Source organism: Dipteris shenzhenensis, chromosome 3, assembly GCF_047967505.1.
Source record: "Dipteris shenzhenensis isolate YYH24624 ecotype China chromosome 3, Dip_SZ_1.0, whole genome shotgun sequence".
Taxonomy (NCBI): Eukaryota; Viridiplantae; Streptophyta; class Polypodiopsida; order Gleicheniales; family Dipteridaceae; genus Dipteris; species Dipteris shenzhenensis.
This window is the reverse complement of record NC_141598.1, coordinates 4,240,089-4,301,036: the sequence shown is the minus strand read 5'-3', so window position 1 is coordinate 4,301,036 and position 60,948 is coordinate 4,240,089. Positions and strand designations below refer to the sequence as shown.

Sequence of the window (60,948 nt, the reverse complement as noted above, 5' to 3'; positions counted from 1 at the left end):
GATTAGAAATGTGGCTTACGAGTGCATGAGTCAACCATTTCAGGTGCTAGCTTGGGCTTGTTTGTGCATGAATCCCTCAAGAGAGGGACCACTATTCTCCATTATGGAGGTGACAAGTACTCCTACACAGACTAGAAAGAATTATGTAGAGTTCATCCAAGGATAAAGAAGTTCATCCATCCAAGAATTATGTAGAGTTCATCCAAGGCTAAATAAGTACTCCATCCAAGAGGAACCTATTGTCCCTATGAAGGATATGGTGCATATTGTTGGTGATGTTCAATATGGCAATGTGGTAGGGTTTATAAACAGCAAAAGAAATATCAATGCAAAGCCAAATGTTTGTTATGTATTTCCCCCCGATGTTCCACCTTGGTCTAACCCCATGATGAACGTAGATATTGTAGAATATGGTCACATTTGTATTGAATCCATAGATGATATACATGCAGGAGAGGAGCTATTTGTAGACTATGAGTTTTGATTAAAGACATTGTATTTCTTTATCCATTCATTACTAAAGGGAATTACTAATTTCTTGCCTACTGTGTAACTTGGCGCATAATTTTTGTGTGTGAATAATATGCGAACATATTCATAATGGATTTTGACGGAGTGGAACTAGTGCCATTCTCCACAATAGGGCTAGGAATTGAGAGTTTCTTTGGAATCATGTTTTATTTCAAGGTTTTCAATTGTGCATCAACAAACTATTATGTTTTCGACCAAAAGGATATATTTTTCCTTTGTTATGAGTAATCAACATGACATGTAAAGATATCCTTCTACAATAATGTGAGTTAGTCTAAAGTTAACATTGAAAGTAAATGATAAATGATTGTACTTGCCACCTGATTTATAGCAAATGCTTGTCATTACCACTTCATTTTGCATCAAGTACATATCTTGCATTCATCCTTCTCAAAAAAATAAAATCTCATGCTTATCTTTGCTTGGTCAAGTTTAAGAGCTGGTACATTTTCATGATTGCAATATTCATGGTTATCAATTATGCTCTTGAGTTTTTTAAATGGTGTTATGAGAATTGTTTAAACACCATGAAGGGTCATACATGGTGGCAATTATGGGAGATTTTGTATAGCTTTGGAGATTTTCAAATGACAATGCTCACAACAAATTGAGTCTCAATATCAATGGAAATTTTGGAGAACTATTATGAAGGTGTTTCTGAACACCATTATGGCTCACGAGATGATTCTCACTCTAATGGGTTTGGAATTTTATTATTATGTTGATGATAATGTAGTTTAGGCATTGATATTATATTTATTGTTTGAGAATGTAGTTCATACTTCATACTTCATACTTCATGAATGGCAATGTAAGTTATTTCACATATTTCTCTTGCTTTTTCATGGGGGGAAACTATAATTTCTTCCAAAACTACCATTTTGGTAATTGGGATTTTCTCGAATTATCTAATATGGTATTTTTAGCTAAAGAGAGTGTAGAGAATCCCCACAAATCCTCATGAGTTGGACAACAATTAAGAGCTATAAAAAAATGCCAGTGTAGCTATGGAGTGGACCACAGAGAAGGAAACAAATGAAGCCATAGTAGACCAAAAACCAATGAGAGTAGTCAGGCAAAGAAGCGATTATTGAGCAAGGTGACAAAGAAGCTAAAATAATGCTAACAAGCAACTGGCTATGGCAACACTCAAGGCACTCAAGAAGTTAACCATGTGTTCAAGGAACCAAACAACACAAAGCCTTGTTGGTCCCCAATCCTCCTCCACTTATGGCATTGCTATCATTGCCTCAAACATTGCATTAGGAGAAGGAATCGCTCAACTATTTTACTTTGATAATGATTTCCATGATGATGTCATACTAGCAAAACTCTGTAAAGGGAAGACCTCTACTCATACCTTACACTATGTAGCTAGGTTTTTCCCAAGACTCTCATTTACAACAGGCAAGAGCATGTGGCTTACAAAAACAAAATGGAAGCCTCCTATGTGAACAAGCTCAATTACACGAGCTTTGAGGACAGGTTGGTATAGGCCAAGTTTGACAGCCTCCAAGAGCCCCACACCAAGCTACATGTGGAACTTGCCATAGTCTCTCATCAGCTTTAAATTACATAAGCCCAAGTGGTGGAGGTGCAAAGTACAATTGCCACATAGGGACAATTCCTTGCAATGAATCAAACACCATTAGATTCCATTGTTTGGCCTACTACCATCACTTTTGGGCTTTGCCATTTGTGCCAAGAGAATGCCACACTATGAGAAAAGGTGGCCACTATGGAGCAAATTCAAGCTCTATAGTATATGCCAGATGCCCTCGATGAGCACCCCAGCAACAACCAGTCCCATGCTACAGTGTGATGTCACCAAGTAACACTCTTTCTTTAATGAAGTGCTCTCGGACATCAATGTGCTTTGTCCTGGAGTGATATACTGGATTCTTGGCCAATGCTTGAGCCGATTGATTATCATAGTATATTGTTGTTGGCTTTGATTCATCAAAGTAATTTGTTTGCGACAATAGTCTTCTGATCCATATAGCCTAACATGCATCTGAAGACAAAGAAATAGTTGGCTATTTATTTGACAACCACGATATAGCACCTTAACCAAGGAAAAATGCATATCCCTGTGTCAATCTCCTTGTCTCATGATCTCCATCATAGTCACTATCATAGTATTCATGCAAGCTTGGATGACTTCCTCTGTATTCTATTCCAAACTATCTTGTACCTCTGATGTATCTCAAGACTCTTTTGGCTGCATTCTTGTGAGACTGTTTTGGATTTGCCATAAACTGTGCTAGTGAACTTACTGCATAACAAATATCTGGCCATGTGATAGTCACATGTATATAAGATCCGATGAGTTGCCAATAGTACGTGTCATTGACTGTAGGCTTTTTTGAATCTTTTATAAGTTTTAAACTTTATTCCATGGGAGTGGCTGCAATCTTGCAATCTGCCATATGAAACTTTTTCAGGAGATTGTCAACACATTTCAGCTGACTCATGAAGGTGCTGTCTGAATCTCTCCAGAACTCAATACCAAGATAATAGTGCATAAGTCCAAAATCTTTCATGTTGAACTCTATAAATAAGTCTTGTTTCAATTTCTTAATGAAGCTATTCTTGCTTTTGGTCACAATTAGATTATCTAAGTACAAATGTGCAATAGTGATGTCTTTCCCTTGAACTTTGTAGTAGAGAGTATGATCTGCATTGGACTTCATGTACCCCATATCAGCAAAATACTTGTTGATTCTACTGTACCAACTTTTGCGTGCTTGCTTTAAGCTGTAGAGATGTTTCTTAAGATGGAAAACCTAATTCTCCTTTCCTGGTTCAACATAACTTGATGGTTGTTATTGCATGTAGACTTCCTCATCTAGGCAACCATTGAGAAATACATTCTTAGCATCAAGCTGGTACACATTCCATTTGTTGAGTGTCGCTAGTGATATCAAGAACCATATGGAGTCCATCTTTGCTACTATTGGAGCATAAGTCTCATCATAGTCCTAACCATATTGTTGTGCAATCCCTTTTACAACTATTTTGGCTTGTATCTTTCAATACTTCCATCTGGATTGTACTTCACTTTGTACACCCATTTGTTTACTATGGCCTTCTTTCCTAGTGGAAGGTTGCATAATTCCCAAGTATTATTCTTGTACAAAGCATCCATTTCTTCATTCATAGCAGTTTGCCATTCTGACTTATCTTTTGCATCTTCGAAGTACATTGGCTCTTCTGTAGCCATGATGCTAGTCATAAGAGCATAGTTGGTGGTTTCAACCTAAATTACTTTGCCTTTTTGAGCATATGTCAATCTAGTTGGTGGTCTGCTTTCCCTAGTAGACTATCGTAGTTATTGCTGTGGTTCATCTTAGGGTGCTTCTGGCAATTCTGGCTCTTCTTCATCAACCTTTTCTATAGATGATCGTGTAATCGGTGCATCTATCTCTTGTGTATTTAAGGTTTTCCATTCTGATTCCTCATCAAAGATTACATTTGTCAAGATAATGACCTTTCAGTTGATGGGATCATACAACTTGTACGCTTTGCTGTCTTCACTATACTATAGCCAAACATGATGCATTTGCGTGACTTCGCATCAAATTTCTTGCAAAATGAACGTCATGTACGTGGGCATATGCTATCAACCAAATATGCAAAGATGCTCAATGCATGGCTTGTGTCTAGTGAATGCTTCATAAGGTGTCATACCCTGAATCGGTTAAGTAGGAAGCCGATTAAGAAAGTAGTTTGTAGTGGCTATTGCTTCTACCCAATACTGATTCGAAAGATGCTTCTCACTTTGTTGCACACATTTTGGGATTACATAATATAGGAAGCCCATTGCACATTTAGTCCCCATCAAGGGAAAAAGATGTGTTTTTCCATTGATAGTAGCTTCTCTTCTTCATTTTTCCATGCCTATGCATGGAAACTATATTATTAGAGTCTTCTTATATATGGGGCATGAAAGAGTACCTACGTGACTTCTGCAAAAGTTCATGAATGCTGAAGACATGTATTCACCTCCTCTGTCTGATCTCATGACTTTGATCTTTACCATGGCTTTGAATTCTTGAAATCTCAAAAACACTTCAGATTTCTCTTTTAGAAAGTAGACCCAACAATATCTGCTATAGTCGTCGATGAAAGTCAAGTAGTAAAGTAAACCATTGATGATGCGCATAACCCCATATATCTATATGAATCAAATCAAGAATACCTCTTGCTCGAGAGATGCTTCTGCAGAAGTTGGTTCGCTTTTGTTTGCCGAAGTAGCATGCTTCACAAACTTTTCCAAGAAACCAAAGTTTTGGAATTCCAATTGCCATAATCTGATTTCTGAGCTCTATCAAGTTTTGAAATTGACATGTCATGCCATTTTCCAAAAAGTGGCATCTGTTACGGTTGAACTGACATGGCATGCAAATATGGTACTGTGGCTAACATTCTGAACAAGCGTCCTTCCTTGGCTACTTTTCCTACTAACTGAAATCCTCTAGATTTGTCTTTGATCGTTCATTCATCTCCGTCGAAGATGACTCCATAGTTGTGTTCCACCATTTGACCTACTGACAAGAGGTTCTTGTTGAGCTTCGGAACATAGAGTACATCTTTCACCAATCCATTCGTACTAGTGAAATTGCTCATAGGGACAATGCGTGTCCCTTGAACTGGATTCGATGTATTATCTGCCATGTAGATGACATTCTTCTGATCTTCTAATGGTTTCATCTATGTGAACCATTCTTGATGCTTTGTCATATGAGATGATGCACCGCTGTCAATGTACCAAGGATCTTGATCTACTTGGTCGACTTGATAGCTAAAATCCTCTTTTGAATTGCAATCAATGTTAAGATACATTGTATTGGTCTTCTGCATTTTCTCATTTGCAAGGAACATATTCCCAGGTTCATTTGCATAATGACTCTGACTAGAATGTCCATCACGATGATTTTCTCTACCGTGGGAATTCCCTCGATTGCTGCTATTGGATTGACCACCTTGGTCGTACTGCTTCTTGCGACGGCGGCAATCTCTTTCATAGTGTCCAAACTGTCATAAGTTCCTCTTTGCTGAATGTCATAAGAATCAGCACTGAATGTTTGACACATTGGTGGATGCATTCCCTTGTCCTTGGAATCTTCCTCGGTTGGAATGATTTCCTCTTTGCTGATTTTGATGTTCCTGAGGATGATGCTGATGCTGATTTTGACTTTGATGATGATTTTGTTGCTGATGATGATTTTGTTTCTGACTCTGGAAATGGTAGGATCTACTACTATAGATGCATAGTTGGAGATCCCACTTCTGCTAGTGATGTGACAATAGGTGGAATAGAGCTACTACTGGCTGGGTCATCCAATGGTCTAGGTGTAGATCCATCGACATACTCCCGTTTGTCCTAAAGTACAAGATTGTTGTCCATTTGGTATTTTCATGTGCCGTAATTGGAGTTGTCTAGCTTAGCAGATGCCTCCAGATTGATGTTGCTAGTTGTAGACATGGTGCAAGAAATGTACTCAAAGTGTGTGAAATCACTGTCTGAATCAACTGTAAAAAACAGTGATTGTGTCAATTGAAATCTAAAGTGTCGGTGAAGACAGAATTGCAATATATAATCCAAATGCTACAAGGCTTGTGGAAAATGATGTCGGGGGACTGGCTTAGGAGCTGTTAAATTGCCATTTGTAGAGGTGTTTTTAGTCTATAGGAGGCTGGAGGCATTGAAGCGCTAATGCAGGAGGTCGATGGAGCTGAATCTTTGGAGCTACGTTGCATGGGCAACAAGCTGGCTGTGTGGGCTTTTTGGAGTAGTGGCGGTAGAGCATCGACTTGTTAGCCTTGACTAGAGGTGAACTTGGCCCACCGTTTGGGAGCTTGTAGGGCTCTATTTGCTGGCTATGGATGTGAGGAGCCGAAGCTTGCTGAAGCGTGGACTGCTTTGCTTGCCTTGGCTATTAGAAACACTGCTAACCTCAAAGATCTTGGTTGTTGGATGGCTTGCTTATGCTCAGAGGCCGCAAAGAGTTTGACTTAGAGCTTTGTAGATGGTAGTAGAAGCCGGCTCTCACAAAGCAATTCCATCACTTGTGCAAGATGTTGCTTGTGTTCTTCTTCATTTTGGCTATAAACTAAAATATCATCAAAGAACACAACTACAAACTTGCCTATGTATGGTCAAAAAATTCTTCTCATTAGCCTACAAAAGGTAGCAGGTGCATTAGTCAACCGAAAGCACATAACTACAAATTCATAATGTCTTGTGTGTGTTCTAAAGGCAGTCTTATGCATATCTTCTTCCTTCATCCTAACTTGATGATATCCTGACTTTAAATCCAATTTGCTCAATAACCTGGCACCTTTCAAGGAGTCTAACAAGTCGTCAACTCTAGGTATAAGAAAGCTATTCTTAATTGGCAACTTGTTAAGGGCTCTATAATCAATATACATCCTAAAGGTTCCATCCTTCTTTTTCGCTAAAAGGACTGGAGTCCCAAAAGGCGAACTACTTGGCCTAATTAGACCTTTCTCTAGCAAGTCTGCAACTTGCTTTTCTACCTCCTCCAACTCCACCTTATTCATTCAATAGGGAGCTCTACATGGAGCTAAGGACTCTAGAATCGACTCAATAGTATGATCTTCAGGTCTAGAGATAGGCAACTCATGCCGATCATCACTAGCAAATCGATCCATCAAATTGCTTAAGGAACTCTAAATGTCAACGTTCATGTGATTACTATATTCGGGCTTCACTTCCCTACCATATATCACAATACAACTCACTCCCTTACATATCTCTCTTTTAGCTCTAGTATGAGATATGAGCGGAATATGGAAAATATCTCGCTCACCTTTAGGTGATTGCCATATCTTGGTTCTCAAAGGTACAAGTATGTTTCCTTACATCCATAGATGGTTGGAAATCATACCTCCAAGACTTGCCTAGGATCATATCCACTTCCTACAAAGGAGCAACAAGGAAGTCTCTACGATCCTCATACTTTTGGATCTTGAAGAGCAAGTTCTTGACTTTAGTACACTGCTCTTCATTCCCTCTAAATGCACCACTAATACTCATATCCCAGAAAGGCCATTTCCTAGCCTTGACTAATCTATTTGAGATAATATCATAGTTACTACCATCATCCGTCTCGCGAGGATGATGATATGTTGACCCCCAACATACCCATGTAACTTAAATAAGACGCAAACTAGCATTATTGCACTTTTTATTATTTTCAATATTTTTACAAGAAGGTTCGCCCTCTTGCTTAGGGTGAGAGGCCCTAGATACATTGGTCTTACCCATCTTCTTCTTCAATCCATGATCTATTGCCTTTTTGCATCCAAAACATTTTCTTTCCTTAAACAATCTATCCCTTTCTTAAGGAGACATGAATGGAGGTTTCACATGTCCACTTAGAGTAGGTTTCCCTATTGGTTTGCTACTAATTGTTCATACTCCCGCTTGCCTAAGAAAAGGTTGTCCATTTTGTTTAGAATTAGCTGATTAAATAAATGGTCTACTTTGTGAAGTTGATGCCTCATGTGTTACTTCTCTCTTTCTAGGATTGACTTTCCTTTTCGCTGCCTTGGCCAATCTAATGGCATCCTTTAACTTAGTTGGGCCTAGGAGTTCCAACTCATGTCAGATATTTTTTCTAAGATCCGATAGATACTTATATAAAATTTCCTCTTCCATCTTCATTGTGAACTCAAGATATAAACGCCAAAATTTTTGTTGTATATGCGTTCACTATCTCCCTATCAAAATTGTCGTAGTTTCTCCCATTTAAACATTTGATCCTCCTTATACTTAAACGGGAGAAATGTCGTCTTTAATTCTTCCAAGAATTTAGACCACGAACTACATTTCCATTGTTGTATGGACCACCAAAGTAGCGCATCCTTCTCTAAATCTAGAGTAGCTAGTGCTAACTTCTCATCTTCCATAGATCAAATTGTATAAAGTAATTGGAAATGTCTAATCCAATCAAGGAGATTCTCTGGTTGCCTAACCTTGTTGTACTTTGGAAACTCAAGCCACTCCTTAGGATCAAACCTTCTTTTCTTAGCCTTTTCTAAAGAGTCTGCCTAGTCCTTAAATAACTTCCTTTTTAAGGGAATTTCTCTTTGAATTGTGTCACTTATTATCATTGACGACAATCCTTGAAGAAATTCTTGGATTGCATTGTTTAGGTAGTGTGGTGGTGATGGTGTTTTTGGTAGAGGTTCTCGGTAGGTGGTTGAGGGTTGTCAGATAATGGATCTGATATGTTTTGGTAGATAGGGGTGTAGGGTGTTGTTTCCATAAGGTTAATGTAAGTTGTGGAACATTTTCAAGTGTGAGTTCTTGATTATCTTCCATGTTTTGGAAATGCAAATGGAACTATCAAGTTTTCAATTAAGCTTCATGATGAACTACAAGAATAAAAAAAGGGGGAGTTGAAAAATAGTGGTGCTTCCCCACACCCATTTGATGAAGTGCCCACTTCACGCTACTTTTGCTGTTGTGCGATAACACTGTTGCTTCTTCAACTATTGCGATGATAAAATGGCCCTTTTTTCTTTTCCTTTCCTTTGCAATGTAAGGAGGGGGGGGGGCATGGGGAACTTAGAGGGGAATAAGGGGGGGACAGGGGGAGAAATGGATTTAATTATAGGGGACAGTTTGGGGGGGCATTGACAAAGGCAGCAGGCATCGTCGGCGGCGCATCTCGGAGATGTACACAAGGATGAGGGTCCTGGCCATGAAGATATCTGGGCCACCCTATGATGCTATCCTGAAGGGGTGGTTTCTGAAGGCGTTACCTTCAACCATTGCTATAAGGCTGGTCGAGAAACTCCCTAAGCATGCCTCACTACAAGACTTCCTAAGGGAAGCAGTGAAGATGGAATGGTCCCAGTTAAGTTTTGCCTCAATACATACCTCAATCACCGAGCTTCCAAGAGAAGAGGGCTCATCGGCATGGCAACAACTCAAGGAGTTAGAAGAAATCAAAGAAGTTATGAAAGACTAAACAAGTCTAGATGGGCATTCACCCTTTGAAGCTTAGATAAGAAATGGTCCCTGGTGCACCAACTACAAGGGTTCTGGCCCTGGTTATTGGGAATGTCCCTCGAAGCGTAAGGTACCCACTTCAACCTCCTTTTGCACATTTTGTGAAATTCATGGACATGATGCCTCCAAGTGTAGGTATGTGAAGGGGTTGAGGAAGCTTCTACTGAGGGAGAGGAGAGCACACACAAAGGGTTAAGGAGACACTAAAAGTGGTGGAGCAAAAGCTACTCCAGCTTATTCCTCTATCAAATATATATGAGTATAGATGGGCACTGTACAAGTGGGTGGGCACAGTGCCCTTTACTCCAACAACCTCCCACTTAAAGGAAGTGTGCCTTTAAGGGAGTATAGTACACATATAATACAATCAGCCATAGGCTGAAAAACAAGATGACCAGACCGTCATCCTATGCCCATCGGCACTTTACAATGTGCAAAGTGCATAGAGGATAAGCTGCTAGTAGACATCAGGCCTGCAGAATAGAAAATGACAAGTTGTAGATGCCTATCAACCAAGATCTCATGCCAGATCTCACTTGGAGAGTGAACTCTCACCACCACGTGCTCCTGTGCTAATTCCATAGCACCCGAACTATCACTATGCAGAGAAAATGTCTCTGTACCACCTGTGACCATAAGCACATAACCTACAATAGACCTTTGTTGGTCTACCCAACCTGTATCACCTGCATGCTGCTCTTGGAAGCATAAGGACTTGATGTCCACAACCGCTTCCCTACTGCCAAAATCTGCCATAATCATGCTACCAACTCCCATTGTAACGGAAGCAAGACAGAAGTGTAGCCCCAATGGCAAACATGTGAGAACTAAGTCTCAACACAATCATGGATGCATGAAGTACTATGGCTGCCATATCAACCATAACTTGCTTCTCAACTGATCTGTGATCGTCGAACCTGCAGTGTTTCAAGTATGAAGCCAATATAGGCACTGGAGTACTCAGTAACTTCCCCCTCTCCATACTGAAACAACCAAGTATCTAACAAACATCATCAAGACCATGCAGCTCCCACTGCAAAGCATCCCTGTCCATAAGGAACCAGTTGAGAGTGCTCTCAACGGAAGCAAGAACGGAAGAGGGAGAAGCTCAAAAAACGACTTTTTCTTTGAAAACACTTAACAGGCTCTCAAAACCACTTCGCAAAACCAAAGTGACTTGTCCAAAGGTTCCTCCAAGGTCTCTACACACTCGGATGCAAGTAAAGTCACCCACAAAGCTTCCCACAGAGCTTCTCCTTCCTCCCATAGAGCTGCTGAGCTTCTAAGCATTCATACACGCTCAGCTAGATCACTTGGGCTCCGATACCAGTTGAGGGAGAGGAGAGCACACGCAAAGGGTTAAGGAGACACCAAAAGTGGTGGAGCAAAAGCTACTCTAGCTTATTGCTCTATCAAATATATATGAGTATACATGGGCACTGTACAAGTGGGTGGGCACACTGCCCTTTACCCCAACATCTACCACTAGAGTATTCGACTTGGAAGCCCCTCGTGGCTACAGTCAACAGAGCTACACCGACCACTTTAGGGCCGGTACCCCTAGTTCCTACCCCTATGAAGGCACCTGAACCACACCTACCCCTCCTACCATTCCATCTCCACTACTTCCTAATCCTCCTTTGCTCCAAGCTCTTGCTCCCAATCAGATTGGGGCTCCATACTTCCATCCTTCGCCCTACTATGCACAGTATCAATATGTCAGGGGGTGGGATACATAGTCGATGGGGTGGGTTCCGAGGTGGACGAGGAGGTGCAGGAAAAGGTACCAACTTTCAAAGACCCATCATGTGTGACAGGTGTGGCAAGTACCGCCACTACCAAGACGATTGTACACAACCATTCAGGGGACCCTCTTGTACATGGTGCAATACAAACAACCACTACACCAGAGATTGTCCCAATAGCAGAGGGGAATCAACATCTGAAGTCAACATGGTTGACATAATAGTGGCGGGGGAGGGTGACAAACCCCATTTGATTGGTGTAGTGACAAACCCCATTTGATTGGTGTAGTGATGGGAGCTATGACAAGGTCACAAACAAAAGGTGACAATAGTAAGGATGACTCAACCTCAACATCAGAGGCCTCATCACCAACTAGTACCAACCCAGTCACTAGAGGTGCATCCCCACCTCCTTCCTCCAAGGTGGACAATGGGCCTAGGAATGCATCACCCTTATTCTCTCCTATTAGGTGGATCAGAGAGAACTCGAAGAGCTTCACAACCATCAAGGCCTGTCACTAGCTTTAAAAGTACCTCAACTTCAAGTGAGCAGTCTATGCCTTCAAGGTACCAAGAGGTGGTTAAGAGAGTCACCAAAGCTCTTCAATCCATTTTTGAACATGAAGGCAACACACCTTAGTTTCCTTCCTGCAAGTCTAGAGTAGTGAGGTTTGCAACAACGGAGGTGACAACTCTTAGGACAGAAGTGTGAGAAGGAGGCACAAGTAGGCCCATCCACTTTCTCCTCTCAGGAAGCATACTCAACAAAGAGAAGGAGATGGGGTGAGGCTCAATGGTGCCTAGGAAAAAGGGGAATTGGGTTATGGAAGAGAAACCACAGGAGACATTGATTCAAAATTCATAGTTACATTCTCTTCCTTGCATGAGCTTGGACCCTCGGCTAGAAGCTCAGCGTGGATGAGGGCACAAAACGCTGCTGCTACTGTCCATCCCTATTCCTTGATTGAAGGCCTAATGGATTTCAGGCCCAACATCACCCTACAACAACTTTGTCTATTGTCTCCACAGATCAAGCATCAGACTATCGGATTCCTGAATCACATGCCAGAAGGTCGACAAAGAGGATCTGTTCAGGGCGGGTGCCCACACTAGAGACAATACTGGTTCACGATGGGCTAACACCAGATCACTCCTTAGCCTATGCTGCCCTCACGGGTGAACAAAGTCCCAAGCTCATGCTCGAAATCAACGGGGTGAAGCTGAAAGATGTCTTCTTGGATGGTGGGGCAGTCGTGAACATCATGTCGAAAGGTATGCTCCAACAACTGTGTTTAAAATTGACAAGTGACATTCATTTTCAAGTGTGCATGGCTGATCAACGCAAGGTGAAGCCTAACCTATCTAAATCTGACCTTCCAATGACACAAGAGGTTCCCAAAAATACCTACTACGAGGTGGAAGGACTACCGTATAGAGGAATGCTCAAGAAAGCAAAAAGAGGCAAAAAGAAGATGGCCCCAAGTGTTGCCTCCACATCTCAACCACTTCAAGAGGACACCTAGCCATCCTTTCCAAGGAATTGGATGGAAGAAGTAACGGGGGATTTCCTTTGGATGATACTCCTACGCACCAAGCAGTGGGAGGAAAAGGAACCGAACGACTCCACATCAACAAGCACACCTTAGGTTGACAATGCCCGGGATTGGGAGATACCTCAACATTGGGATAGAGGACCAACTGTGACATCTCAAGGTAGCCAGTTGGGTTTGGGAGCATGATTATCTCCTTGTTGCATTGTCTGACCTTTTACAAGAGTATGTTGATGTCTTTGCCTGGTCATGTAAGGATTTAAAGGGAGTCCCTACTACTGAGGTCATGGAACATCGCATCGATCTATGTTTAGAAGCAAAACTCGATGATCAAGGGACCATATCACATGAATCCTAACTATGGCAAGGCTGTCCAAGATGATATTCAAAAGATGGAGCAAGCGGGGTTGATCTACCGTGTTGATTACTCTCATTGGGTCAAAGGCATTCAAGTGGTGTCCAAAAGAGAGACTGGCAAACTCCGTGTTTGTGTTGACTATAGGAGTTTGAATGCAACCACATGCCGAGATAGGTTCCCTCTCCCCTCCACTAACAGGGTGCTAGAAACCGTAGCTGGTCATGCCCTATATCATTCATGGATGGATACAGTGGGTATAACCAAGTTTGGGTCAGAGAGCAAGATCAACTGAAGACCACCTTTGTCACCCAATGGGGGACATATGCTTATCGGATGATGCCCTTTGGTCTGTGGAAGGCACTAACAACGTTTCAACGTCTTGTCACCAAACTTTTCTGGGAGAACATCGAGGAGTTTTTGGAGGTATTCTTGGATGACTTCTCGGCCTTCAATGGTAAGAATGCTTCTCACCTTGAACCTGCTATTCAAATCGATCACATCAATAAGTTGAGGTGGGTTTTGACAAGTGCAGAGAAGATAGGTTGTGCTTAAATTCTGACAAATGCTTCTTCCTCGCCTTGCGAGGGGTTCTCCTTGGCCACATTGTCTCAGTTCAGGGAATGACCATAAACCCAACGAAAGTGGAGGTGATACTGACCTTGCCATTCCTCACACACCCCGAGAAGTCAAGTTTTGGGACATGTGGATTATAATAGAAGATTCATCTGGTTATATGTTGACATAGCGGTGGTGTTGAAAGAAATCCTTTGTGAGGAATAGTCCTTTGTTTGGTTCACATGATGCAAGTGGGTTGGTGATTGGTGCGATATTCGCCCAATCGGATGAGGAGCACAAACTAGACTTCCTTGTGTACTTCGTGAGTAGGCAACTCAATGGAGCAGAAAGAAACTATAGCACCATTGAACGCAAGGGTCTAGGCATGGTTTATGCCATGACAAAGTACTGGCACTATCTCTTGGGGAGTAATTTTATTATACTGATCATTAGGCTCTCAAATATTCGTTGAATAAACCCAACCTTGGGGGTAGACTGAGCAGGTGGATACTTCTTTTTCAAGAGTTCAACTTTGACATCCTAATGAGAGTAGGCTGATTGCATCAACCTACAAATCAATCGCAAGGGGGTTGATGATGACATACCAAAAGCGAGCCTCTTCGGTGTCATTGTCACATTACTAAGAGATGGTTGCTTGTTTGTTGTTGATTGCTTTCCACCATGGTATGGAAACATTGTACATTTGCTGTCCATAGGTGAGTTTCTCAAAGGGCTAACCCTAGCACAAAAGCAGAGATAGATTGTTCAGGCTTCTCCTTTCAAACTGATCATGGGAGAACTATACAAGTTGGGGAAAGACTACTTCTTGAGGCGATGCATGCTCCCTCATGAAACACAAGCCATCCTTGAAGAGGCTCACTTAGGAATGGGGGGTGGTCATATGGCTCCAGAGGCTACTTCTAGGAAGATAATATGGGTGGGGTTGTGGTGGCCAAAGTTGTTCCAAGACTGCTATGCTCATGTGCGCCGCTGTGACTCATGTCAAAAGGTGGACCAAAGCCTACCCGACTAGAGTACCTTTCCCTTCAGCCATCCAGCCCTATACCACCCTTTTATAGATGGGGATTGGATTTTGTTGGACCCATCTCTCCCGCTCAAGTTGTGGCCTCATTCTTGTACGATCATATCATCTCTAGGCTTGGATGTCATGTGGAATTGATGAGTGACAGAGGTACCCATTTTCTCAATGATGTCATTGCTAACCTCGTCACCCAATGGCAAATCGTTCACAAGATATCTAGTTCATACTACCCTCGAGCCAATGGCTTGGCTGAGAGCTCCAATCGGACCATGTCTCATATTGTGGCTCGTTTATGTCTTCATTCCTTGGTAGATTGGGACGTTAGTCAGGAGGTGGTTATGCCCTATGAGTTTATGACGGTCGGGAGGCGGTTATGCCTTATGAATTTCACATGAAGACTACTAGGGTCATGATAGAGATGGATGATAAATTGGAGGCATGTACACTTGAGAAATTATGGGATCTTGAAGCCTTGTACGATCGTCGTGAAGCAAGCCTGCTCAGGAAGTATGGCAGAAGAGGTAGAAAGCATGGCATGACAAGAACCTCACAAAGAGGGAGTTCAAAGTCAGTGACTTGGCCTTGTTATATTCCCGTAAGTTCCTGAAGCATAAGCCTAAGTTTGTTAGTGGGTGGACAGGTCCCTTCTATAGCACCAAAATTATTCCAAGTGGCAGTGTTTACTTGGTCACTTTGGAGCGAAAAAGGTTAGCTGCACCCTAAATGGATCCAGGGTACGAAAGTATTATGTCCCATAAGAATATCTCTTTTGGTGATTCTTGCATATATATTACTAATTTATTTATTTTTAAAAAAGTTATCACCTCCTTCACCATGGTCACCATGGTCACCCTTGTCCCCTTGTTCACCTTGATCCAGGGTGACAACCTTGTCATCCCCTTTCACCCTGTTCACTCACTCTTCACTTTGTTCACCCCGTCCATCACAGTGACAACCTTGTCACCCTGTTTCACCATGTTCACTCTTATCACCCACTTCATTTCATTTGGTCATGTCGGTGACAACCCTGTCACCTCCTTTCACCATGATCACACCCTTGTCACCTTGGTCCAGGGTGACAACCTTGTCATCCCCTTCCACCCTGGTCACTCACTCTTCACTTTGTTCACCCTGTTTATTATAGTGACAACCTTGTCACCCAATTTCGCCATGTTCACTCTTGTCACCCACTCCATTTCATTTGATCATGTGGGTGACAACCTTGTCACCTCCTTTCATCATGGTCATCCTTGTCATCTTGTTCACCCAGGGTAACAACCTTGTCATCCCCTTTCACCATGTTCACTCACCCTTCACTCTGTTCACCCTGTTTATCATAGTGACAACCTTGTCACCCTGTTTCACCATGTTCACTCATCACCCACTTCATTTCATTTGGTCATGTGGGTGACAACCTTGTCAACTCCCTTCACCATGGTCGCCCTTGTCACCTTGTTCACCCACGGTGACAACCTTGTCATCCCCTTTCACCCTGTTCACTCACTCTTCACTCTGTTCACCCTGTTTATCACAATGACCCCCATTTTGCCATGTTCATTCTTGTCACCTTGTCAACTCCTTTCACCATGGTCACCCTTGTCACCTTGTTCACCCAGGGTGACAACCTTGTCATCCCCTTTCACCCTGTTCACTCACTCTTCACTCTGTTCACCCTGTTTATCACAGTGACCCCCGTTTCACCATGTTCATTCTTGTCACCCATTTCATTTCATTTGATCATGTGGGTGACAACCTTGTCACCTCCTTTCAGCATGGTCACCCTTGTCACCTTGTTTACCTTGGCCCAAGGGTGACAACCTTGTCATCCCCTTTCACCCTGTTCACTCACTCAACCTCTACATGGAATGATACTGAGATAATGCAAAAAGCTTTCTTACGGCGACACCTTGGTGTCACACCCACTACTCCATACTCAGTACTTCTGTTGGAAACGAGAAGGAGGCCGATTAAATTTCATGCACTGATCAGAGTTATGCAATACCTAATAGAGGTGCAGCAAATGCAACCTGATAGGTTGCTTCATAAAGCATGGAATGCTAGCACAAAGCTTCAAAAGAACCACAAAAGTAAGATCATCTGTACAAGATGGGCAACCGACATAAGAAAATGGTTCATCAGATGGAAAGTGGAAGCATATTTGACCATGCCGCCTGAAAAGGTCACCATGCAAGAATTTCAATTGTCTTTACTGAGCACTTTGCAAACTCACTGGCTGACAAGTGAAAAGAGGGTAAAGCTGGAATATTACCAAGACAACATAAATCCCACATGTTGGTCTACATACATGTCCATAGAGACTCATGTTCAGCCTTATATTAGCACACCTATCCCCCTTCTATATCGCAGAAACATAGCCAGGTTTCGTACCAGATCTCATACATTTGCAATTGAGAAGGGAGCTTGGATGCATCAGCCCAGACATGCTAGAGTCTGTACCCTTTGTGACACGGAGGCACATGTGGCTCTACAGTGCCCCCGATATGCACATATCAGGGAGGACTGCCAGCAGATACTGAAGGACTCCGCTCAGATGACATCAATTCTCTCTACTGCCTCTCCGGCAGCATTGGGATCTTTTTCACTCGTCTTTTTACCTGGCGTCAAGAACTCATAGACTCCTTGAGGAGACTCTATTTTACATTGTATTAAGACGGGTCCCATGGGTCATTTTTGGCCCCCCAAGGACATTAATAGACTCTACTTCTACTTCTACTTCTCCTTCTCTCTCTCTCTCTCTCTCTCTCCCCTACTTTACCATAACTAGATCTAGGACCATGACTTGTCACCCTCCTGCTCAAATCAACTTTAGGGGGGTTTCACATGCGGCCAGGCACCATACAGAGATTCGTCGTCGTCCGATAAAAAATCGCGTTATGCATTCCCATGCAAGCGGACGCCGCACTCCAAAATATTAGCTGGCGGGCCTAGTCACGCCTGGGTGCATGCCAAATCTCAGGCGGCCTCCCTACGGCACCCAAGAACACATCTGCAACTCTGCATCCAATCAAGAGCTACTGGGATTCGAACGCTCCAACTTCAACTCAAGTATAACAGATCATCACACATATGTGCAAATGTCTTAGACTAAACGCAAATGAGTTGAGTCTCAAAATGCAATTCCAAGTACCCAGCTATAGCATTACAAAGCTTGAATTCATAAAGGCATCACTACTCTCCCATAGTCCTGTCGAGTCCAAAAGAAAGCTAGACGATACATTGGAAATATACAATCTGAATAGGGCCTAATCCATGAAATAAAATGTGCTTTGTAATCCATAGGAACAGAAAATTGAAACAAGAATCAATGCCATCTTGAGAAAGCACCAAACCATTGTAAACAATACCATAATTCAAGATGTCTATATTCTTTGAACGTTCCTTTAAAACAGAAACGACAGTTGCAAAATACACTTGAGACATTGTCCTCTCTTATGACCATTAGAATATGTTTTTACAAAATCAATGCTGAGTCCTTCAGATTCACAGTCCCTTCAATTCCACCCATTGAATAACATCATCATGGGCAGTTCAGCCACCTCAAACACTCCAACCAGTGTTTATATAATTTATCATAATGTTGGCAAAAGAAACTCATGATCAATTCTGCCACCTCCTACGCCCAGACTCTTTTATTATTGGTTCAAAAGGGAAAAAGATTAAGATGGATCAGTTCCACACTTCAGACTATATGCACGTTTGTACCTTTTTTCAGACACAGAAAATATAATGTTTTCTACCATGCCATATGGCTTCAGCATTTACTGCATATCCTGACACCTGTTTAACGCTCAGCTTAAGTTGGGATGCCTATCTGAGTCATATCTGAGTCATGAACTGATTGAATAGAAGGACGGAAGTGCCTTTCAACTGAATAAAGAACACAGGACAACAATGTCAATCCAATAGTCTTTCTATCTTAAATGACTCAATGCATAAGGTATTACTTGTTTCCAAACCAATGGCAAGAAAAAATAGTAAAAAAGGGCAGCAGCAGTGAAACACCTATTCAAGACCTTTTCAATGCATTCAGCAAGGACTTATATGCTGCACCACAATCCTTAAACCTTGCCTCTGCTGTAACCTGCACAGATTTTAAGAATCAAGCACCAGAACAAAATGGGCAAAACAAGATATTACTTCGAAATGGAATTCATGGATTGATGGCAAGAAATTTGAAAACGACCTTGGATGCACTCTTGTGCATATCAGGGTGCCATTTCAAAGCTGACAATCGAAATCTGCGGTTTTCCAAGAAAAAAGTAAGCCTCTAATCCTATCTTTACAATACAAGACTAAATTCATCCTCTTGAAGCAGAAGGCTGCCAACTTAACAAGGATGGCAAGAGTCTTAATGATACAAGGTCTGCAGTAATAAAAAAAATAAAAATGCCTTACGCTTTCTTCAGTTCTTCCACTGTCAAAGGACCAGTACGAGATAATCCAAGAGTTTTCCTATCTGAAGGTGACCCTACAGATGGTTCCATCTTCCTTTTTTTCTTGCCAGTAGAATCACCATTCGTAGAGAACCCACTATTGAAGTTGCTTCTTCTTTGATTTGAAGATGGAAAATCCTGAAAGAAACAGTCCACAGAGAACCCCCACCAATGACTATAGTGGCAGTTTCCAGATTGCCAAATAATCCGAAATGGAACGTTTCCAAACTCCTTAGAAGCCTCTGGATTAGCCTGCTTGGACACTGCATTTATGGTGAAAATCAGCAAAGAAAATTTGATACTTACTTTTTATTAAAACAAAGCGGCTGAAACCATTTGATTGCCTTTACAGAGTGCCTCTCTCTCTCTCTCTCTCTCTCTCACACACACACACACACACACACACACACACACACATTTTCTTTTGGGGGGGTGAAAATTATTTGTCATTATATTACAAAAGATGGTCCCAATGAAAGGGACAATCAGCTACAAACAACAGAACATGTCATTATATGACAAGAAGGCAGGATAATCAAGATCCCAACATGTACACACACAGTTTTTTTTGGGGGGGGTGAAACACACACACACACACATTTTTTTTTGGGGTGAAATCTTTGATTGATTATATTATATGAGTAGCAACCTCAAAAAAGGTGCTACAATTACATCAACTGAAAATTTCAGTATATGCCAAAAAGACCTCACGATCTATGCAGCGGGTCTGCAAGCAATCAAAGAAAGATTGCTGCAGAGAACGCCTAAAAAAGCCAAACAGAGAGAAAGTAGGATCACCAAAGACTTTACAATTCCTATACGTCGATAAAGTCCATAGTGCCCAGTAGCAAACCCAAATGAAGAAAAGATGAAACTCCGGTCTGGATGGATGAAATCCAAATAGCCAGAAGAATTTCCCAAACAGAACAGATGGGAATCTCGCTCGCAGGCGCTGTTGAAGCAGATCAAAAAACTCACGAGAGCACGGACAATGCCAAAACAAGTGAGGCACAGTCTCCGAAGAAGCAGAACATCTATGGCAGAGTGCAGGAGCAATGTGTCGATGAGCTAATAGCTGTCCAGATGGAAACACTCCCAAAAGAACTCGCCAAAAGAAAACCTGTTGCCGAAGCGGTACTTTATAGGCCCAAAGTTGCTGTAATCTTTACCTCCACTACTTGGCTGGGCGATGCATTCACCAAACAAAATCACCTCTCTCTAAAACCCAAGGTTGAGGCAAAGGGATTTTATACAATGCAGGTATAGTAATCTGAGATAGCCTCAAAAGACGAGAAGAGGACCCTGGAGAAGTCAAAGTCTAATCTTCCAGCCGGTCCTGGAGTTCCAAAGGAGGAATCGGAATAAAAGGCGAAAGCATAGAAGTAATTTTTTGCCACAAAGGACGATAATGAGAGCCCAATCCATATGTAGTGGCTGCTAGAGAAAAGGGGAGCACAGTACCAGCATCATCTATAACATCAGCAACCGAGGTGATGCCTTTAAACGAGAAAAAGTAGGAACGTCGAGGTTCCTGTAAAGCCAAGGGAGGTTGAAAGACTTTCGACCAGTGAATGCTTTTAGCTCTCAAAGAATTCCCAAGCAAAGATTGCCGTCCATTCCATTCCAGATGAGAAAGAACATGCTTCCAGTCAAGAAGCAAGCGGGAGACAAAAGGGCATCCAGGCAAAGTGCCATCAATGCAGCCAAAAAAGAAATCCCAGTGATTGAGTTGCCAATGACCAAACGCAGAAATACTGATATGAGTGACCAGAGTCCTAATCATAAGAGCCCAAGGCTGATCACCTTGCAGAAATTGCAGCAACATTTTCCCCCTGTGGGCAAGAATATGCACATGAATATCCGTGATGTTCAATCCACCATGCATCTTGGGAGAACAAATGTGATGCATCGAAAGCAACTTGAGACTTTTTCTGCCATGTTTGGATCGCCAGAAGAGTTCCATAAAGACAAACATGAAAGATGTAGATCTACCTTGGTGAACATGATCAATGGCGACTAAAATTGAATATATGCCGCAAGGATGGACTGCACTATTCGAAGACGAACGTGCAAAGGCCAGGTTGCCAGTTTCCAATACTCAAGCTTTTTCTGAAGCTTAGCCAAAACCCAATCAGTTTGTTGTCGACAAGTGAGTTCCCACCCCAAAGGGTAACCAAGATGACAAACAAACTGAGTGGGTGGAATGATATCCTCGGGCCATAATAGACTATGCCAGTCTTTGGAATGCAAAGGGAGCAGCTTAGACTTCTGAAAATTAACATGAAGACCAGCTGCCAAACCATAAACAGAGAGGGCATGCATCAAGGCACCAAGATCATGGGGCGTATTCTTCGGGGTAAAGAAAGAATCATCAACATAAGCTTGAGCAACCATGCTGCGATTAGCATCCAATTCCAAGCCATGAAGTGATCCTGTAGCCACAAGATGATCAATATATTGCAGCATAGCAATGGCATACAGTAAAGCACTGAGAGGGCATCCCTGGCGGACCGAACAACGAAGAGTCCACTCATCAGAGATATTTCCAGAAATAATGCAAGCCGCATTGCTATCTCTGTAAAGCCATTAAATAACCTACTACATTTTTTGTCAAAACCCCAAAGCTCGCATAGTTTGCGAGATGAAATCCCATTGAACTGTCTCAAAGGCTTTTGCAATATCTACCTGCAAGAGTAGAACATCCTGCTGCACGTATTTGGCATATTCAATCCCAATATAAGCATTGGCAATGTTATCTGTGATATGGCAACGTGAAACAAAGCCATATTGGGAGAGATGCAACCCATCATGCAAATAACCTTTAATCCGATCAACCACCATTTTGGCAATGATCTTGTAAATGACCGGCATGAGTGTGATTGGCCTCCAATCACCAAGTGAATCACATAGCTGCTTTTTTGGAATTAGCTTGAGAAGATCCTTTTTCCATGACACAGGCATCTGCTGATTTTGCCATGCTGTATTTACCATTTGTAGCAAGTTGAATTTAAGAAGATCCCAGAATGCAAATAAAAATTCAACAGTGAGACTATCCCATCTTGGAGATTTCCATCTGCCACAGGATCTCAGTGCATCAGACAATTCCCTTCCAGTGAAGGGATGTTCAAGTTCCAAAGCTTGAGCATCAGACAGAATTGGATAAATATGCTGCAAAAGAAGCTGACGTGCAGACACGACCCGAGGAGAAAGGGTATCCAGATGCCCAAAATGAGTGGAGAAGTGCTACACACATAGGGCTCCTATGACACTTAAGGCATCAAATGTATGGTTTGCAATTATTGTGGGCTAGTATTTGGTGGAGGTGTGCAATGGATCAAGGTGCATTTGGGAGGTAAGAAATCAAAGGGGGTTGATGTTTGCAACCAAGCGCTACCAGATGTGGCACACAACTTGGAAATTCAAGCTACAGCCCATGCCAATGGAGTTCAAGAAAGCAGCGAAGAAACTGAAGCAATAGGTGCTCAGAAGAGGGCAAGGCAGGAGCAAGGGAATTGATGCATAGCCAGAATATCTTATAAGAGGAAAAGTGGGACAACTGAACATCAAGAGATCAATGAGAGGGGTCTACAAGAAGCAAGCACGTTGAGAAATTTGCATGGCATCTAATCAATAAAATTTTCCTTTTCATGTTGTCAAAACTCCACAGTGGAGGTGCATTGTGAGAGCCATCTCTCACATCGGTGAGGAGTGGGAGGGTCCTACTTGCAAGACCTTGCACATGCTCCCGTCCTTGTTCCAATTCGTCACAAAGAAGCCAAAAGTTTTGGCTATGTAAAGAGCTAATAGTGACCTGGAGCTATTGAAGCCTCCACAAACACGCTTTGCATATATATGTATTGTATTGTAGAGGCTCATTAGAGTGCATTCTGGCTTGCTTCGCACTGTTTTCTCCAGAGTGGATGGCTTGGGAGGATCACGATAAACCCAAGGCTCTTGCATTTACACGCACAATGATGGGTACGAGCTTTTGGGATGCTGCTGCTGCACTTGTGGTTGCTTTGAGGCTGATTTTTGTGTCCTACGCTTGATAGATTGAGAGGGCTCAACCTTAGGGCTGTTGTATGAGTAATGGATAGAATCGAGAGAAGCATCAACAACAGCAAGACATTACAAGAAAGTGTTGAATGTCTTTTCTCTTAGGCTTCAGCCTTCAGCTGCGACGTTTATTTCTGCCCTATGATATAACTTGTTAGAATTTAGAACTCAAAATTTGGATTCAAGATCCACCCATAAGCTCGCACATTCTGTGCAGTGAACAAGATGGATGTAGAGATAGATAGATAAATAGATAGATAGATAGATAGATAGATAGATAAATAGATAGATAGATAGATAGATGGATAGATAGACAGATAGAAAGAAGAAAGAAAGAAAGAAAGAAAGAAAGTTTATTAAAGTCTTCGGAAGACCGATGGGTCTATGAGACTATAAAAATCTTGGTACAAACGAGCTGTGAGGGTGAAGCTACTAAAATGAGCATCCACACCAATGCAAAATGCAAAAAATGCAAAATGATAGTACTAAGTACAACATAGTCATGTCAAACTTCAGTGGTCAACTACATATCAATCTCATCATCATCATCATCATCATCAGGACATCAAGGTGGATGAGGCAATGTAGGCATGAAATCGGTGATGTGTTGTCGGCTGCTCACGGGTGTGACGTCTCCTAGTCATAGCTCTGCGCCTAACAAAAGCTACAGTAACCTCTGTCGGCCGGGCTTCGACCCTGAATAGAGAGGGGATAACCCCACGTGTAATCTGCGCGTCAACCCTCTGTCTGAGCTGTTGAGTCACTGGCTCTGGGTCACGATCATGTCGAGGCCTCGAATCGTGGGGGTCCGTGTGATCTGGCTGGAAGAACTCTGTGATAGAGCTCTGAGAGGGATCTGCTAGGAAGAAGTCTGTTCTTGTCTCCATGATCGAAGTAGCCTCTCACAGGTGCCTAATTGCCTCGCGAGAGAGAAAGAAGAAAGAAAGATGTATTTAAAATCCGCAGGAGGCCTCACGGGCCTATGGGACAAGGTACAAAGTACACCAAAAAGGAAGATCTCATACAAGCCACAGTGGGCTGGAGCAAAGGACGCGCTAGGGCCCTTGCTGAGTGCTAAGCTATGAGAGAGAGAGAGAGAGAGAGAGAGAGAGAGAGAGAGATGTCAAAGCATTCCGCACTGATCGAGGGCCCTTGCTGAGTGCTAAACTGAGAGAGAGAGAGAGAGAAAGAAAGAAAGAAAGAAAGTGTATTATTGTCCACTAGAGGCCAAAATGGGCCCATGGGACATCAAGAACTCTGCATACAAGATAGCACAAAATCAACGTGCCCCAAAGAAGAGGCATCGTCGAATATCATCTAAGTGCTACGCAATATAATGCAAGTGAAAGTACATAATGTCAAATCTGAGCCTAAATACAGAGTAAACTAGATGCAAGGAAACCGCCCCCGGGTGCAAAATGGGGGGGATGAGCACAATATGCCAATGCAAAGATACAAGTCCAGGTGTCACGGAGTCTGAGAACCAAAATAATACTGGAAATCCTGTCCATCGACTCTGCCTCCTGCTATGAGAGTACAAATCTGGGCAAAGGTGAGGTGAGCGGCTGGTGGGGCGAGATCTCCATGAGTGAGTCTCCTCCGAAATGCTGCCATCATCCTGGATCGTCTGGAGATGAAGCGGCGAGTACGTCCCCTATGTAACAAGATCCTGCGGCGTCTACAAACCATCTCATATGTACATCCACATGGTGGAGGCATGTGTCCTGTGTGGGCTCTGCCGTCCTCGTGCTCCTCCTGGTCTCTGTCCTCTGGTATGGCGTGTGCCTGAGCTCTATGAGGCTGGGCTCTATCACGCTCCGGTCTGTGCTCTCTGAGGTAGTCTCGCCGAAGCATAGTGGCCTCCCTGACATAAAGGGCTAGGCAATGCTGATCCTCGTAGTCCATCACTCGTGAGAGAGGTCCAAAGCCATCCGTGAAGAGACAGTGGAATCTACCTCTGATCTCATAATATAGCGGGCATCTGCAAATGAAGTGCTCCTCTGACTCCACCTCTCCCATGGTGCAACAAGGGCAGATCCTGGTCTCTCGGCCTGGTCGCCGTCCATCCTCCATGCGTCGCATCCTACCAGCCTCTATCTCGAGCTGATGCGAAGAGACTCTAAGCTGGCCGAGGGCAATCCTCAGTGAGTGGGACATGTGGGTACCTGTATAGCCTGGTGGGATGACAAATCCATCCTCTGAGATCCGAAGGAAGTGGTCACGATATGTGGCCATCTTCACCGGAAGCTGCGTGGGATAAATCCAAGTGCGATACGTATGAAGCTGCAGCAAGTCTGCTCTCGTGACCTGGCTAAGCTCGTGGCGAGTCAACTCGAGATGAGGGGCATCTATGCTGTATCGGAACGGAGGCAGTCTATCCATGTCTAGTCCAAGGGATGTGAGCCATCTAGTGAGTCTGAAGTACCAGCAGTATCGGGTCCCTGATCGTGCCAACTCCATAGAAGATGCAAGTGCTAACCATGGCAACCGAGCTCTGCCTGCTGCTGAGTCTCCAAACTCCCTGACCCTGTGCAGATACATGACCGACTGAAACGCTGCATCCAATGCAAGGGGAGTAGCTCCAAACTCTGCTAGTATGATCTCGTGCGGAACTGTAGCCTTGGCCCTAATGAGCCGAGAGAACATGATGATCTGTAACCTCTCTACTCGTCTCCAATCTGCAGCGCCGAGGTCTCCTGCCCAGAAAGGAGCTGCATACATCGCAGCTGGTCTCACCAATGTATCAAAAAGCAAGGATTTCGTATCGGGATGCTGAAAGTGGGACTGAAAACACTGACGCTCGAGATGAGCCAACGAAGCATACCCTTTACTAATCCTATCTCGTGCTGCATATGTCATGGTGAAGACCGGTCCCCTGAAAACTGCCCCCAAATAAGTGTACTCTCTAACAAGCTCAATGGGCTGTCCGTCATAAGTGAAGTAAAACTCATCCGTGCTGTAAATACGATCAGAGGTGTTGAAAACCATAACCTTGGTCTTGCCAAGGTTTACGGTCAACCCCCTGTCCTGGCAAAACCTGTGGAGTGCCTCAATATGTGCCTGGAGGCCCTGAGCAGTAGAGGAAATGAGAACCACATCGTCCGCATACAGGAGGATAGGAATGGAGGATCCTGAGAGAGTAGAGCCCACACCACCTGTCATCTGTACAAACATCTCTAGCTCATCAATATATAATCCAAAGAGAGTGGGAGAGAGCGGGCAGCCCTGCTTCACCCCAATCGTGCTGCATACCTCCTCTGAGAGCCCCTCACGTGTCCGAGCCCGACCAGTGACCCTCTCATACAAAGCCATGATAGCCCACTGTATCTCTCCACTAAAGCCCATCTGGCGAATCCTCTGAAACAATCTGAATCGCGGAACTGTGTCAAATGCCTTCCTGAAGTCCACGAAGCAACAATAAAGCCGTTGCCTTCGTGACTTCGCCTCCTCCACCAGTGCCCTAAGTGTGAGGATGTGGTCAAGTGTCGAATGATCCCTACGAAATCCAGCCTGCCCTCTGGCTCTGAGTCCTGTCGTCTCGGCATGGTCATTTATACGGCTTTCCAAAACTAATGCAAAGATCGGCAGAGAGAGAGAGAGAGAGAGAGAGAGAGAGAGAGAGAGAGGTGTCAAATCATTCTGCATTGATCGAAGGGAGTTCACCTCCATAAAGTTCAACACTTTTTGTAGGAAGCATGGAATCAAGCTTGCACATCTCAGTAGAATGGGGTTGCTGAGCGAAAGCACCAAACGGTTACAGACCATGATCAAAGGGAGATATCTCTCGGAAGCTTACTGGGGTGAAGCAGTCCATATTGCAGTTCTCATTCCAAGGCAGCAGATATGACGCCCTATGAAGCATTCTATGGTAAGAAGCCCACTAACTCTCATCTGAGGATTTTTTGTTCTGATGCATTCGTACATGTGCATAAAGATGACAGGTCAAAGCTTTATTCCAAGAGCAAGAAGTGGGTCTTTTTCGTGTACTGTGAAGAATCTGAGGGGTACAGTGTCGTCAACCCAATGAAGAAATAGAAATTGATCAATAGGGACGTGGTCTTTGAGGAAGCAGTGTCTCAAGCAGAAGAAGAGGTCATCAAAGTTCCCAAATTTCTAACACCCAAGTTGACCATTATCAAATTGAAGATCCCGAGGAGCCAAAGGAAGAGCCAGAGACACCCCCGAGTCAACTTCCAGTGATAGGAAGTTACCACCGTGGTATCTAACGACCTTGCAAAATTCTCAGGTCAAGGACATTCTTAAGTCAAGTTCTGGAGTTCGACGGCGGTCGCGACGCAATGTGTCTGCACCCTCAGTCAACTTCGAATTTCGCCTTGGTGGCTCAGCTCCATGAGCTCCGGACCTTTGAGGAAGCGAAACTTTATATACTGGAGTGGCATGCTGCCATGAAGGTAGAGATAGACGCCATTCTGAAAAATGAAATCTGGGACTTGGTGGCCAAACCTTACAAGCAGAAGGTAATAGGTACCAAGTGGGTGTACAAGCTTAAGTTCAAGTCCGATGGGAGCTTGGACAAATATAAGCAAGATTGGTAGTAAAAGGCTATGCTCAGTCAGAGGGACTCGACTTTGACAACACCTTTGCCCCCACAGCCTGGATGGTCACTATTCGGACAGTGATCGCTTTGGCTGCCCATCACGGATGGTCCATATTCCGGATGGATGCGAAGTCAGCATTCTTGAACGGAACCTTAGAGGAGGAGGTATATGTTGATCAACCACCCGGTTTTCAGGTTCTAGGATCCGCTTCAAACACACTAAAGAAGGCATTCTATGGGCTGAAAAAGGCCCCAAGAGCATGGTACCCAGTGCATCAATGTATTCTTCTCGAAGATCGGGTTGAATCGATGTCCATTGGATGCGAACCTCTGTCTCTTTTTAGAGGGGGATCATTGATCTTACTTAGCGGTGACCATACCAGGAAGATCTCTCAGGTCAAGAAGCTGCTCATGAAAGGGTTCGAGATGACAAACTTGGGATCTCTCCACTACTTCCTTGGGATGGAGTTCAGGCAGAACAAGGATGGCATCTTCATCTCTCAAGAGAAATACCATCGGGAGATACTGAAGTGGTTCGAGATGGAAGACTGCAAGGATGCTGTGACATCGATGGAGGTTGGGCAGAAGTTGAGCGTTCATGTCTCTTTAGATCTGGTAGATACCAGCAGGTATCGATGGTTGGTGGGCAGTCTGCTTTATCTAACCAACACCAGGCCGGATATCTCCTTTGCCGTTGGGCTGTTGTGTCAGTTCTCTGCGAAACCCAAGGAGCATAACTGGACAACAGGTCTACGGGTGCTGAGGTATCTGAAAGGCACTTGCACATAAGGGATTACATACACCACAGGGATTGAGTTAGGTGAATTCTGTGACTCAGATTGAGCAGGTGACAGCAACACCAGGCGTTCTACTTCAGGGTACTGTTTTGTGCTTGTAGAGGGGCCATTTCCTGGCTGAGCAAGAAATAATCCTCAGTTGCCCTTTCTTCCATAGAGGTGGACTACCGAGCTGCGTGCACTGCAGCATGCAAGAAGTTGTGGCTCAGGTGGATACTTGAGGATATGTAGGTGATTCAGGGGGAGGCGACGGTGGTCATGTGTGACAACCAGAGTTGCATGGCTAGCGCGAAGAACCCAGTGTTTCATGCAACAGACGAAGCACATCGAAGTCCATTACCACTTCATACGGACTCTCATCATCAACTACGTCTTGGAGCTGATGTACTGTCCGACCACCGACACCCTTTCCGACATTTTCACGAAGGCACTCCCGCGGGAGCAAATGGAGCACCTCATTCGATGCATGGGAATCGGCCCACTGTGGTGTCATTGAGAGGGCATGTTGGAGGTCAATACCACCCACCTGTGAGCCCCCAATTTGTGGGGACCAGGGGGCATTGTACCATGAGGGGGGGTGATGTTTTGGGGGGGTGTCTATGGGCTGCAGGACATGCAGCAAGCAGCAGCAAATGGTAGCCAAGGGAGGCCCTACTTATAGGCCAACCCCTGGGGCTGGTTGGTCCAGCCAACCAGGCCGGTCGGCCAGTTGGCTCACATATAGCAGGGCCGACCTAGTCGGCTTGCTCAAGGGGGCTGGGGCTGGCTGCACCTATATAAAGCCCCCTTCCCCCCCTCCATTCTTCATCAGACATAGCAGCTACTGAAGCTTACAAATGGCACCGTAGAGCAGGATGAGTAGGAGTGATCTCAGGCTTTAGGTATCCAGCCCTTTGCTGGTCTTTTGTGCTCATCTTGAGCTTGTGCCTTGCCACTATTTGGTGGAGGAATACATCTGAGTTTCTCTCTCGTATTCTCTCTGTTGTATATACTGTCTATACTCTACCTTTTGAGTGAGGTTCTAGTGTGTGATCTGCATCATTGAGTGAGTGAGACAGCGCAGTTCCTATTCCACAGAGGTTGTGAGTTTTTTTTTTTAATTTTTAATTTTCTTTGGGGTGGGGCGGGGGGGGAGAGAGAGAGAGAGAGAGAGAAGCCCGTCCCCCCCCCCCCCCCCCCCCCTCTTTCAGTTCAAGCGAGCTAACACGATGTGATATGGACATACAAAGAGACTTGGAGCTCAAGGTGACCCACGAATCTTATCCAGCCCCTCTCAAGAGATATCATTATTTATATACATATAACAAAACAGCATGAAGTTCTAATACCTCCAATGATAGCATGACAATAGAAAAAGTCCATCCAGTTGGGATGATTGGAAATATCAAAGGAAGAACTTAGCTGCATCATACAAACACAGGCATGGATTTGTAGCGGCCAAGGCATATAGAGATTACTCTTCCATTTCTTGCGTCTTGAACTGTCTGCAGAATCTTCAGACCACCTGAAATAACATTTTTGGTCTCCATTTCGTTGCTTTTGTGATTTCGGGCGGCTTTTGAAACTAGACGATGGCTGGCAAGCATTATAATTATGTCATTTTTTCACCCAGCATTGACAATGCTTTAAACACTACAACTTTATCATGAGTAAGATAGATGGATGCATGCTCTCATGACGAATATCTGCATATGTACAGCTTGTACAAGTAGACTATGGAAAACAAGTACCATTTAAATACAATGTAAAGACATACATGGACCTACATCCAAAGCAATACATACCTGCAAAGAGACCTCCCTATTTTGCCAGTCATACTCAATAACTGCTCACAAACATATACATTTAGCATGCATATACATTTAGCATGCAACTTGCAAGAATACATTCTCCATATTTCTGCCTGAAAATTTAAAGCCTATCACTGCCAGAAAATTTGAGCCTATTCCGATCAGCAGTATCAAGATGGAAAGAGAGAAAAAAAGAAAAGTTATTAAAAGTCTTCGAAAGACCGAAGGGTCTATGAGACTGAGAGAACCTGATACAACGAGTTGAAGGGGTGGAGCCACTCAGCAGGCATCAACACCCATGACAAATACGAAAAGGAGCCATATCATAACGATACCAATACAAAACAGATATCCTGAACTCATGAAGCATTCAGCGGGCTTACTTGCTCTCTAACCTAAACTGCCACATGATATCCTGTTTTAAAACCTTCCAACTACAGAGCTTAGAGAGACTAGGGTCTATGAGACTGAGATAACCTGATACAACAAGTTGAAGGGGTGGAGCCGCTCAGCGGGATCGACATCCATAAGGGAGCCATATCATAATGATATCAATACAAAACAGGTATCCCTGAACTCATGAAGCAATCGGTGGGCTTACTTGCTCTCTAACCTAAACCACATGATATCCTGTTTTAAAACCTTCCAACTACAAAGCTTAGAGAGACTATGAAGCGCTGGCTACAAAACCTGATAAAAAATGCCTGTATATACATCGAATGAGGTGCGCCACTTCAGCAAGTCCCTCTTTGCATCAGCTCTCCACTTTCTCTTCATGTAATTGAAATAATCCTGTATCCAGGTGATCTGGTCAATTTTTATGAACGCAGAAAACCCATGCAACATATCACCTATTGCACATGTGACAGTTTAAAGCCCTATAGCATACCTTGTCGATGAAACCCATACTTCCATTAAAATTCTGTACACATCAGCATTTTATGCTAGTTACTTCATATGGCCTCTCTCTCTCTCTCTCTCTCTCTCTCTCTCTCTCTCTCTCGGCACAAGCAGTTATTCTGCATTCTTTAGGTTTCAAAGCATAGCACGAACTCTCTGTCTCCTTAGAACGAACCTGTGCAAAAAAGACAAGAGACCCACGCATCTAATTGTCAATTCCAAGACAGTCAGTCCAGGATGAGAGTCTTGAAGCATAGGCACCACTCAAAGGTCAGGCAATTTAGAAATATAAGGTTCTTAAATAGTACAAAAAGCCAAAAGAGAGGAAAAAAGGGTTGCACGGGACAGCAAACCCCTAGTAGAAGGAAAGAGTGAGGACAAGGAACATAAAGAAGTAAAATGTATGGGCTCGAGACCCTCAAGATCAAAATAGGAAACAAGGAAGGCCTGCCGATGGACAAGATCACAATATAAGAACAGGAGTGGATACATTGCAGCGATAGAAACATGGAAGCATGAAAGGAATACAGCCCCTGATATTATGGGGTTTCCAAAGGCCACAATCTGGAATAAGAAAGAAGATCAAAATATGAAATGTGGAAGGGCTATCGATGGACAAGATCACAATATGGGAACAGAAGTGGATATATTTGCAGCGATAGAAACATGGGAGCATGAAAGGAATATGGCCCCTAATATTACAGGTTTTCCAAAGAGCACGATCTGGAAAAAGAAAGACTACGTTGAAGGTGATGGGTTCAGACAGATTGTATGCTAAAAATAAAATGATTGGGCAAAATCAGAGGTAATGGTAGAAGACGCAACAAGCATGATTAAAACCTTGAATCAGAACAGAGGGCATTTAGAAGGAATATCTTAAAATAAGCCATAAATCCAAATAAACAAATCCTCCTCTAAAATTAAATTATAATAAACAGGAAGAATACAGAAAACCCTAGAAAGGGCACTACACGCATAGGCCTGAATCGGCAAGCAACAGATATGGCCAAGATGCCAAAATGGGAGAACAAAAAACAAGAGAAATCCTTCCATGAATAGCAAACAAGGCTCTAGAAGAAGTATAACTCCAGAAAGGGCCAACGGACAAAATAATTCCCATCTTTAAGAAGGGGATAAGAAAGAAGCCATAAACTTTTCAATCATCTTGGTGAGCAACCTGGTGGCAAAATTATATGGTGCCATCTTGGACAAAACATAGTAAATGGGCTGAAGATAATAGGACCGGGTTGCTGTCACAAGTAGGATTTAGACCAAAGCATTCCACAATGGATCATTGAGTTACCATCGTAGCAGTAACAGAGTCCCCCGGGCTAAGGGCAGTAATAAAGCATTGTATTGGTATTTTGTAGACTTCAAAAAGGCCTTTGACACAATGTCAAGACAAAAATTGTGGGAGAGAATAACAAACTGATGATCGAAGCAGTAGCAGAGCGGGCTAATGGCAGGAATAAAGCGTTGTATTAGTGTTTAGTAGACTTCAAAAAGGCCTTGGACACAATGTCGAGACAAAAATTGTGGGAGAGAATAACAAACTGATCTTGTTCCCAAGGAAATGTGAGACGCTACATTCACATTTACACAAAAAGGTGATAGCTAAGCAGCAAGGAGACTAGTAAATGGAGCAAAACTAGACAAAAAGATCCAGATTCAACCAAGGATGCCCCCTTTGCCCAACAATTCATTGATGAGCTAGACGATTGGATGCACACACACAATGGGACCCAACTCAAATTGCTGATTACAATCTAATACTACTACTGACGACAAAAGCCAGTGGAAGCAACCAAAAACAAGGGTTGGGATGGACTAGATGGCTCATTGGGGGAGTCAGATCTCACATCTCCCAAGGAGGCGGCCATGAGAGACTTTGTATTGCAAAATATCTAAAACAATATATACATGGCATTTTACATATGCTGATCTTACACTAGCCAGGACCACCTTGGACAAAGAATCTATTTCTTCAGTGACACCAAATCTGTAAAAATGAAGATCGTGACCTAGAACTGGAAGCGGGTAGGTGTTCTACTGTAGAGGCAACAGAGTTTGTGGTGTGGCCAGACCTCAGAGTATGTTTGCTGCAGGTGGTGGTGCGTATTTTGGAGGTTCTTGTATACAGTTTTCTATCCTGTAGGTGAGATCTATTGTGGTTGTACATCTGCGTATTCTCTCTCAGATCAGAAAGTGTTCTCTATCTCTTCTTCTACCTGCACAAATCTATAAGCAAGATAATCTTCTCATTTGGAAACTGTCCAATAAAAATGTGAGAAACAAGGAAGACAGAGGTTAATATATGCAGAGCTCCTTCATTGTGGATGTCACCATTGGCAACTCCTATGTGTCACATTTGACCAATGACAACTAGTTGGGATCTCTTATGCTGTGGCTCTCCTATGCTAATAAAAAGGAGTTGAGATGGAGAATATTGCAAAGGGATCCCTTCATAGAAAAGCTTGATCCCTTTGTATATTTATGTTGTGATTAATTTTGGTCTTAATAGGCCTTACGAGATTCAATGCCTGGATTTTTTAAGTCAGTCTTTTCCTTGAGTGGAGATGGATTTCCTTGGAGACAGATTTCCTGGCTCTAAAGGTGGTTCCACTTACGTTAAAAATCTTGGTGGTCCCTTAACATGTAGTTGTTGCAACTACCTCAAGATTTGGCATCCTATTTGAGCAACCTTAGAGCATATAGCTGGTAGTGACGTTCACTACTTTTTCACAGCACTTCTGAGTGTTGTACTCTGGCAAATCTTTTGCATTAGATGTATTGCTTTCTCAATTGGTGATTGCAAGGACATTAGATGTCATGTTTAACTATGCTATGTACCCAGATATCCAAAACATAACGTTATGCCTGTGTTCAGGTTTCAACTCGAAGATGCTGAGTCTCATTCTTCTCCTTTCTGATGTGGGCGATCTTGACTCTCTTGTTCCACCTGGGTGTGTCAATCCTTTCCAAAGTGTACCAGCTTTTCTCTCTGTCCGCTACCTGAGGCGGTAAGACATTGTCCGAATGTAGCTGATCTTTCTCCTTTGTTGGGCTGTGCCATCCTCAACGAAGAATCTTAGTTATAATCTAGATGGAGGGGTTGGTAGCGGCTGAATTTAGCCCTGTCTCAGTGTCCCAACTCCCTCTTCAAATATGCTTTCATAGCATCTGCGACTTTCTCAGGATTGCCCAAAAGCTCTTTTGCCTTCCTTCTGCTATGCGTGTGCATGTGTGTGCGCGTGTGTACGACATACATATGACAGATTTTGTTTGGTCTCCCGATAACAGAAGTAAAAATTATCACCCCCTCTTTGGAGCGGGTCTGGAGTCGCTTTAGCTTTGTTAGCCATTTCCCTGCACTATGTGTCGTGGTGCCTTATTGAAGAACAGAGGGGACTTAAGAGAGTATTCTGCAACGACGTTAAAAAATAAGCACTCCATGCAAGGTAAAAACGACGTACGTATTTGAATTTCGGGGTCCACTTCTCCTGACACACGGCTGAGACATGGAAAAATGCCGCTTTAAAACCGAGGAACCAACAGTTTTTTACAAGTAAAGGGGAGGAGCCAGCAGGCAAAGCCAGCATTTTGGGCGGGAGATTTCTAAAACTGACGAGCAGATACGCGAAGCAATTCTATTCCCAAACGGTTCCAGCAGCTGCTTCAATACTCCCTGTCGATCATACAGGAACCAAAGCCGAACCATGGATGAAAAGCCTTGAAATTTTCTTCTAAGTCTCCTGAACGGGCAGCTTTTTCACCCATTCGTTGCAGTGGCCGCGTTTGGTTGCTGCCTATGGGTCGATTGCAAAAGAAGGGTCGCAAGATTTCTTGGAAGGGTGGTGAATTAAACTTAAAATGTAGCAAATGCAGGGGCGCGCGCAATTTTTGGCGTCACGTTCTGATAAAGCCTCCCTATCAGAATTCAATTTCATATGCCTGGTGCGCTGGCTATATGCAACGAGAAGACACATTTCAAAGCACCAACTTTCAAGGTTGCTCTACTCACGGTGAGAGGAAACGATTTCGTGAGAGTTAGCAAGGTGAATGATATAATCATTCATGGCCAAGATAAAAAAAGCAAACAAAAAGGAAATGGTGTGGAGGAAGACTACACGAGATAAAGGGGGGAGAGAGAGAGAGGGGGGGGGCGGGGAGATGGTGTGTAAGAAGAAGACTCGAGGAGATAAAAGAAGGAGAGAGGAGAACCACTTTAAAGTCTCCATTCAAGTCCAATGAACAAGAGTAACATTCTCTCCAAAAATGTACTTCCCAAAATTCAAAAAATATCTAATTTCTACTTTACCAAATTTGAAGTGTTGCTAAGGGCTACCCTGAGGGTAGGCCAAAAATGAGAAGACAACTCTATCTGTAATTCGCCATGCTTCCTCCCTCAGCCCAGCCTGCCACATCAAACCATCCCATTAACTCCCTTGTGTGAAATTTTATGGGATTTTATCTTTTTGTATGTATTTCTATCTTGCACCTATTATATTATATGTCTATTCATTAACGATTTTATTTTGACCTTACCACCCACAATGCTCAGGCATCAACCTTCCTTGATGCAAAAGAGGGAGACTTTAAGAAGTACACATAAACTGGAATTTGACCTTGACCTTAATTAGCAAAACACAACTTGTAAACTACAGTTGTTGAGAAGCCAAATTTGCTTAAACCTTCAAAACCACGTCATGTCTAAAGGTAAAAAAAGGATCATTCTTATCACTAGGGTATCACTATGTCTTGTTGTGAAGGTATCTCTTCAATATCTTTTATGTCCAATAGAAGTAAACTATTCGTATTTTATTCAAATGCTTTATAGAAGATGGTGGACACTTTGATTCTGTATAGGAGGTTAGGTAAGGCATATCTATAAGATTTTGAAAGGAATCTAATGGTGGTCAAATGCAAGTTAATGTAGGGGAGGTCGGTTACATTAGATGAGATTAAGTTTAAGATTTAGTTTAGGCATGTTGAGGATGTAAATTGCATCATCTCCATAGACGTATACTTGTACACAAAGAGTGGTAAAATGGGCATCTCCTCATTAGGGTTCTCAAAGTTAGAGTTGGGTATGTATCTTTGTAACCTTCATCTTGTCTAATAGAGAGTTGTGCATATTCTATAGACATCTTGGTGTATGAAAGTTGGCTCCCTCCACTCGCCTTCTCTCTCCCACAGCTGAAAGCACTCTCTCAAAATGGTATTAGAGCCTATTGTGCTCATGGATCTGTTCATTCTCTCCTTTCGCCCTTGCATAGCTCAAGTAGTGCATGTGTTTTCAAGCGATAGTTGCCTCCTATTTGTGTATAGCCATAGCTATTGTTCTACATCTCAGCTTTTCGAGAAAACCAATTTTCAAAAGCTCCGCATCTCAGCTTTTGAAGCTCAAGATATTGAGGTTTGAAGTGTCCAACCTCTATGTCTTTAGTGGGAGAGCTTGTTTTTTACAATTTCTAAATTTTTGTTAGTTCAAAACTATCATTTCAGTCTATAACAGATTTCCCAATTTGTGACTTTAATGATGCCCACTAGCAACATTAATTTTAACAAGTTAGTCAAAAGTGAGATAAAGAAGCTTTAGCGCAACCCATTGTCATCATTATAAGATCGCAAAAGAGGTTCACTTAAAGCTTATTGGGCCTCAAGAATTTCTAGAAGCATAAAATTGCTTAGCAAGAGCGGTTTCTCAAGCCACATCTCCATCTATTAGTCAAAGACATGACTTATATGTGAAGAAAGCAATAAATTTTAGCATCATGCCAATCAAGACATGTGATGCTCAAAGCATCTTAACTTGCTACCTTAATTTGCCTCTCAGATTTGGCAACCTTCAAAGATTTGCCTGAAGCATTGATGATTTATGAGTATTCGCATAATCTTGAGATAATTTAAAAGACTCTACAATAGTTTTGAGAGCCTCCAATAACACATGAGAAAGTATGCACAAAGCAACAAAGCAACACTAAGTATAGAAGTTGCAACAATCATCATGGCCTTTCTTAGGTATTGCAAACATGTCAACAAGCACTCATAAGCAAGGTAGGTTAGCACATGAACACAAATTTGCTCTCTTCTGTCACGATTGTTCACAAAACCTTGCAGTGCCTTTGGTAGGCTTGTCAATATCCATAAGGATACCTAGGAAGAGGTACATGCAAATGAGGAAATAGTTACACAGTAGCATGTGACATAAGAAGTAGCTCTAACTCAATGTGAAATGAAGCAATATTAAGCTGCTCGCTCATGCAAGCTTGCAAATAGCAAGCAAAGCCTTCTCAATATGGACAAGGCCTCCAGAAAGAAGCATGAAGCAAGGCACAAACTAGCAAAGTGATGATGCAACAGACCTTTAGGAAGAGAAGTGATGCATACAAGAGGAAGAAGAAAATGCAATGACACATAAGATGTAGGAAAGATTAGATCATATTTTACTTTGCCTCACTCAAGTTCAAGAACATGAATTATTTTCACTATCAATCCTTCCACGGGAGGATGAAAGAGTTCTAGGTCCTATTCCTTGGTGTATCTTTAGGTGCACATTTGAGCATAAATCCTAAAGTGACTTTTTGATAAAAGCAAGGGGGACCCATGCAACATTGCTACATCAACAAGCATAGTGTTGTGCACATCATGGAAGTACTAGGCATCACCATGTAATTATGACGAATCCCCAGTACATCATCTATAACATCCAAACCATATGTCAATTATAAGGTCTATCATCCACCACATAGTCATTTCAACCACCAAGATGGCCACTTGGTAAATTGACCATCTAACCTAACCAAAATATTTAATCGGTCAAGACCTTGAGGTGGAGTTAGAAAGCCTCCAAGTGGCAATTAACTCAATCAAGGGTTAACCCTTGGCAAACTAATAGCTAATGGGCTACAAACAATTGCTAACTCACATCTTTCATTCATGCAAAAATTATGTTTTAATAATTGTGTAATTATGTGCGCAATGGATTATCCAATTTCCCCTCAAAATAGTCATAATATCGAAATCATTGTATTTTGGATCCAAGGTCTCTAGCACTCCAGCAACGAGCTCCCACGCTACAAATGATTTCCTCTTGGCTACCAACACCATCACTCAAGTGGCAGCTCCACACGCTCTAGCACGACCACGCTCATGGCAGCAGCTCCAAAACAACACCAATGGACCTACAACTACGACACGCCAACAACGCCTATAGCACCTGGATGGTGACTCTTGGTACACAGCTAACAACAACGCTTCACGGCTCCAACGGCCCGCTTCACGGCTTCAACTATGCCAAACGCCCACTTCATGGCTCTTCCATCAACTTAGATATGCAAGTAGCCTTTGCTGTGGGAAGCCCATGGCCACTCAACACGCAACGCTCCATAGCCAGCTCTTTGCCATAGCCTCGCCATCGCTATTCAGAGCACCACACCATATCCATTTCTCTGCAGTGTCCATCGACGATGTCGTTCTCTGTTCCAAGTTCTCATACCTTTGTAAAAAGCCACGTGGCAGGTAAGGTTTAACCGTGCAACCCAATTTACAAGGCTAGTTTCTATACTAAAGCACAATTGCTTTACAAGAGGTTGTTCCCACGAGATACACACATGCCACAATACCCCATTTACCTTGAATTTCCCCGACAAACCCTCCCTCAATGGAAATGATTAATGAGTTGTAGAGCTACAAATTGATAAAAGCCTCCAAACTATTAATCCATATGAAGAAGATGGTATCTAAACTAAGAAAGTACATTGACCCAACAAGGACCCATAGACATAATCTAGCTAAACTAAATTTGGGCAATCTAGATCCAATATAAAATCCTATCCAATCAAAGTTTGGGATTATCTAAGTCAAAATCCAAGTCCAAGATAATTTGAGGAGTAGAAATATCCAGGTACAAGCAGATTCGTGAGTAGGATGACCTAGGAATAATAAGATTTTGGTGTTGTAGGATCCCAGCAAAGGAAGAATCTAGGGAGCAGAAGGTTTTGGGGAGCTGGATAGGATCCAGGAGTAGGACCAATCTAGATGTAGAATCCTAAATACGGTTAACCAAAATAGAAATAGAAGAGGGAGGAGCTAAGGTAGAGTCAAGATGTTGCAAGCATGAGTTTGTACGAGGGTAGAGAGGTTTGGGTACCACCACAATTGTGGGAGTTGGGCTTGGGCCACCATCTGTGCCAATCAAAGTACGCCTAGGCATATGTCCACCAAAGCTTAGTTGTGGAACATCGATGCTGGGTGTTTGCCAAGTCCATCCGGAGGGACTCCCAATTTTGATCGAGCTCCATGTTGCCCATCTCCAAGTCCTCAATCTCAATGTGCATCTTTGCCTTCTCACCCATCAACTGGAAGACCTAATTCACATTGGATAGTTTTTGACCCCGCCCTCAAGTTTGAGGCATCGAAGGGGTCAAAACTAGCATCGATTGGGTTGGAGGTGGGGTAGAGGGTGGTGTCTTGGGATATTAGACCCGGAGTATTTTGGGTGATGGTCTAGTTTTCAGTAGGCTGGGTGCATTGTGACCTCCTCTCGGCCCTCAGTGTCCTTCATGTTTGTCCCTTGTTGGGTTGATGATCTACAAGGTTTGTTGAGGGGGAGGTGGTGCCCCACTTCCCACATCATTGTCGATTGGTCATTTTGGAGCACTGCCATAGATTTGCAACTAGGTTGGAGGACCAAGCACATGTGCTTGATGTGATGTGCCATAGGTTATGTGCTCGCTATTCAAGATCCTTGTGAGCTCCATAAGACCCTCTGGGTCCATTTAGATGGGGTGATGTGATGTGCTGTAGGGTTGTGTGCTCGCTATTCAAGATCCTTGTGAGCTCTGTAAGCCCCACTGGGTCCATTCATATATGGGTGTCCACCAGTTAGTGTTTGCCCTTAATTGAGCTTTAAGGGGCAGTGCATGGGTTCAAGATGACTCGTGCTAGCTTTTAAGGTGGTCCAACATTTGAAGATGCTTGGAGCCAGCGACTACTTGTGCATTGTGAAGACCAGTGACTTTTGAGCTAAGTTACTCGATGTGCTCCTCCAGTTGCTCACCTTGATTCTGGTACCTCACTTGTCATTGCATTTAGAGTGAAGCATAGCTCTACAATCTGCCATTGAAGAGACACAATTTTTGGGGAGTCATCTACTTTCAGAAAATTAACCAAACACTAGCCGAGCTACTAGGCAATCTAATTTGGTCTATGGGATATCCAAGTCATCTAAGGGGGTAGAGTAGGCACACAACTGAGAGCATAACCATCAACGTGGATTGCACCTCCATTTTGTACTTCTACTTCATGGAGAGCTCCAAGGAGTCTAAAATGGCCTTTTGCTTCCAGAAATCAGCCAACTGGTAAAAAAAATTTGATAGTGGTGTCACAAGGGGCAAGGGAACCACAAAGATAGAAATCAATAGGTAGATGAGCAAAGGAACTACTGGGCCCAGGGCGGTGATGAATGAGTGAGGGTGGTGATCACAAGGGGCAAGGGAACCACAAAGACAAAAATCAATAGGCAAATGGGCAAAGGAGTTATTGGGGCAGGAGCTAGAGGGCGACCGAATGTTGCAGTTTAAATGGGCAGGAGGGAGAAGAAGTGCAGGGGCAAAGTGCTAGGCAGAGTGTTAGTCATCCACGATAAGTCTAGAATGGATTGAGAGGATGGAGGTGCAAGGGGGCCAGAGGTCTGAAACTATAGAGGAAAGGAGGTAATAGAATTTAAGTGGTTGGTCGTGACTGGTCCAAACTTGTCCATCTCTTCTAGTGTCCGATTCCATGTGCTTGGGCTTGAGGCCTCATCCCTTCTTCTTTCCAAGGGTGGATGATCTTGCTCCTATGGTTGCCCTCATGCCTATCTCCAATCTTTTTCCCCCCATCCATGGGGAGGCACATCTACATGCTTAGTAGCTCCTTTGAAAGAAAACATTCACTATTGGCCACCCGAACCATGTTGCTACGGCAAATTAATTGGGCCACAATGCTATCAGTCATGCAAGGAGTAATGTTTCACAGAATGCTCTGTTGAGGCATGCCTTGGTCAACTAGTTTTGGATTTTGACACGCTTTGTGTTGAAGATCATGAATATCTTGTAGCGCACCATTATTGCTATAGCAAAACACTGAAGGAGATTATGAAGGCGAGGAGAAAGAACAGAGTCATAAGCAAGAAGATGGCAATGGCAGGTGAGGGCAGAACAAGCAGGTGCAAGATGAGCAATAGAAGAAGTGTAAGCATGCACAATGCAAATGATACCGGAAGGTGCTAGCAAGGAGATGAAGGGATGTAAGCTCCCTGGGCTCTGCATGCATGCGCCTGCATGGTTAATATTTTTGGAAATTTGCACCACTCAAATTGTAGGAAAGGGCGCCTCAGGATATTCTTGGGGACCGAGGTCTAGATAATGATGTGTCATCATCAAACCACACTAAGTCCACATGTGACAGCTAGCGAGGTAAATGTGGCAGATATCATGAAAAGAAAATGGTGGCATAGGGCCTAAGGCAAAATTAACTGGCTTCTTGAATTTCTTGCCCTGCAACATGCCCAATAAAAACATACCATCATAAAACTTCTTAACAATCCACTACACTCTGGCCCACCGGAGCTTTAGCTTTCCAAGGTGAGGGCCAAGTTGGGACCAAAAGAGTAAAATATCTTTTACTTAAAGATCCATATCTTTGCATCGTGATTGACCCACTTCTTGTAGTGCCATAGAACTGTGTTGGAGACATATGAAGTGATATCTGTTATTCTTCACTTGGCTAGGGATGCGTTGGGGCTTAGGCTCTTGTAAAATACTATTCCAAGGCTGGAGACAAAAAACTCATGGGGACTACTGCCTCGACCTCATACACCATCTTGCTTATATGCTGTCTTGAAGGCCCATAAGGTGGATATAGCTTTGGTCCCAGTCTGTCCGATTCTGTTAACCACCTTTGACTATTTGCATGGTTTTGTTGGATGACTTTACTTGGCCATTGGCCTAAGTGTAGTAGATGGTTGCTTTCTTATGGATAAGCATGCATTACTTCACGAGAACTTTGATAAGATTATTAATGAAATGACCACCCTAATCACTGACCAACTTGATGGGGCAATCGAACCTATTGAGGATCATTTCATAGAGGAAATTTGGCATAGCAGCCGTTGAGTTGTCATGCATCACTCATGCTTCCACATTTGGTGCAATAATTTGTTGGCCACGAGGATGTACGGATTTTCAGATGGATGAGCAATTGGCTAAAAGGTCCAACAAAGTCTAGGCCCCATTTTTCAAATGGTTTGATGGATAGAACTATATTGTGCAACATTTGATGGGTAGAACTAGATTGTGCAACATTTAATGCTGGATGGTTGGCTAACCAAACCTTTGGTAAACTAATCACATTGCTTGGCATGTGCAGGCATCTTTGGCAGCCATTGGCCACCATAGACTAGCTTGGAGCACTTCCAAACCATCACATCTTTGGCAAAGTGCTAACCTGACAGCCCTTGATAGGCTTCACTCAGATTTGTGGGTTGTTCATGTGGAAGGCACATCAGCCAAGCACTACACATTGGGGCCAAGGTGGTAGAGGATGCCTACAATGATGTAGAAATTATGACTATAGAGGGCAAGTCCCTTGTAGGGACAAGTGCATTTCAAGGATGCTAGCGTCCACAAATTGACACATGTCATGACACCAACTAGGCACGAGCGCTACAACATCATCTTGTGCAGCTACCTCAACCTCAAATAGGTTGGCATCTGGAAAGTTTTCTAGAAACAAAGCGAGCCTCTTGCCACTCTCACAACCATCATAGATAATTGGAAATTGGTGTGTGAAACCTAGGTATGAACAATATAAAATTCAAATTCTTGCAACAATAACATCTAGTGAGCTAACTTACTTGCAATATGGCCAGGTTTAGCAACAACTAAGACTCTTGATAGTTAGACATATCATCAAGTAATGGAGGTAATGCTCTTGACTCCCAAAGACACTAAAGTCGTCCAAAAATATCTGCATGAATAGATTTGTTAAAAGCACTCTAATTACAATACAAGCTATTAGTAATTCCTTATGACCTAGAAGCATGCCTTCAAACTAGTAGAGGATAAAAATCTGACCTAGAATACACATACACAATCAGAAAACCAAACATGCATTACATCTATGTGTGTGTGTGTGTGTGTGTGTGTGCGCGCGCGCGTGTGCACGTATTTATGATGCATTGAGTTCAAGCTCATGGCCATCACCCTCCACCTATAGCATCAAAATCCACAAGTGAGCATTATGTCCCTTCAACATCAGATTTTGGGAAGTGTCAAGTAATCAGTCATACAATCAAAAGCACCAACTATGGTATTGTTAGTACTACAAATCAAATTGATAGATTGGCAATTTTATTCAATACTATTGAAGGGCCATGCTAAGTGCTACCTATGCTAGCTACTATATAGCCGTGTTATGATCTTGGTTGATGAGTGGCCTCACCAATGGCTCATAGTTGCACAACATGGAGATAACCTACCCATAGTAGAGGATAAAATCTAACCTAGAATACACATACACAATCAAAAAACCAAACATGCATTACACCTCTGTATGTGTGCGTGTGTGTGCGTGCACGCGCATGTGTGTGCATGTGTGTATGCATTATTGAATCCAAAAGAAAGGGGTTTGCACTACCACCCATGCTACCAATGCTTCCATTTTGCCACAAAATGCTGCAACAGACTACAAATTGAGAGCAAGGTGGTGAACTTAGCAACCACGTCTTGAGTGTCCACGAAGGATTGCAACTAAGTGCTGAACTACGGAGAGAGAGACAATTGGATAGACAAAGCGAGGGAGGGAGCAAAAGAGCAAAAGAAAGCAAGGGAGGCTGGACCTGCGAAAGAAACCATACTCCCAATCGAATGACCTCCTCATGACACTTCAAAAAAAGACAGTTGTGGTCACGTACCTCGTCTTAATTTTCCTCAGTGTTCTCCTCAAACTCAATTGCCCTGTTCTCCTCAAACTCTATTGCACCTCCAGATTCACCCACCAATAAATCCCTTCTCTCGATTGCTCTTCCATGCTCTCTTCCCACAACTTATCTGATGTTAATGCTAATCCAATTGAGCTAACTCTCCTCTATCTCAAGCCTAGGAAACAAAAATCACCCTGCATCCATTCAAAATCTAGGTCCATGTTCCGTGCCTCTAACATCTTCCTGTTCTTGTGAGTCTTCTTTGCGTAACAAAAGGGGAGGCACGATAGTGATAGCTTGGGAGGGAACTTCAAAATGTCATTTTATCTTATGCACGATTTGCCATAGCATTCATGACACACTAAAAAACAAGAGCGAGAACTTCAAAATGTGAGAGTGTCGAGCATCTCTAGAGGTCTAATTTTTTGAAAAAAGAAAAGCATTTCCAACGTAATGTTGGCCTCTCTCCCATTAAAGGATCTCTATTCTTTGTCTAACCTAAAAGGCCCCAAAATGAGCTCCGTGTTTTCCTAATGATAATATCTTGAACACGCTGATCGTCCTCTACTTCATCTGCACTCTCCATATTGGATGTCTTATTCTCACTAAAATTGGCCATAATCCCTTGATAATCAAAAGATGTTTAACATGCACTTTCCATGCATAAAAGGCCATTCAGCTTCTCTTTGGTAAAGATTTATTTATCCATTGAAGCCCAAAATGTACAAAAGAAAGAATCAACAAATAAAAATGCTTGTATGACTAATAAAGCACCAAGCACTCTTGACTTTACTATGCTCAAAGAATAGAAAACAAAGTCAATATATGGGAGGAAGCATTCCCTTTTAAAGTTGCCAACAAGACAATAGTGGTTGTAAAAAAATACTATAAAATATTTGACTAACCATTTCAGCCCATAACAACCTTGTATAGAGAAAAGTAAAAAAAGAAGTACAATATTACATAAGTTTGAAAATGTTGTCACCACGTGTTAGCCTCAACAAATACCTCTATAACCTTAGCTAAAAAATCTCTAAAATCATGGTATATGTGCAAAGTAGCCGACTCGAGTAAATGAAAAGAACGCACTTTAGAATAGAAGTGTAGCCTACAATAGTCTCCCAGACACCTTGTTCTAAAAGTATAGGGGGGTCCTATAGCAATATGAACAACTCCCATAACATTTCCTCTAAGAGATGAGATGGTCATTATAGGACTAGGTCCTTCTAGTAATGTTGCTTTTGAGATAAATAACCACAATGGAGCAACTTCCTAGAACCCAAGAGTGCCTTCAAACAAATCTTCAATAAGAGACCTTTGAGGACTAGTAACCAACCTTGTAGTAAAGTGTTATTATAGCCAATAGAAGGCTATAGATCAACCATGAATGTAGAAGGTGCACCTAATAGCCCTTGTTCCTTTGACCGTTGCCTATTGCACTATGTTAACTTTGTCAATGGTGGTGGTTGCTTGTATTGTCACTACTATTACCTTGCTTAACAAATGCTTTCTTTGCTAACTTTTTGGATTGAAAGAGAGGTGACTAACAGGTACAGCTAACAACGTACTAACAAACTACATTTAAAAACAAAAAAATGTGACTAAGAAGAATAGCAACTACAAGATGGTAATTAATGCTGGCAGGCTAAAGGAAAAGAGAAGCTACCAATGGCTAGAAAGAAGGAGGAGGGAAGATCCTAAGGCTCTGATACCATGTTAGAAAGCAAAATTTCTCAAAGAGTAAGAAATCTCAACCTAGGATGAGGAAAAAGAAGATGGAGACCATAGGAAATAATAACTTTTAAAAAAAAGGAGAGGAAAAAATCTCAACCTAGGATGAGGAAGAACAAGATGGAGACCATAGGAAAATGAGAATCCAATATGTCAAGTTGCATTAGCTGTCAACCTTGTAATGATAAGGTTCCAAGGTGATGTACACAATACATCAAGGCTTTATCTACTAAATAGGCAATTAACTCTCTTTTATCCTATCAATCCCTTTGCAATATATGAACCTCCAATGATCTTGAAGAATAATTTGTCAATAGGGGAGACAACTCATAAAATGTATTGCAAAGTTAATAACTATAGGTTAAGAAATAATCAATTATCAAAATTTTTGAAAGAGAAAAAACTAGTGATATCACTGCCCACTAAATGTCGAGAAAACCATCCTAAATTACTTCCATTTCCCAACTCCTCTAATGTGCTAATATGAATGATTATTATTACCACTTTAAGTCTTCCAATTTGGCAACTAGCGTCAACTTGCAACCACATTGCCCCTCGCCCCTTTGCTGTGATCATTGTAAGGATTCATCTTCTAAAGACTACATAATTTTGGTGGCATCCCCATGAGTAAGCAACTAGCAATTGCACCACAAGCTATAGCATCTTCCTAGAGCACCTATAAACTTGTAGGCTTCTTCTTCTATAGACTTGTATGGACCCATAGCATTAGATGTTCCTATTTTTATATGCAAACATGGGTTTTAGGGTTTGATTTTTGGAACTAGATAATTCCCTAGGTGCTTTGGAGTAGGTATATGAGACATTGCTAGTCGCCTCTCTCAGAATGTAAAGTTATTATTCTAGATGCTCTACTCTTGGACTTTGGGAGTTTTTCCAACGTGGTGAGCTAAGAGATTTGAGCATTTCACAATCAATTCCCACTACCAATTGAAATAATTACTTGGGGATTCTACCAAAATTGTGCACTCCAATTGGGATTGAAGGGGGTTTAGTTATGTTAAATCTAATAATGGCATGTTAAGAATGTTTGAAATTTCAACCCCCTTGAAAATAGGTACGTTAAGGACCTTTTAGAAATTTGAAGTATAGAAATTAAGGATTTAACTCAATGGTTGTGAGAATGCTACTTTGACCAAATACCTTGTTAAGGAATTCGATAAGTAAAAACTATACAACATGCCTCCTCATTTGAATGCCCTTGAAAAGAGAAATCCATTGGGATTATTAAATTAGAGCATGGAACTCACCATGTAAAGACAAACCCTTTTGTGTGAAAAAAGATCCTTTTTTTTTTAAAAACCACTTGCTGCATAACATAAAGGGTAATAATGGAGATGGATTGTTGAGGTAGGGCTAAGGTTAATGTAATAGGCTTATTATAGAAATGTAATTTCAATTATGTTGTGGAGATTGGCTTCTAAGATTTATTCTGTGGGCTCCAAACCTTAAGGCTCTCTCTTCTTCACTTGTCCTTCCTTAAAGCTCTCTCTTCCCTCGCTTCTCCTTATTTTGGGGTCCTCTCTTTACAGTAGGTAGCTTTGAGAGAAGTTTCCTTTTTTGTCCCTTATTAGGCCATGTTTTGTAATTATAGGCATTGATCTTTATCAAGATCCAATGTCCATAAAGGCAGCCTCAAGGGAAGTTTCCTTTGTTGAACCCTCGTTAAGCCATGTGTCATAATTATAGGCATTGGTCTTTATGAAGATCAAATGTTTTGAGTTGCAAGTCTTTTCTACTTTATTAGTAGAGGAGAAAGAAAAGGAAGAAAGGAAAAGTAAGGAAGAAAGGCTACCCATAAATGTTCCTTCTTGTTTGTATATAAGCTTACAAAAAATCAATCCTTTAAAAGACATGAAAAATGTATGTTTCAATCCACCCATTATTCTTTGCACTTTATCGATGATTCTCACAAAAGAATCCATCAAATCTAGAGACCACTCAACTTAATAGTCTTGGGTAATCCAATTAGGAGATAGAAAATTCAAGGTTCGATGTCAACTGAGTTATGGCAAACTCAAATGAAATAATTGATCATGATACCTCAGAGAAAATTCCAAGAAATATCATCAATGAGACCATGATCAAAATTATGGAGTGAATACAAACATTCAACTGCAGGTCTTGATGAAAGGAAATCTATAAAGCCAAAACTCAAGGCCACAAATCTTATGTAGAGAGTCTATGCTATGCAAACCAAATCAAAGTTCAAGGCTATGGTCAAAATTAGAGTCTCAAGAAAAATGCACGGATTTGTTCAAATGGGACAAGAAGGAGTTGGTGTTTGAAGCTAGGAGTGATGTCCAAATGCGCTCGATGTCAAGAGTGCCATAATAATTCAATACTTGAGAGCTCAAATTTGATTAAGAGATTGAGGCTATTATTGAGGATTTGCAACAAGATCTGGTGTAATCAAAGGCTAAAAGCACATAATCAAAGCTCCCATTTAAGCCAATTGATACAAGGTAACAATCAAACTTGAAACCAAATGGTTTAAAGTGAATTTCTTATTCCAATTGGATTGACACAAGAAGACAATCACACACAAAGTTTTGATCATGCAACGAAGGATTTGAAGAACTCAAAGGCTCGTTTGAACAAAGAGGTTCAAAAAAGAAGAAACCACATATGAATTCAAATCTCAATCTTAAGGACTAAAACTTTTATATTGGTGGAAAAGATTATATGCCCCAAAAAAATAAAAGTCTCAAACATTTGCTAGGATTTGAAACTTTTATTGCCATGACACTGCATTTATAAACACTAGTTCAAATGCCTCATATGCTTTGATCATTTTCTACATGTGGACACATATCAGATAATCCATTGCAACTCATGCTAAACGTGAATGATCAGCTTGCTACATCAAAAAAAGAAATCAAGGCAGTTTCAAATGAGACTAGACTTCTTTCCCAATACATCTAGGGTGGATTTCTATCGTAAGACAATGTAAATTGTTATTGTTTTCATTTTCATTTCATGTTTAAGGTTGCAAATTGCAACAATTTCCACCAATGCCTCAATCCCCACATAGAAGCTTTCTAGAATTGATCATCATGTAAAAAACTTGATGCTTGAGTCAATCTTATGTCCAATAGATCGGAAAATTGTGTTGATGGCCTATCTATGTACTTTGTCTTCTACGAGAATCTTGACCTTTTTTTTCACATATTTTTGGTCCTCCTTTAGCCCGAATTGCCTCAAGGATCGGAAAGATTGATGCCAACAAGGAACGAAAGATCTTAGTATCTTCCCACAATAATCTTGACCTTTTGCTTCACATATTTTTGATCCTCCTTTAGCCTAAATTGCTTCCATGATTGAAAAGTTGGACGCCAACAAGGAACAAAAGATCTTAGTACCAATAAGTGTAATAAGCATCTATGTTTCTTAATTTTGTCTTCTCAATCAAAAGTACCAATCACTCTATAAGATTATTTGCATATGCACTCTAGCACATGAGTGGATGTTGCTCTATATTAGAAAATTTTGATATGGTTGTTGAGGAATTTTAGCATAGTTCAAAAATATTGAATACGTTGTTTTAATGTCCCTTCATATTTGAATGTTATTTTTCATGTTTGTAGGCACAAAGTGAAAGACATGTGCATGACTAGTGCATGCAAGATATTCATTTCTCGAATTGCAATATGAATACACATTCAAGTAATATGTCAATAGCTTATCCAATTTGGGCACTATTTTTCACTCAAGACCTCTCAAACTGTAGTGGACTCTAATAGATACAATGTTATCAAACTCAAAGACCAAGGAAGGGCTTGTTCCCTTCGATTATAACTTTTTAAGGAAAGAAGTGCCCACCTCCTCACCCACATTTATGATTAAATTATATATCATTATAAAAATATTTTTTATTATTGTTTTCTTTCCTTCCCTTAGATATACTTACTTAAATCTAAATCCTTACAACATTCCTCTCTTTTAATGCATGTTCTTGATGCAAGGGAATACTTGGAGTCAAAAGAGATAACTAAGTTGGATGCAAAATCAAAGGATGACAACACTTTTATTCATATGGTTGTAGTCCATGTCACACTATGATATATGCTACAATGAGGATAAATCATGAGCTCTTGTGAACACAGCCTTACTTTGTATTTATTGGGCTTCAATTCCCAAAAGGTATAATGTTTGGACATCACAAAATCAATAATAAAGCACCACCCGTGACATTTGCAAGGTCCTCATGTTTGCATTTTTCTTTACAATGGTTCTTGGTGTCTAGTCTTCTATAAACAATGGGTAGAGGCTACCTTCCCACCCTAGTTCAATATGCTATTTCACATCTTATGTAATGCAAATTTTGGTGGTGCTCAAAATTGCCTTTTTAGGCAAGAACGTAAGAAAAAGCAAAAGCTACTTGGGAGGTACTTCCACTACTACATGACATAATCTTGTAACACAAACGATGTGCTGCATATGCATGTGAAGCATGGAAGCATATTGCAATGTCTTTGACAACATGCCAAGACCAGTGTTGTATTATGATGCTCGACCATGCCCCACGATGAGGCTGAGCAAGGAGTTATATACATGGATGCTCCAGGAAGGTTTAACTGGGACCAACCTTGGTTGCCTCAATGATGCTTGCTACTCCATGGATGCACTTGAGGAGGGAAAGCAAGGTGATGGGAACATTGTGAAAAGAGGATGCCTATAGAAAGGTAGATCCATCCATTCCCAAGTTAATATGAGTTGGACATATTTCTTGAAAGCGTGTTGTTGATTATGTATGCAAAATGTGGGAGCTTGGAGAATGCAGGGCATGTCTTTGATGAATTGCCTCATCATGATGTGGTCTCCTATAATGTCATGATCTTAGGCTACGCCAATCAGAAAGAGGGTGCCTCTGAGGTGGCTTTTAGACTTCAAAACTAATGTAAAATCAAGGTTTTTCACCACATAATTGTATATTTTGTGATATCCTGAAAGCATGTGGCAACAGAACAGCTCCAGAAAGTGCAAAGTATGTTCATTCTCAAATTAGCAGGATTGATTTTGGGAATTTTGAGATTTTGGCATATAGTGCTACTTGGAAAGTACTAACACAACCTAATAACCCACTAACTAAACTAATCCTATCACACAAGGTTTACTAACATTAACTAGATTGACATATAATCAATTGTAGAGCCACATGATCTAGCCTTTTTGGATTTTGGCACATCATCTGGCCTTTGTCTAGCTTTTCCACATCATCTAGAATTACTAGTCCCTACTCGGGTCCAATGGATCCTACTTGTCTATTTTGGTTCGTCTAATCCTACCTCGTCCTGTTTGGCCCTACAGTACTTGCAACTTCACCTGGCTATCCTACATATTGATACATCAACCAGAGTTGTCCACACTGACCTTGTCCTCCTTATCAATCTTGGTTGATGTCCAACAATTGTTTGGTACATTTGTATCATGGAATGCATTGACTGCAAGGTATTCCCATCAAAGAGATCTAAGTGAGTTTGTGTTTCATTTATTCAAGAAAATGGGGGAAAATGACATACAGTCAAATGAGGTCACATTTCTTAGTCCTCTCATAGTATGCATCATTGGTTAAGAATCCGTGGTAGTCATTCTATGTGGGATTGTTATAAGGCCTATTATCTTCTTGGTTGGTTCTTGGGGTAGTTTATTGACCAGTTGTTTGAGGTTATGCATCATTTGTGTGCTTTATTCCATGTTTATCAGTAAACAGCACTTGATATATCCATCAAAGTTATGCTAGAATAGCATAGGACATGTTTATGTTAGAGTACGGCACCTCAAAGTGAGAGGCTTCTATGTAGGTGTGCCCGCCCAAAGAGGATAGGATACGTAGGCTTGGGTAGGCTAGATTGAGTGCCCAAACTAGTTCCCAACCAGGACATGTCAATTGACCTGTGTCAGGTCAACCTATTCCAACCTGGCTAGTATGGTCACCCAACTTGGCTGGTCGATCAATGGCCAGCCAATGTTGGCTAGGTTGGGGTCCTATAAGGGCTCCTCCTAGTTCTCCAATCAATTTCTCACCCTTGGGCCTCCCTTGTGCCAAGGATGCCCACCCTATGTCCATTATTATGTTACATGTTAAGAGGGTCATTATGATGTCATTCCTCCACGTCTTTCAAGCAAGCTTGGGATACATTCCAGAATATGTATTAGGCAATGAGACCAGGGTTTGTATTTGAAAAGACACCTTCTTAGTGTCAGGCTGAAAAAAGTGGTTCAATGTCTAATAACTTGACTAACATGATACCTGATAGTCAGCTTGTCTCTCTCTTCATACTTCTCTAGATCTCTCCATGAGAGGTCATACAGTTCCACTTACTTTCTAGGAACTAGTGGGACTCTTATTGCAAGAAGAACAGACAAGAAAGAGCATGTCTATAGATGTGCATGATGTAGATGAAGCCTTGTTGGCAAAAGGCAAGAACAAAGTCCAAGACTAATTCAGCTCAGCCATGCAAGAAAAATTAGATATGCAGGTCCAGCCTGACAAGGACGACTTCACAGGGATTGGTTGCACAGTCTATGCACATGTGCCTACAGCCTACATAGTTGAGAAACAAGCTGGATAATAAGGCCATTACATGCATTTTTGTTCACTACAACAATGAAAGCAAAGCCTACCACCTCTACAATCCTCAGACTAAGAAGATTTTTGTTAGTAGATATGCTTTTATCCAAACAACTCAGACTAGACAATGATTTGATTGAGTTTGATAGAGAGGTGCATACACATTGTCAATATTTATTTGAAGGTTGTTTCCACTAAGGGCACCTCAGAACAGCCAGTAGAAAGAACAGCAATTACGGCCTACACATGCTAATCCACAACAGCTTTTGGATGCTCCCAATCAAGTCCAGGATCGGCACACGATGATGTTGAAGAGATTGTCAGAGTAGAGAGCTGCTTCACAAGAAGCTCAAACAGTCCCCAAGTGGCTGATTCAAACTCTGCGAAACAGCAGACTTTCAGCCGCTCTTTCTAGTAGGACAAGGGCTGGTTCAAGAGGGATAGGGAGAGGACACTAGCTGATACAACCTGATGAGTTCACTCTATGATATAGCAGAACGTGGCAACTTTGAGGATGCACAAGACACTGAGCATTTGATGAGAGCCATGGATTCTATCTAAAAAACAAGATAAAGAGAATATCTAATGGTGCAATCGACACGTACAGGCAAGGTTAGTTGCCGAAGGGTATTCTCAGAAAAAAGGGATAGACTATAAACATTTGCCCCACTTCCAAGGTGACCACCCTCAGATGTGTTGTTTCATTGGCTACTCATTTTGCCTTCATATGATGGCATAAATTGGATGCCCAAATAGTAGTACAGTAGCCCTAGATCATTCCTCTTAAAATGAAGATTCAAGATCTCGGTCTTGAAATCTGCAATTTTCTCCACTTATGCCTGTGCAGCATATCATCCACATAAAGAATGGCAAAGGGTACTTTCAGTTGGACTATTCTGTAAACCCTGATTGGTCAAATACGTATGGATCTTCTTATACCAAGCCCATAAGGGCTTGTTTGAGTCCATAACTTGCCTTATTCAGCTTGCATTCTTAGTCTTTTTGAAAGCAACAAGCTGGTTCGCATACATTTCTTCATGCAAGTCCCCAATGAGATACACTTCTCACATACACTGTTTTGATGCCCAAATGTACTTCTTCCACATTCTCAAACAGTCTTATTTTCAACTTTCAAGACTGCAAGCCCATTTCTACTCTAATAGAGCTAGGGCTAAGGCTGTCCATGCATGAAACAGGTGAACCATTGGATGCTGTTACATGCAATTAGGCTGTTGGATGCCTCATTTATCTCTGCAATACCCATCCAAATATTCAGTTATGTATCCCAATTGGGCAGGTATATGCACAGCCAATGACACATCATTGGAGTGCCGTTTAGCGTGTTGTAAGTGCTATGGTATTTGCAAAGTACTCAATCTCTTGGTATGTTTATGCCGAGGGATGACTCTGAGTTGCATGATTCAGATTGGACTAGTGCTTACGATACCAGACACTTCACGAATGGTGCATTTCTTGGTTGAGCAAGAAAGATCCAACCTACGCTTCCTCCTCCCAGAGCAGGGTGTGAGGAAGTGATGCGTGTCCACTGCCAGTGCCAAAAAGATTGATGGCAGATCTTTGTGGTAGTTTGCAGCCATCAATCAAAGTGCTATTCCAGTGGCACAAAATCATGTGTTTCATGCCTGTATGATACACGTTGAAATATCTTATCACTATGTCAAAGAGAGATTGCATACAAAAGAGACGGGCTTGATCTATTGTCCTACACATCAGAATATTGTTAATATGAACATGAGGCTTTCCCCTGACAAAAGTTTGAAGCTTTCCGCAAGTTTTAGGTTTACTTTGATACATACTATCACTACAGGGGGGATTTGTAAGAAGTTAGTACTGGGTTAGTGTGGACAATTTACCCTGGGGGCATTTTTATCACCGGTTAGGGGTTTTTTAACCTAGGACTAGTTAGGGCTTTTATTTTGGTTCATTTTGGGATGAGTGTACATAACCTTGAATATTGTACTACTCTGTTCACTCTAGTAACAACAGTTCCTAGAGACTCTTCATGTTCTCCTCAACCCATACTCTGCTCTCCGCCCCTGTTTCCGTCAGACGGCCTTGCAATAGCAAATACCCTAAACAAGTATTCTGTCTTGGTGCCCCATGCCATTTTCACTTTTAATGACTCATCATTCCTTTCAACATGAAAATTTCTGATACCTCAGGGAGTTCTAGCTTCCTCATGCCAGCATTATGGAGCTTCTTGGTGCACTTAACATGTAGCCTTGACAAAGCTTCTCGACAAGTAACTACACTCAACTACCAAACCGCTCTAACTAATGTTGAATCCATACCCTCATTAATTATTGTCTATGGCCGTCGAACCATGTCAAATATTTTGTTCCAATTCCTGATTTGGAAACGATAGTGATAAATGATTGTCCTACTTTCTAATGTATTTTGCCTCAGCCAACTATTGCTGTCACAAGGCCCATCACCTCAAACGTTAATCACACAATGGCAGAGGACTGGACTCTAGTTCATCAGATCACCTGTGAGATATGAGATAACTATATAGACGAGGCAATCGATAGAAATTCAATAGATAGCGCACAAAGAAAACCACTTAGTGCTCAAAGAAAAGAACTACCGGAATATAGCAGGCCACAACAATCCACAACTATGACCTCCATGTTGGATGACTTGCATTAGAATTTACTTATAAGAGCCCATAATAGTCAGGTGGATATAACTTTATTGAATATATTGTGTGTGCCTAAAAGGCAAGGCTACATGCATCATTTTTGGGAATGCCCTCTGTGAAATCCCTGTCAAACATGCTCACAGCAAGGCTTTGAGAGCATACACGGCTGAGCAAATAAACTCCCATTTTGAGACCTTAATCCTTTCTTGAAACAGTAAGGCTATGGATACAACACCCTATTGCCATTTATTTGGACAGATATTGAAACAAAGAATCTCCAGGCGCTTTCTTTCCATCCGATTGAAAAAGATGAAGTCTTTGAAGAAATTAAGGGCACCTGCTGCTAATCACTTAGGATGCCTTGATCAGGGATCAGCAGAAAGGTTGGGTATACTTTTCTGTGAAAATGCTACATGCAAAAGAGGAATGGCTAGTGGATAGTCATTAAAAGAGACTACAGCATGACAACCCAAGACAAGATGCTCGTAGAGGCATTTGCTCTTGTAGGGCCAACTAACCCATATCTTACATCGCACAATGGCAAAATGGGTGTACTCTGAATGCCATGTAGCCCATGGCATGACTGTCTTGCTGGCAGCCCTGCAGCCCATGGAAGTACAACAGAGCAGGTCTGCACAGTCAGCAACAGAAGGAAGGAATTCTGCAGGCAGGCAGCAGAGATAGGCACAGGACACATGGCACGTCAGCAGACTGCCATGTTAGGCTGGTGTCACAGTCAGCAGTCATCAGGTCCAGGCGCGTCAGTTCTAGACTGGGTCAACCAGTAGGCAGCCCTATTCCTATAAACACAGCCATTCCCATATTCCTATTTATCACATCTCCCAGTGAAGCAGCAGTCCCTCCAGGTTTCCCTCCAGCAGCAGCAGCAGTCCCTCCAGTGGTGGCTCCACCTCCAGCAGTATGCCCAGTAGCAACAGCATCAGCAGCAGTACCTTCAGCAACAGTCGATGCAGTCCACGCAGCAGCTCCAGATAGCCCTGCAGCAGTCCAAGAATCCCACCCAGCTCTCTCAGCAGCAGGCACAGTAGCAGCAGCAGCAGCAGAGACCATAGCCTCTAGTTTTCATGGGGACAAATTAGCCATAGCCTCTACAGTACAGCCTCAGCAATAGCCTCGGCCATGGATCGCTTCCTAGCCTCAGCATGCCCTCTTCAACAAATAAGAACATATATACATAGGGGTGTTTGATTGCCAGGCCCCAACAGTAGCAATGAAGACAGTAGGTAGTGTTAAGCCAGGCAATCTCCAATTCTCCAGGACAAGATAAACAAGTACAAACACCACTGGTGCCTCTCCAAATCCTGTCAAAGAAACCCCAAATCGGAGGCAAAATCCACAACCAAAGAACTGTCAAAAGCCCCGGTTCAGAGGTTAAACAAAATAAAAAAATTATTTAAAAAAGTTTTTTTTCTGGCCTGACCAGATCTGGCTGACCAGATTGACCTGGTCGGTCAAATCTGACCAGGTCGGTCAACCTGTTGGTTGACCGACTTAAAGCCCCTTCCTATTTAAAAGGGGGGGGGCTAGGTATTCAATCATCTTCTCTCTTCCAGCTCCAGAGGTTCCTGCACACCCTGAGCCACTTCTGCCTCCTGGCTGCCTCCTAGCTGCCTCCTCTGCTGTCCTCCTTTCTGCTCCAGATTTGCCCTCTTTTCTGCCCCAGATCTGCCCCTCCTTTCTGCTCCAGATCTGTCCTCCTTTCTGCTCCAGATCTGTCCCCCTTTCAGCTCCAGATCTGCCCTCTTTTCTGCTCCAGATCAGCCTTCCTTTCTGCTTCAGTTCTGCCCTCCTTTCTGCATCAGATCTGCTCCAATTTCTGCTCCAGATCTGCCTTCTTTTAGCTTCAGATCTGTCCCAACTCCTGCTCCAAGATCTGCCCTCAACTTCTGCTCCAGATCTACCTCCAACTTCCACTCCAGATTATGTTCTTTCTATTCCAAATCTGCAGCAACCCCTGCATCAGTTTGCTGTCTCAGATTTGGTTCAGTTCCAACTTGTGGAGCTAGTGCAGAAGTCCACTACAGTTGTCAGGACTGACGTTTGTTTCCTCCAGAGCTTCTCTCATATCTTCACTTGTACTGAGTTCCGTTTGTGATATATATATCTTCTTCAGCCATTAATTGTCTTCAGTATTGTTTTATTTGTCTCCAAGTATTTTCTTTATATGGTATCAAAGCCAGGTGTGCCAATCGACACCTGAGCCTTGATCTGGAAAGCTTGGAAGATAAATCATCACCTGAAGATGTCTTCTCCCTCTTCCCCGAAGCGATCTCAGCCTGAATCAACCTCTATTCAACCATCACCTTCGACATATGTCGAGAGAGAGTCTGCTAGGATTGAAGGTGATGAATACCTCTCCAAACTCTTTAAAGAATTTGCTGAATTCCAGAAATGGAAGGAACTTGAAGCAGGTACCCGCACACCTCGTGCCTCTACCTCTCCACGGTTCTCTCCAATACGTCAACAAGGACCTCTATTCAACTCAGAAGAAGCTGAGCAACATCTCAAGTTCGGTGCCAACGAAGAACAAGTATCCCCTGACGAAAGAGGACAGGCCGGCATGAGAACATTGGATTATTCGACAGTGCCTATTCCACAAGAATCAGTGCAAGGTATGATGCCCTATTCCCTTAGTGCAACCCCTTCTGTTATGCAAGGCATAGGAACAAGTAATCACGAGAACTCAGATCCATACATGCATGTGAACACTCGCAGACGAGAAAGGAGAAATGCGTCTGACAATGAGTTTGCTTTCGGTTCACATTCTTCCCTCCCTCCCATCCCTCTCATCTCTTCCGCTGCCATCTTTCCTCCAGTGGTTTCTCATCCTCCTCCTTCTCCCATGCCACTGGATTCCTATAGTTTATTTCCCTCTATCTCTCCCGCTGCCTCTTTTTCACCTCTCATGTCTTATCCCGCCTCTCATATTCATCCCTCCCCCTCAGGACCTTTTCCAAATTCTTTTATTCCTCCGGTGATGCCACCTCTCCCTTCTTCTCACTCTGCTACTATTCCAAATTCTCTTCTGCCTCCATCGGTTGCTTCTCCCTATCATTCTCTTTCTTCCCCTCACCCTGTCTCTGCAACAGCCAAACATGCTTTCACTGATATGACTCGTTTTAACGGGTCTAATTATACCACATGGTCAAATCTTATGCGCCATGTGCTTGATTCTCAAGACCTATGGGAACTCGTTCAAGGTACCGAATCGCCACCTGATCCTCATGTTTATCCTCCTCAGGTAGTTCGTTCGAGGCGACATCGTAATGCCACTGCCATTGTTGAAATTATGCAAGGTCTTTTACCTGAATTTCACTCTCAATTACAGCATTCTGATCTTGCCTCTGAGCGATGGGCACATCTCACTGACCGCTATGCAGCTTGAGATCGTACTCGTCGCATCAATCTTGACCATGATCTCCAACAATTCCAGATTCTTGCTAACGATGATCTCAAGGTTAAACTAGCAGATTACCGGCGGTTAGTTGCTGAATTTGCCACAACTGGTCCTCCCAAATCCGAGGATGACCAAGTTACTTTCTTTTTAAATAAACTTCCGCCCAAGTATTTCAATTTTATGCAACAAATCATTTCTCAACCTTCTCTTCCTACTTTTTATGAGTTTGAATGTCAACTTTTGCGTTATGCTCGTCTTTACTCTCAGGTCCACCAAAAACATAGCATTCCTACTTCAGAGGAGGCTCTTCTCTCCGGGATTCCAAAAGATCAACCTAGCTCCGGAAAGCCCTCTCCTACTCCTAACCCCTCTAGTAGTAAACCCGCCTGGCACTCCCTTCCCAAAAAGAATAGGTTTTGTAAACATTGCCAGAGAGTTGGGCATATTGACGATGAATGTCGCTCCAAAGCCAAAGGCCTTCTTTCTCAGCCTCCCACCATGACTCCTCAACCACCCCGTTGGACTCCACAGCCCCCTACCACGACTCCTCAGCCACCTCGTTGGCGTCCTAGGGGTGGTCCTCCTCCTCCTCCTCCTCCTTCGAACACTGGTCTCTGGAGACCCCAGGGCCATGTCACTAATCACTTCACTCCATCTCCTCCCTTTATAACTCCTAAAGGTCTATCTGACTGGTCCACCGGAGATCCTCTAGACTTCACTTCTCAAGCCTTGATCCATATCACCGAGCTTGACTCCTCCTCTCCCTTATCTGAGTCAGCTTTTCATACTCTTCCATGTGGCTCTAAATCTTCTTGGATTGTGGATAGTGGAGCCACTCATCATATGACCCCTCATCCTGATCTCTTCATTTCTCGCCAACCGGCAACAGGGGGAGTTCGTTGTGGCAATAACTCTGTTGCTACTATTCATGGTGTTGGTTCAATAACTTTTGATACTGACAAAGGTCCCAATCTTGCTCAATTGGATCAAGTGTTTTATGTCCCCCAATTAGGGGTCAATCTTCTTTATGTTCATCAACTTTGCCTCCTTGGTCGCACAGTGCTATTTACAAAGATGCATGTTGACATCATAGATGAGTCCTCGGGACTCCTTCTAGCTCGAGGTGATGCTCAACCTAATGGTCTGTACTTTATCAAGCTTCCGTAAAGAGCATAGGACTGCAGATCATCTGGTCCATTAAGAGTACTCATGGATGAAAGCAGACTAAAAGGAAAAACTCTTTTGTGCTGTTTTGTAGATTTTAAGAAGGCATTTGATACAGTCCCGAGAGGGGGCCTATGGAAAAGAATGCAAGACCTCATAGTCCCCTTGGCATTAAGGGTAGGCATCTCCCAAACATACGAGAAAGTATTATGCAGACTAAAACAAGAGCATGGACTGTCAGCTGCATTTCAAAGTAATATGGGGGTAAAACAAGGCTATCCTCTCTCACCTACACTATTTGGAATCTGCATTGACAAGTTAGAAGAACTCATAAATGACTTTGCAGGAGAAGAAGGGCTACAAGGACCCAAGCTAGGGCTATGGACAATAATGTTGCTTCTATATGCAGATGATGTGGTTCTTTTTGCCTATGACCTTGATTCCATGCATCAACTACTACAAACACTTCAGGTCTTTTGCAATGAAAGTGGGCTGCGAGTTTACTGTCACCAAAACCCAAATGATGGCAGTATGCACCACCCAACTTGAACATCCTCCTGTTATCATCTTTGAGGAGCAGCCAATTGAATATGTCAATACCTTTAAACACTTGGGAATCGACATACCAGCCAACCACAGATGATGGCAATGTGCACAAAGAAGGTTGGATACAGGTTGGGGAAAATACTATCGATTTCAAAATGACAGTAGGCACACTGACACCCGGAACTGGAAGATCCGGAATATGTTGTTTGATGCATATGTAGTTCAAACAGTAATATACGGAGTAGAAGTATGGGGAGGCAGCATCTCTCCATCCACATGGAATGAGATTGAAAAAATGCAGAAAGCATTCCTACGACGACATCTAGGAGTCAAGGCTACTACCCCTTACTCAGTGCTCCTATTGGAAACGGGCAGGAGGCCAATTGAGTTTCATGCGCTGATCAGAGTGATGCAGTATCTAGTGGACGTGCAACAAATGCCAACAGACAGATTACGACACAAAGCATGGACAACAAGTATGAAACT

At 42.5% G+C, this 60,948-nt stretch overlaps 1 protein-coding gene across 1 annotated transcript; it reads right to left on the bottom strand.

The window, feature by feature from the left end:
* Positions 1-18,277: 18,277 nt before the first annotated feature.
* LOC147903251 (uncharacterized) lies at positions 18,278-35,508 on the bottom strand. The gene is made up of 8 exons (XM_087372792.1): positions 34,856-35,508; positions 31,372-31,404; positions 31,173-31,274; positions 30,150-30,267; positions 19,244-19,544; positions 19,032-19,086; positions 18,851-18,929; positions 18,278-18,715 (listed from the first exon to the last, which is right to left on the bottom strand). Exons 1-7 carry the CDS (start codon positions 34,979-34,981, stop codon positions 18,855-18,857), a joined length of 810 nt encoding a protein of 269 aa, XP_087228918.1. The 5' UTR covers positions 34,982-35,508; the 3' UTR covers positions 18,278-18,715; positions 18,851-18,854.
* Between the last annotated feature and the right edge of the window lie 25,440 nt (positions 35,509-60,948).

What these genes read in the sequence shown, in the direction of transcription:
- LOC147903251 (XM_087372792.1), bottom strand. Translation starts at nt 34,981, where the DNA reads ATGCTGGCTTTGCCTGCTGGCTCCTCCCCTTTACTTGTAAAAAACTGT. An exon ending in GTGGAAGAACTGAAGAAAGC is followed by an intron (nt 19,087 to 19,243) that starts GTAAGGCATTTT and finishes GGAAAACCGCAG; the next exon opens with ATTTCGATTGTCAGCTTTGA. An exon ending in TGCACAAGAGTGCATCCAAG is followed by an intron (nt 18,930 to 19,031) that starts GTCGTTTTCAAA and finishes AAATCTGTGCAG; the next exon opens with GTTACAGCAGAGGCAAGGTT.